General features: G+C 39.0%; 1 protein-coding gene and 2 non-coding genes across 17 annotated transcripts; all 3 read right to left on the bottom strand.

Annotated features, from left to right (window-relative positions):
* Positions 1–28,066: 28,066 nt before the first annotated feature.
* On the bottom strand, positions 28,067–67,256 carry LOC102669029 (uncharacterized). Of its 15 annotated transcripts, none has more exons than XR_005886284.1 (5): positions 66,945–67,256; positions 65,892–65,939; positions 59,600–59,685; positions 52,238–52,381; positions 45,472–48,464 (listed from the first exon to the last, which is right to left on the bottom strand). XR_005886284.1 is itself a non-coding variant. In XM_041004862.1 (5 exons), the coding sequence occupies exons 2-5, from the start codon at positions 65,925–65,927 to the stop codon at positions 48,462–48,464; spliced, it is 252 nt and encodes an 83-aa protein (XP_040860796.1). In that variant the 5' UTR covers positions 65,928–65,939; positions 66,945–67,256; the 3' UTR covers positions 45,472–48,461. The 15 variants fall into 15 exon arrangements, 1 of the variants encoding a protein (XP_040860796.1); XR_005886285.1 differs by lacking the exon at positions 65,892–65,939 and having other exon boundaries at positions 66,945–66,975; positions 67,146–67,244; XM_041004862.1 differs by having other exon boundaries at positions 59,617–59,685.
* Positions 38,391–38,465, bottom strand: MIR5038B (microRNA MIR5038b). Its single transcript, NR_048846.1, has one exon. It is a non-coding gene; the product is annotated as a microRNA MIR5038b (primary transcript).
* MIR5038A (microRNA MIR5038a) lies at positions 49,351–49,501 on the bottom strand. The gene has a single exon (NR_048824.3). It is a non-coding gene; the product is annotated as a microRNA MIR5038a (primary transcript).
* Positions 67,257–72,089: the final 4,833 nt, after the last annotated feature.

The following is a 72,089-nucleotide window of genomic DNA, read 5'->3' as shown; positions in this document are numbered from 1 at the left end:
TTTTCTGTACACGCATTGGAACTCTTTTCTTTACGTCACACGATCTATATACGAACCCTACTTACATTCAAAGATTTTCAATTTTCCCAATCCACACTTATGGTTCACACAAAAGTTTCTTCATATACACTCGTTGCTCACACACACAAGGATTCCTTTCCGCGCATCCTTTACACACAAAGATCTTCTATACACATTTTCCTTTTACATACCTGTATAAATAAAAACCTTTTTCTTTTCTTTATGAACATGACTTTTATTTACAACGCTTCTCTTTTTTTTTTTATTAGGATTTTTGGTTCATTTTATTTTATTATTTTTAGGACGACGTTCCTAAATGAAAAAACTCTACGCGGTTCCAGCATTTCAACAAACATTATTGACAACAACGAAACAAATACCGACGTAACAACTCAAGTGATATGTATGTACAAAACAAAAGTCAAAACATGAAACAAACGTCAGTCCCTTAGTCAAACACAAAATAAGATGATATGTAACAGAAAAAAAAAAAAACAAATGGAAACAAAAAGAAATATGGATCAAGAGATCTCCCAATCATGTGGCTCCGCTCCCTCCTAAGAAATCAAGTAAATCGGTCATCTCTTCGTCCTCGCGGGCCTCATCTGCCTCGTCGGGAGCCTCTGCTGGTGCCTCTCCTGCCTGGGCCTCAGGCCAATCTCCAGGCCACGTGACCTCTGCCCTGAACTGGTCCAGAGTAGGGCACGGAAAGGAAGTAAAGCCCTCGCTCTGCAGGCTGAGACTCATCTGATAAAGACAATCATGAGTCTGTACATGTGCCCGGTGGTTGGCCGCCTACTGGCGAACCAAATGCCGCAAATACTGCTCTGTATCAAACAATCCGGCTGGACCAGCCTGATGAGGTGGCGGCGCGTCCGCGGCCTATGGTGCATCACCCTGGACCTGTCTCTGCGTGCAGTACTTCTCAATAAAAGCTCGGGTGATGGGCGGCCGAATCACCTTGCTAGGTGTGACGGGGACGCCGAACGACTGGCAGAGTCCTGTGATCAAGGCGGGAAATCCCAGGGCCCTGTTGATCTTATCCGGGTCTAGAGGGTGCCTAGTAGGCGCCATACCTGCAAATATATATATGGCATCAGCGATTAACTGAGCCACATGGATGCTCATCCGCGTCAAGATGGCGTACACCAGCTGACACTTCGGCAGGGGGAGGTCGGAATTATGATCGGTGGGCAGGATGTTGCGGAGCAGCAAAGTCATCCATATCTGAGTCAGGGTGGTCATATTGGTGCGCATGATCCGCACCCGTCTCCCGGCAGCAGTCCGGGCAAAATCTTGCCCCGGTATACACAGCAACTGGGCGATGGCCTCCTCATCGAACCCATCGGACCGGTTCCTCCTCTGGCCATACTCGCACTCCTGGCCCTCTTCCAACACTAAAGGATATCCCAGGAGCTGGCCGATAGCATCTGCATCGAACGGGATCCACTGACCCCTCACCCAGGACCTCATATCACGCACGCCCTCCTCTGTTGGCCAAGCATTGGCATAAAATTTGAGGACTATTTCTGGATCGAACTTGGCCATGGGGGTAACCAGTGATGCCCACCGCCGGCGACCTATCTCCTCCTGGAAATCAGTATACTCGTCGTCCCTGAGCTGGACGCGTCGCTCCCGGAGAAATGACCATCCTTTGATGGCCTCGAAGCGCTGTTGGTGTTCAGCGCTCCTAAAATGGTGACTATCATACTCGGGAGCGGAACTAGTTCCTTCGGCCGCCTTATCCTTCCTGGATCTCTTTGAGGCGAGTTTCCTCGGGGCCATTTTGGGCTGCCTTGCAGCGACGTTCTCTGCTCGTTTAGCACCGGGAAGGGGCAACAATCGGTCGGTCATGACCCTAGCCCCACTCGATCCGTCCCTATGTACCTGTAAGTAGGAAACAAAAATACACGGCCAATCGTGACCGGTCATCGTCTTACCTTGGTTGATTTTTGCCATTGATTTGTCTTGACTTTTGACCGTGGCCTGAGACGATTCTACTCTTTGCTATCACAAGATATGCATGTGCATGTGCATGTATGAATGTTTCTAATGCGATGATTTTATTTTAGTGAAGGCTGGTTAGATTCAATTTTAAACAAACATTTGGGGCACCCCATACACCGAGCGAAGACGGCTCAAGTTATAACAAATCTAAAACACAAAGTTTGAAACACCAAAGGGAGGACTAAAACCCCGCCCATCTTTTTTTTTTTTTTAAAGAAACGAGACAAATACAGTGAATGGGAATCCCTAGAGGAAACCAAAAGGAACGAGAAAAACTCAGAAATAAAAACGTGCAACGGTCCTCTCGATTGCCCTAGACTTTAAGCGTAATATCGTTTAACTACATCGGAGTTCACGGGCGAAGGCAATTCCTCGCCATCCATGTGGGTGAGTATCAGAGCACCCCCTGAAAAAGCTCTTTTCACCACGAAAGGTCCTTCATAATTTGGGGCCCACTTGCCTCGATTATCTTTAACAGCGTGGGACATCTTTTTCGCACCGAGGTTCTGTATCCGTGTAGGGCGAAAGGCAACATCTCATGCCAATCTTTGTTTGACACTGTCATCTTTTGAACAATCTTCTTAATATTCTTATTCGCAGCCTCTACAGCCCCATTCATCTTTGGCCGATAAGGGGTAGAGTTATGATGCTGGATCTTGAAGTCTTCGCACATCTCCTGCATCATCTTATTGTTCAGATTGGTGCCATTGTCAGTAATGATCTTCCTGGGGAGTCCGTATCGACAAATCAACTTCTTCTTTATGAATCTAACAACCACATTCCTTGTGACGTTAGTATAAGAAGCTGCTTCGACCCATTTGGTGAAGTAATCTATCGCCACAAGAATGAAGCGGTGACCATTCGATGCTTTGGGTTCGACGGCCCCAATGACATCTATTCCCCACATAGAAAAAGGCCAAGGGGCGGACATAACATTCAAAGGATGTGGTGGAACATTGACATTGTCCGCGTACGCCTGACATTTATGACATTTCCTTACATGAGCGCAACAATCACTTTCTATGGTGAGCCAATAATAACTGGCCCTAAGGATTTCTCTGGCCATAGCATGCCCATTGGCATGTGTCCCAAAGGAACCCTCGTGGATTTCCTCAATCATGCAGTTCGCCTCTTTGGCATCTACACATCGTAGGAGGGTCATGTCGTGGTTTTGTTTGTATAGGATAGTACCACTTACAAAGAAACCAGTAGCCAATCTCCTCAACGTCCTTTTGTCATTGTCAGAAATCCCTGGTGGGTATTCCTTGTTCTCGACATACTGCTTGATGTCGAAATACCACGGTTTCCCATCCCGCTCTTCCTCTATTGCATAACAATATGCCGGCCTGCCTTGAGATTTGAATTCGATGTATGGCAGATCCCCGTGTGGGGCAAGTTGAAACATGGATGCCAGGGTGGCTAGTGCATCAGCCATTTGATTCTCTTCCCGAGGTATGTGGTGGAAGGAAATGTCGTCAAAGTACTTGGCTAACCTCAAGATATGAGTTTGATAGGGTATCAACTTTGAATCCCTAGTTTCCCATTCTCCTTTCAACTGGCGTATCACCAAAGCTGAGTCTCCATACACCTTGAGTAGTTTTACATCAAAATCAATGGCCGCCTGAACCCCGAGGGTGTTGCTTCGTACTCGGCCATATTGTTGGTACAATCAAAACCTAGCCTAGCCGTGAAAGGAATACACTGATCATCCGGGGATACAAGGACTGCCCCTACTCCGTGGCCCAAAGCATTTGATGCCCCATCGAAGCAAACAATCCATTTGTCTAGGTCCTCATGCGCCCGCTTCTCTTCAAATAGGGCCATGATATCTTCATCTGGGAACTCGGGGTGCATTGGCCGATAATCCTGGAGGGGTTGCTGGGCCAAATAATCTGCTAAGGCACTTCCCTTTACTGCCTTTTGGGTGACGTAAACGATATCGAATTCAGACAATAGTACCTGCCACCTGGCGATTCGTCCCGTGAGGGCCGGTTTTTCAAAGATGTATTTTACGGGATCCATTTTGGAAATAAGCCACGTGGTATGGCTGAGCATGTACTGCCTAAGCCGATGTGATGCCCATACCAGAGCACAACACGTCCTTTCCAACATTGAGTAATTCATCTCACATGCGGTAAACTTCTTGCTCAGATAGTAGATGACTTGCTCCTTTTTCCCAGAATCATCATGCTGACCCAACACGCACCCCATAGACTCGTCCAAAACGGTCATGTACAGGAAAAGGGGTCTTCCTGTTACGAGTGGCATGAGCACCGGGGGATTTGCGAGACTTTGTTTGATTTTTTTCGAAGGCCTCTTGGCAGTCACTGTTCCATAGGACCGCCTGGTTCTTACGTAATAGCTTAAAAATGGGCTCACAGGTAGGGGTGAGTTGCGAGATAAATCTCGCGATATAATTCAACCTGCCCAAAAATCCCCGAACCTGCTTCTCCGTGCGTGGTTGCGGCATTTCAAGGATGGCCTTCACTTTCTCGGGATCTATCTCTATCCCTTTCTAACTTACGATAAATCCTAGCAGCTTCCCCGACTTCACCCCAAAAGTGCATTTGGTTGGGTTCAGTTTCAATTGGTATTTCCGCAACCTTCCAAACAGCTTACGCAGATTGACAAGGTGTTCGTCCTCAGTCCGAGACTTGGCAATCATGTCATCTACGTAGACCTCTATTTCCTTATGCATCATGTCATGGAACAACGCCACCATGGCACGTTGATAGGTTGCCCCAGCGTTTTTCAACCCGAAGGCCATCACTTTATAGCAGAATGTCCCCCATAGGGTGACGAAAGTGGTCTTCTCTACATCTTCGGGTGCCATCTTTATTTGATTATACCTCGAGAAACCATCCATAAATGAGAAAAGGGCGAATTTGGCTGTATTATCTACCAATATGTCAATGTGTGGCAGAGGAAAATTGTCCTTTGGACTAGCCCGGTTCAAGTCCCGGTAGTCTACACACATTCGAACCTTGCCGTCCTTCTTCGGGACTGGGACAATGTTGGCCACCCACTCCGGGTACCGCACCACAGCTAAGAATCCTGCATCAAATTACTTCCTTACTTCTTCTTTAATTTTTAAGGACATCTCGGGTTTCATTCTTCGTAACTTTTGCTTAACCGGGGAAGACCCAGGATTCAACGGCAACTTATGCTGCACAATGTCGGAATCCAGACCGGGCATGTCTTGATACGACCACGCAAAGACATCTTGATACTCTTCAAGAAGGGTTATCAAGCCTTGGCGGATAGGCACGGTCATACCGGTTCCTACCTTTACCTCTTTCTTTTCCCCCGGGGTCCCTAAGTTTACCAATTCGGTTTCTTCTTGGTGAGGCTTCATTTCACGTTCTTCCTGAGCGACCAACCTCTCCAATTCTGGTGACAGGACGTCCTCTTCCTCTTCTTCATTTACCGCTTGGCTTATATCACGATCGAAATCGATTTTCAAACCCTCGTTGTTAGGTTCCTCAAAGAATCGACCCTTACATCTATACCAAACAAGACAAAAGAAACAAAAACATGCAAAATGATATGAGAAGAGGTGGTACTGCAAGAACGGATGAAACAAGATCTCTTTGTTTATTTAATAAGGTAGGTTTCACAAAACAAAAGAGAACGGAAATCTATAGGCTCTAATTACATTGAATCAGCGGTATAGACTTCTGACTGGCTTATTACGCGCCAGTTCCCCACTTGGGAATCGGGGTGGCATGGTTGCACAAAACTTGGTGGGTCTTGAGGGAACTCCTCTTCTATTGCGGCCACCTCCTCCTCGAACGCCATTCCAGCACTGGTGAAACATTGGCTAATACGGCCGGGCCATACCTTATCCGCCCGAAATCTTGACGGCACGTTCCTCCTCCCCGGCATCCCGGGTTCGTACCCTAATCCATACTTGTATGGATTTCCTTTGATATCGACCACGTCAGCATTCCCGAGGCAGTCCTTGCCTAGACCCATTCCGGGCTCAAATCTGTTCTTGAGCATAACACGCGCCACCATTATGGCCGCTTTGGAGAGAGAAGGTAGCGACAGACTTGGTTCCACCGAGGCGCAGCTCACCACCTCGAAGGATTGGAAAGCCGTTTCCAATGATTCTTCCGCCGCTTCTTCATATGGTGCGGAGGAAGGGCAGCTCACTAACATGTCCTCTTCACCCGACACTATCACTAAAAGTCCACCCACTGCGAACTTCAATTTCTGGTGAAGCGTTGAAGGGACCACTCCCAGGGCATGAATCCACGGTCTTCCCAAGAGGCAGCTATAGGCAGGATTTATATCCATTACTTGAAACACCACATTGCAAGTGTGAGGGCCTATCTAAATGGGAATGTCGATTTCCCCCATTACTTCCCGCCGAGTACCATCAAAGGCTTGCACCACCATCGAGCTCGGCTTTAAATGTGACGCACTAAAAGGAAGCTTTTCCAAAGTGGTCTTCGGCATTACATTTAAACTCGATCCATTGTCGATAAGTACCTTTGCAACAACGTGGTCCATACATCTCACCGACACATGTAGAGCCTTGTTGTGTCCTCTCCCCTCAACGGGAATCTCTTCTTCCACAAACGCGATGTAGTTGTTGGTGGTTATATGATTAACGATGCCTTCGAAACCCTCCACTTAGATATCATGTGCTACATGTGCATTGTTAAGGACCTTTATCAATAGCGCACGATGAGGCTCAGAGTTTATGAGTAGTTCAAGCAAAGAGATCCTTGCTGGGGTTTTGTTCAGTTGCTCAACTACCTTAAACTCGCTTTGTTGGATGAGGCGGAGGAACTCATGGGCCTCTTCCAAAGTCACTGTTTTTCCTTGAAGACCTTCTTTTTTTTTCGGCTCCTCTTGCCACGAGAGGATCTACTTCCTTCGAGGGGGTGGCTATGTCTGTGGGCTCTTGGACCATGGGCGCCTTCCCTTTAGAGGGCAAATCCGTCGGGTGAGGGGAAGCGAACACCCAACCACTGCGGGTTACGCCACTGAGGCCGGTGATGTTGGTTACCTTAGCTGATAGGGAGTCAACTTCGGTTGCAACTCTTTCGCTGGGTGCGGGAGGGGTATACTTCCACGGAACGGCCTTATTACTTTGATATGCAAATGGCGTTGGCTTGGGCGCCGCCCGCGGGTATATGGGTGTGGAGCCGGTCCCTTTCCTAGTAAAACATATCACTAGAGCCTTGGGGGTTAAAGGAACCTTCTTCTCTTCCGACTGCATGCAAATTTGTGGTTCTTCCTTCCCTCCTATGAACACTTCAAGCTGCCCGCAATCCATGAGCCGCTAAAGCAATTCTTCCACCACGGGACAGGTTTCCATGTCATGCGACTCCCCAAGGTGAAACAAACATTCATCCCTTTCATCTCCACCTCGGGAGACCATGCACGCCGCTTGCAGTGATTGATAGATGAAGCGTCTAGAAGTAGCCACATCTCCTAACCTCTTTGTCCGTGGTGGCCCGTCCTCTTCGACGGCGTTCACGCTAGCACCCCCATGACTAGCTAGCGGGTTGGTTTTAACATTTGGGCCTTCTTCCTGAAACGCTAGCCAGTCGGCACTAATCAGATGCTGCACTTTATACTTGAACGGGATGCAGGAGTCAATATTGTGTCCGGGAACTCCATTATGGTACACACACTTGGCACCCAGATCATACCACTTGGGGTAGGGTGGCTGGAGAACCTTCCCGGGTATGGCCACCACCAAATGATTCTCCAATAATGAAGGCCATAACTCGAAGTATGCCATGGGGATAGGAGGGAAGTTGTCTTTCGGGTGCTGTGCATATTTATAGGTCGCACCAGGGGCTGTATTATTAACTGGCCGGGGTGCGGCTGGAGCTGTGCGTTGGGCCGACGCTCTTTCTGCTGCGGGTGGTCCTTTTACTTGAGTCGGGAGGGAATTCCCGGCTCGGATTAAAAAATTTGGGGGATTGGGCTGGTATGAGCTTTTGATATTTTGGGGTGCTTTCATCCATGTTGGGGCGGTGGTGACCGCGTGGGCGTCTCCTTCCTTTTTCCTCGCGCCCACTACTGGGGCTCTTCTGTTGTTGTTGGGGGCCATATTGGCAGCATATTCAAACTTGCCTTTTCGTAGCCCGGATTCAATCCTTTCTCCGGCGAAGACGAGATCCGCAAAGTTAGCTGGCATGTAGCCTATCAGCTTTTCATAGTAGAACGTGGGTAACGTATCTACCATAATTGTGATCATCTCTCTCTCCGTCATGGGCGGTATGACTTGGGCTGCGAGATCTCTCCATCTCTGGGCATATTCCTTAATGGACTCATGCTCTCGTTTAGTCATACCCTGAAGCTGGTTCCGATCGGGAGCCATGTCCGTATTGTACTGGTACTGCCTAATGAAGGCAGCTGCCAAGTCCTTCCATGATCGGATCTGGGAAGCTTCCAGATTGGTATACCATGATACAGCTGCTCCGGCCAAGCTGTCTTGAAAGAAATGGACCAACAACTTTTCGTCCGCAGAATATGCCCCCATCTTCTGGAAATACATCCGGAGATGCCCCTTTGGACATGTCGTCCCTTTGTACTTATCAAAGTCTGGTACGTTGAACTTGGGAGGGATGACGATGTTGGGCACAAGACATAAATCTGCCAAATCCGAGAACGGGTAATTGCCGAGGCCCTCGACTTCCCTCAACCTCTCTTCAAGCGCCTCAATCTTTCCCCTATCCTCCGCAAAGGGAATAGATTCTTTTACGGGTGTGGGTGAGGCCGGGGTATGGCGGACTATGTTCGGTTGGGGTATTTCATGCGGGGACAGATCTTTGAGGTGGAGCAGGGGGCCAAGATGGGTATCTCCTTCCCCATCGTCTTGCCCGGGATAATCTTCATAAGGTGGGAGTTGCCCCTCGAAAGTAGGGGCTTGGCTTAAATCTTCCGGGGTGGCACGGGGGGTGAAGTTCGGAGGCAGGCCATAAGGATAGGCTTGAGGACTATACCTTCGACCGAACACGGCCGTGTTTCTGTCTAGGCCCGGATTCAAGGCGGGCTGCAGCACCGGCTCCGCTTCCCTAACTGTACTGGAGGCGGTTGCGGTGGCTTTATCCTCTATGGTTTTCTGGAGTTTTAACATGACCTCCGAGATGGAAGCCATTTGATCTTTTAAGGCCGATAGATCGGCCTTCATCTGTTCCTGCACGCCCTCTTCATTATCCATTTTTCTAGATCGAGTGTTATAGGGGTGCCTTGGTGTTTTCTTAGTTATGATGAAATTCCTAAAGAAATAAACAACGGTGAGTATGCCACCAAAACATGAGTATGCAAATGGATGATCGGAGCACTTGGATCCACCCCAAGATTTTTAGATAACGTAATGAGTCCAGAACTTCTCATTTTATAAAAAGAACAAAACTTTCATCAAGCCAAGATTATACAAAGGTGTTACAAAAGAACCTAACGATTCCTAATTATATGGGCCACCAAATCTATCATGTGCTGACAGTAATTGATTAGCCCATGAATCTCCTCGGGGGCAGTACACACTTTGGCCATGGCTTTTGCTTTGGCTAACAGACGCGGGAGGTCTTGACTTCCATTCAAGGTCAAGGCAAACCTATCTATCCACATAGTCGCTTCTTGATGCAGCGCATCAATCACCCTCCCTCTTGCTTCTTTTTCGGCATACACTTGTGCAAAATCCTCGACTAACTTTTGTTCATGGGCCCTGGACTGGTTCAATTCTTCCTTGTATTGCCCTATGATGGCTAGCATGCTTTGCTCCGTGGCTTCCAAGTGTTGAGCCAAACTCCTTTTGGCCCTTGCGCAAGCAACTAACTCTTCTTTTAAGATCATGCCATGCACCTGTGACCGATCTCTCTCCTCTCTTCAGAGCTTGAGCTCATTGTTGCTACCCCACAATGCTCCTCGGAATTTCTCTCGGCCATGTTCCTCCTTGCGGGCCCTTTTGGTTTCTTGTTCAAGAGCTATTGCAGTGGCCGCGTTTTCCTCTTGTAACTCGGTGCACTCCTTCCGGATGTGTGTAGCAGCTGATTTGAACTTCTCCTTGGCGAGTCTCGCCTTCCCTAGCTCTAACTTTAGAGCTCGGACCTCTTCATCTTCCTCCGGAGCTTCGAAGTTCTCCTCATCGATAACTTTTAATTTTGGAGAGCCAATCTAAGCCCCGCGTGTGAATTCTTAGCCATCCATGATAACCTCCGATGACGCCGTTTCGGATGCCTCTAAGCTCCTTGTCTTTCCTCAACGGACTCCTCCACGCCTTGTGGATTCTTTGTATAACCTTGAGACCTTGCGCACCTAGATCCCTCACAAGGAAAGGCTTGAGACTTTCTTCGGTTGGCGCTCCCCTCATGGGATACCCTAGCTGTCTTATGGCGAGTGCGGGATTATAATTAATACAACCCCTAGTCCCTATTAGTGGAACATTAGGATAGTCCCCACACGAGAAAAGAACTTCTTCCTTGCCTTCCTTCCAACGAGGAAACCAATTGATCGTGCTGCCCCCTATCCTAGCCAAATGTTGGTCCCAATCGACTCTTCCTTTTTCGGCGCATGAGCGATAGCTTTGAAGCGGACACGGGTGTCTCGTGTCTTGTCGGAATAGGTGCGAAATCAACCACACACAGAGAGCGGGTAAACAACAGACAATCCGTGCACTGTTTTTCTCACACCTCCGGTCAAAGGTATCGAACAAATCCGCCAAGATAGCTACCACTGGACTTTCTTTGCTATGGTAATATGCAAGGAAAGCATCAATGACGGCTAAGTCTACCAAGCCGTCAACGTTCGGAAAGAGGACAATCCCAAATATCAGCAAAGCTAAAACATCCGCAAACGCCCCCCACTTCTCTTGGCTTGCCATATCCCTTGCCTTGTCTTCCAAGTATTTCCGAGGCAGGCCCACTACGCCGTTCCGAATTTGCTCCATGCGATCCAACTCCTTTGCTGAATCTCCAACCACAGCTGCGATCTTGCTCAAGGAAGGAAGAAAGCCGGAGAAAAGATACGATTTTCTCCCCCCAAGAGGGCATCCTAATATCTCTTCAAACTCTTCAATAGTTGGTACCATTTGAAAGTCCCCAAACGTGAAACACCTCAACGGCTGGTCATAGTATTGGGCGAGGGATACGACAGCTTCCGTAAATACCTCCGCTACGGTCAAATCTAGAATCTTCCCGTACACTTTGCGGAAGGCTTGCCTTTGGAGGGGTCCCATCAATCGTCCCAATTCCTTGAGGTTGGTGACATCTAGACCTTTAACCTTGACTTGATAAAACCTTTTGCCGTTTTGATTTGTCCCCATCATTTTACCTAAAAAAAGGGTGGATCAAGACTCCGACATGAATGATGCAATGCGCATGCATGAACAAAAAAAAGGGGTAATTCATACACACGAGACCACAAAGACCCCATTTTAATGCTACGTTTTGGGCATGATGGCGCCTCAACGTAGCATTAAAAAGGGTTACGTATTACTCTAAAGAAACCAAACATCACTAGCAAAACTATAAACTAGTGTAATTTACCAAAAAAATGCATGAGAACGAATGGCACGGAGCGTGTTTGCTCTTTGCCCCTATTTGGGAACCTATAGGACAATATCTAGGGGTCTCTAACAACTACCCCTCAACAATTTATAACTCACACGGCTGTTTTCTAGAGGTATCATCACTCAAGATAATAATGTTGTGGCGGTATGGAATACCAGCGACAACACATTATAAAGAGAGAAAGCTCTAGACGAGGTTTCACTATTATCAAGCAAGTCGGAGACCTAGCATGATGATAGATTCACCTCCACTCCTTAAATTCCCATGAACCCGGGTGTAGGGCCCTTTTTTACTCAAACCCGTGGGTGCTTAGAATGCAGTGTAAAGAATGCGAAATAGACAACAATTATTTACATTTTACACAGTTCAATAAAAGCACACCCAAAGCTTCACAATTCCACAATTCCTAAAATAGGCCTAACTCACAAAAAGGTCCCCAGTGGAGTCGCCAACTGTCGCAACGTGCCCTTTCGCGGGCGAGCGAGGGCGAGGCTCACGGGTGCGCTTTCCAAAGGAGGAAAGGTGCGCGGAGTCGCCACCAACGTTTATTTGTGGAAAACGTCGGGAAAACCGAAGGAAACCGGTCAAAATGAAAATTCTAAGTTCGGGAGTTGTATTTACGTTTGAGGAAGGTATTAGCACCTCTCACGTTTGTCTCAAAGGATAACAGCCTATTTTTTAGAATTGTGAAATTGTGTTATGTTACCTTTTATTTCTTTTTTATTTTTGAGGTCGACAAAAGCGGGGCTTTTGCTCCTACGTACCCTCCTTTGGAGAGGAAATCAGACCGACGTAGTTCTTACTTAGGCGTGAATCAAGTGATTCTCTTTACTTGAGGGGTGATCATTTTAAGGCGTTGGACCTTAAAAATGATCCATTTTACTTAGTAAGAAACTGAAATGATAAACTTCCAAAAACCTATTTTTGTGGACGAGCTTGACTAGGCGAGTTTGATTTTAGCCTTAGTTTCACTTTAGTTATTAGTCAATTCAATTAAGAATGAAAAATCCCAAAGAGAAAACGTCCGATTGATTTTTCGCTTTACTTTACTAAAAGGTATTTTTTATTATTATATTATTATTTTACCTCTTTTTTGATTTCCAACGTGGTTACGGCACGACCGAACGATCAGAATTCATTTTAACCAAATTTAACGGATGATACAATTCAAACGATCGGTGGAAATTTATTTTATTTTTAGATTAAGCGAGAAATAACTTAAATAAATGGCTTAAGCACGTCAAAAGGGGGTATAAAAAGTAAATGAAAACGAGAATAAAAATACATGAAACAAAATGTGGACCACCACGGGTACATAGAATGAATTGAAAAGCTCGGTTTGGAAACTTACCAGTTGAAGAACGAAGAACGGATGAAGAACGATGAATAACGGAGGAAAACCTTCACGGATTTGCTTACGGAAACCTCTCGGAAGCGTTACGGAAGCACCTCGGCTTGGATTTTCTTCACGGAAACAATTTTTTTACCCAAAACAGCTGAAATACCTCACCAGGGGCATCCTGGATCATTAGAACAGCCCCCTTCAGCCTATTTATAGGAAAAAGGAGGAGGAGGTTGCCGCCCAGCTCGCCAGGCGGAAGCAACCCAGCTCCAAAAAACATTCTGGAAGGCCCAATTCAAAATTTCGAAATTGCTATTTGCACCCCCCCCAATTTTGATAAGTTCACCCCCCTCTTTCGAAATTTACGGAAAAATTGCGGAAGCCTTACGGAAGCATATAGGTCTTGATTTTCTTCTTTTTTTCTCTTCCCTCTCACCCGTATTAAGTTAAATAAGCTTATTTAGGATTATGGGAATTTTACGGAAGCATTACGGGTGTCCCGGAAGCCCCGGTATCCCATTTTTCAACAAAATGGGGGGTGTGGTGGCCACCTAGCTCGCCCAGGCGAGCTAGGTTGCTTCAACCTTAAGCAAGAAATTTCCTAGAGGGCACAGATTCGAAAAATACTATTTGCACCACCCATTTTACTAAATACACCCCCCCTTTTCTATTTTTTTGTAATTCTTTTTCCGTAACATTACGAAACTTTACGAATTTTGTAACGATACTTATTTTTCCTTCCGTAAGGTTACGAATCCTTATGGATTATGTATTTACTCTTTTTTAGCTTTCGAAGAAGTTACGGAAACTCACGAATTGCGCAAAAACACCTCTTTTCGATTTCCGCCACATTACGGAATTTCACAGATCGCGCAAGCCTGCTTTCTTTTGATTTCTGAGACATCTCGGGACTTCATTTATTGCATGTCATCAAGTAATAATCCCCGGACGAAATTAGGGTATGACACGTAAAATTTCCGAAAACCTTGGGTAAGCATATTCCACTTAACATTGGTGAAAGGGAAGAGAAAAAAGATGAAAGTTAAGTCATATATGCTTCCGTAAGGCTTCCGTAACTTTTCCGTAAATTACGAAAGAAGGTGGGGGTGAACTTATCAAGATAGGGGTGTAAATAGAAATTTGAGTCTAGGCCTTTCTGGAACATTTTGGAAGTTGGGTTGCTTAAGGAGGAAGCAATTGGGCGGCAAGCTCCTCCACGTTTTTGAAAAATGGTTTCCGCGGCTTCCGTAATACTTCCGTAAAATTTCCGAAAACCTTGGGTAAGCATATTCCCCTTAACATTGGTGAAAGGGAAGAGAAAAAAGATGAAAATCAAATTCAAAAACACTTTCGTAAGGCTTCCGTAACTTTTCCGTAAAATACGAAAAGGGGGGGTGAACTTAGTAATTCGGGTGCGCTTAGAAATCTTCTTCATTAAGTCTCTGGGCGGCAAGCACCTCCTTTTTTCTATAAATAGGGGAGGGGGAGCTGTTTCAAAAGGTTCAAGACCCCTTTGGCTATGCATTTCGGCTATTTTGGGCAAAAAAACACGTTTTCGTGAAGAAAAATCGAGTCGAAGTGCTTCCGTAACGCTTCCGTAAGCAATTATGTGGAAATTCTTCATCGTTCTTCGTCGTTCTCGACCGTTCTTCAACATTCATCGTTCGTTCTTCATTTTCTTCAGTCTTCAACGGGTAAGTACCTCAAACCGAGCTTTTCAATTCATTCTATGTACCTGTGGTGGTCCACATTTTGTTTCATGTATTTTTATTCTCATTTTCATTCGCTTTCTATACCCCCTTTTAACGTGCTTCGATCATTTATTTAAGTCATTTCTCGCCTAATCTAAAAATAAAATAAATTTTCACCGATCATTTGAATTGTATCATCCGTTAATTTCGGTTAAAATGAATTCCGACAGTTCGGTCGTGCCGTAACTACGTTGGAAATAAAAAAAGAGGTAAAATAATAATATAATAATAAAAAATACCTTTTAGTAAAATAAAGCGAAAAATCAATCAGACGTTTTCTCTTTGGGATTTCTCATTCTTAATTGAATTGACTAATAACTAAAGTGAAACTAAGGCTAAAATCAACTCGCCTAGTCAAGCTCGTCCACAAAAAATAGGGTTTTGAAAGTTTATCATTTCAGTTTCTTACCAAGTAAAATGGATCATTTTTAAGGTCCAACGCCTTAAATGACCCCCTTCCAAGTAAAAAGGATCACTTGATTCACCCCTTTTGAAAGAACTACGTAGGTCTGATTTCCTCTTCGATAGAGAGTACGTAGGAGCAAGAGCCCCGCTTTTGTCGACCTCAAAATAAAAAGAAATAAAAGTTAAGGTAATGCAATTTCCACAATTCTAAAAAATAGGCTGTTGTCCTTCGAGACAAACGTAAAAGGTGCTAATACCTTCCTCAAGCGTAAATATAACTCACGAACTTAGAATTTTAATTTTAACCGGTTTCCTTCGATTTTCCCGACGTTTTCCACAAATAAACGTTGGTGGCGACTCCGCGCATCTTTCCTCCTTTGGAAAGCGCACCCGTGAGCCTCGTCTTCGCTCGCCCGCAAAAGGGCATGTTGCGACAATAATAAAATGTTCATAATGCAAGAAGATAAAAATCCTGTCAATCATCCTGTGGGTGGTCCTCTACATGCTCATTTAGGTCTAACACCAGTGCAGATGGTGGATCCTGAACAATGGACTGATCAACCACCGATGCTGGTGCAGATGGTTGTGGATCATCAAGAACTGGAGCTAGAGATGACTGAGGAACGGGTTCTGGTGATGCTACCTCCTCATGAGCACTAGCTGGATCAGTCTCATCAACAAATGACTCAGAAGGGATGGGCTCATCCTCCTCTGGCACAGGCTCTTGGGCTGCGAAGGCCTCACTCCCTCCCAAAGGAGAAGGTTGGACTCCTGGCCGAGCCACCTGTCTAATGAACTCGTCCAGGCTCATGATAGGCTGCAGACCTAAGCTCTGTAGGCTCTGCATGATGATGATCTGGCTTTTATGAAGGCTCTACAGCATGGCATGTAAAGTATCAGAGTTGACTGTGGAAGGTCCTGAAGGATTGGGAGCTGAAGCTAGTGCGGGAGTTAATGAAGCTAGTGCAGATGTGGAAGGAGCAGAGGTCGGGAGAGCATAAGATGAAAAAGCCTCAAACATCTTGCCCTTGGTCTTTCGGGGTCCCCGAAAAGTGACCGAGGAGTCATCAAGGTTCCAATAGTTTTTCTTCACATAAGCCAAGTAAATGGTTGGGCTGAGACTCTCAAAGGATAGTGAATCAGAAGTGACTCCTCTGGCCTTGCACAGGGCAGTGATGAGGGCAGGAAACCCAAGTCGTGAGGAGTCATGCTGAGTAGTCAAAGAAATTTAACTCAAGATGAGGTATCCCAAGTTCATGTCCATGTTTTGGATGATGCCGTAGATGAACCTGGCCTTATCCAGTGTGATGTCTGATGTATGAGAGGTAGGTGCCAAGTTGGAGAGTGAAAGGACACTCCAGGTCTGAGCAAGAGTGGTTAAATTCTTCCTCAAGATTTTCAAAGGTAGCCCATCTGAATTTAGCTCAAATCCCCTCCTAGGGATGCATAATCAGGCTGCCAGTTCTTGTGGATCTGGCCTCAGCTGGGCAAACCTAGAATAGGCAGATAGGCTCTCCTCCTCCTCAATGATCACTGGTGTCTTTAGGAAGGTGTTGAGGGCATCTTCATCAAACTTAATTAAGTGGCCTCTCACCCTCACCTGCTTAGGTGATTTATCCTTAGGATCATAAAGGTTAGCGTAGAACTCCTTAACAATGGCAACATCAATGCTCTCATCCATGAAATTGGTCAGATCCTTGTGCCAATTCCTTCTCTCAAGCTCATACTTGAATTCATCAAATTCTGTGTGGTAAATCATGACATTTCTCTCAGGCAGGATCTTTCTGCCAATCACTATATCAGAGTAGTGATCCCAGGCCTCTTGAGATGTGAATCTAGAGCGGTCATAGCGGGCCTGGGATGCTAAGGCAGGTGCCTTTCTCTTTCGGGAAGCCATCTGAAAAGAAATGATCATCAAAATAGGATTAAACGGGATTTATTCACAATTGAAAAACAGAAAAATAAAACTAAAAATAAGTCTGGGCGCTTAGCGCAGAAGCTGAGCTTAGCGCGCCTTATGAAAATTTACTCGTGGGCTAAGCGTGACAACCACGTGCATAGCGTGAGCACTCAGAAAAATATTTTTCTGCAGAATAGGCTTAGCGCAGCAGGCACGCTTAGCCTAAATCTACAATTTTTGAAAACAGAGGGAGAATTGAGCTTAGCGCGACAAGGCACGCTTAGCTCAACCTCACAAAAACATAGGCCATGCTTATCGCAGAAGGCGCGCTTAGCCTTATTCCAACAAATATGAAAACAGAGACAGAATTGTGCTTAGCCTAACAGCCAGGCTTAGCATTGAACAAAATTGAAAAATTCCTAAGTGTCTAAAACACTACTCTCGCTTGGTGCATAGATGCGCTTAGCGAGTTCATCGTTGAAACTTAACAAAAGGGATGAACGCGCTTAGCACGACAGGGTCGGGCTTAGCGCGATCATCTGGAAATCCAAATTTTCTTCAGATGCGATGAACTGGCTAAGCGCAGTAGGCGCGCTTAGCACGTTCATCACGATTTCCAAAAATACACAGGGGTTTTCACCCCCTTTTTTTCAGCAAAGGCTCCTAATGGGCCATAAAATCCTAACCTAAGTAACTGCATTGTTCTATAATGGAACCCTAACCCTAATAGTACTACCTAACAACAGTACGATCCTAAAAATTAAATCTTCTATCATATGGTTTTAACTTGAAATGAAAAATGGAAATAAAGCAAAACTTACTTGGATTGCGGTATGTGAATGCAAAGAAGAGCAATAATGCAGAGGAAATGTAGGAACTTGATGCACAACACAACACAACAGAAATGGGCACAATGCAAGAAGTGAAGAAAATGCTCTGTAGTGTAAATGGTAATTGCCTATGACAGTTCTATTTCATTTTAGCAGTTTCGTGTTGCGCGCTTAGCGCTGCCTGCAACTCTGATTGGTCCTGCAATTTACGCTTAGCCTAGCTTACTAGGCTTAGCACTAAATCAAGCTCTAACTTACAATGATGGTTCAGGCTTAGCGCTATTGCAAAAAAATTTCAATAGAGAAGGAATTGCACTTAGCGCATCAGCTCTGCTAAGCCCAAGTCATAAAAGTTCAAATCCAGAGAAATAAATGGGCTTTGCACAGTGATGTGCGCTTAGCTGAACCATCTAACCAATTAATCAGGAGTCAAAGCGCTTAGTGCGAGCAAGGGCTTGCTCAGCGCATGAAGACTTGGCGCTTAGCGCGAGAAGGTGCGCTTAGCGCGAGAAGGTGTGCTTAGCGAGTGAACAACTAAAAAATTTTCTAAGTTATTTTTCTGTTCACCTCTTCACCAAAGCTTAAACGCCTTCTTTTCAATATTAAACAAGCTGAAATCACACACAATCACAAGCAATCAACTACTCTAAATGCAAGAAAAAAAAATTAAAAATGACTGGGTTGCCTCCTAGCAAGTGCTCGTTTAACGTCATTAGCTTGAGGCATCGTTCCTGTTATCCTAGATCAACCAAGGTTCCCACCTCCAGAACCTTCTTCTCCAATCTTTTCTCATCCATCACATTCACCAGTAAGCATACATTTTGGTTCGACATATCTCTTTCTTCATGAAACAGATCAAAGCTGATTTGTTGGTCTTCAATACCCATTTGTAGCATTTTTTTCCCCATGTCCACTACACAGCTTGCAGTAGACATAAATGGACGTTCCAAAATTAAGGGAATATCTGCATCTTCCTCAATGTCCATTACAACAAAATCAGTAGAAAAAATGAGATGCTTGACTTGGACCAGCATGTCTTCAATCACTCCATAGGGTCTGGTGACGGAGCGATCAGCTAACTACAAGGTCATCCAAGTAGGCACTATCTCCAGCTCCCCAAGTCTCCGGCACATGGAGAGCGACATCAAATTAATAATGGCTCCTAAGTAAATAAGAGCCTTGCCTACTGCAACCTCACCAATAGAACATGGTATTGTGACACTTCCTGGATCTGAAAGCTTCGGTGGTAGGATATGTTGAATAACAACATTGCAATTTCCTTCCACAACTATAGTGTCAATATGGATATACCTGTTCTTCCTAGTCAGCATGTCTTTCAGAAACTTAGCATAGAGTGGCATTTGTTGGAGAGCCTCTTCAAAAGGCATTGTGATCTCTAGCTTCTTGAAGATGTCAAGAAGTCTGCCTAGATGTCTCTCCTTATCCTTCCTGGAAGGTACCAAAGGATATGGTACTTCCTTGCCTTTAGCTGGAAAGAGTTCTCTCTTCTTCTCCCTTGAAATCTCACTCTTGCTTTTCTTTCTCTCTTCTACCTTCTCTTTTTCTTTTTCATTTTTTTATTTTTCTGTTTCTTTTTCTTTTTGTTTTTCTTTCTCTTCCTTCTTCTTTATTTCTTTTTCACTTTCATTTATTTTTTCCATCTTTCTCCGGTTGGTCATCATCAGCCTCCTAACATCCACAAGTTCAACAAAATCAGTAGCTGGTTCAAGTGTCGGCTCAATCACCGACTGTTGTTTGTCATCCACCACCTTCTTTTAAGCTTTCTTCTCATCCACATTGGTTGCCAATCTGCTCCTGGTCATGACAGCTTTGCACTCCTCTTTTGGATTTTTCTCAGTGTTAGCACTAAAGCTTCTTGACGGTCGATCCGCCAACTGTTTAGCCAGCTGTCCCACTTGGACTTCCAGATTCTTTATGGCAGACTTTGTACTCTTTTGATTTGACATAGATACCTGCATAAATTGAGCCAGATTCTCTTCCAACTTCGTTGTCCGATCATAGAGACTAGGCCCTTGTTGTTGTGGCCTTGTGGATGGTTCACCTTGGTCTCTATTGAATTGATTTCCACGGTGATTCCTACACTGTCCGTGTTGTTGGTTATATTGTTGGCAATGTTGGAAGCTAGAAAATCCATCTGCATTAAAATTGTTTCTTGGCTAGTTTCCCATATAATTGACTTTGTGAGTTGGTTCTTCATCGGCAGCCAGAATCGTTAGCTCCACCACAGATGGCACACCCTGCAACCTGCAAAACAGTAGATGGTGAAGAATGTGCAGAATGTACTTGAGTTGGCAACTTACTTAATGTTTCTATTAATGCCTCAAGTTGCTTAGACAACAGCTTGTTCTGTGCCAATGTTTGGGCATCTGGCAAATGCACTGGATCGCACAAGTAGTATAAAACGGTAAGAACCGAGTATCGAACACTCGGGGAACTTGTGTTATTTGGTAAGCTATTTCAGCAAATAGGCATCTATTGTGTAAAAGTAAGTGTGAATATGAACAAGTGTATACACTATCTGTGCAAAAAGAAAGAAAATCACGCGAGAGAAATGATGTGTAAAAACAAGGAACGCATTAAGACACACATATTCAACTAACTTATCGCACCCCGATTCCTCGTGAAAGCACGACAACTCAGCCTTGCACTATCAAGGACTTTAGAGTCAGACCAATTTCCACTATTGAATGACCCTAACAAAGCATGAATCTATGTGATCAAGGTAAAGGCATACTAGAATGAAAAACAGATAGCACAGAGAACACACGAAACATCATTAAATAGATAGACATATATTTACATTAGGTACCTACAGGGAAGATCCAACAGAGGATTTAGATTTCCATGCCAGGAAGCCTTCTTAACAACAAAGAGAAGAACAAGATGAAAGATTGCAAAACTACAAGTGGTGAGGATGTCTCCTTCACCTCTAGGATCTCACAATCACTCACAAACTCATCTCAAGCTCTCAAATTGGCTCCTGCTTCGAGCTCTGGTCTCTGCAGATCTTCACACAGCAAAATCTCTCAAAACTCTCTAGAACTTGGACCTTTCTGTCTCTAGAAACCCTAGACATGCAAAGCTCTGAATCCCAGTCCAAACTTCATTCACAAAATCTGATTTTATGTTTAAATAGGTGGCCTTGTTCGTGCTCGTGCGCTTAGCGCACGTATGGACCGCTTAGCGCACGTTAGTGATTTTTGGCTTAGCGTGCCTTTCTTGCTTAGCGGATCAACTGAAGCGGTGCGCTTAGAGAGATGAAGCGGTGTGCTTAGTGAACATGTACAACTTATTTTCTTCTGGATTCTTCCTCGCACTTAGCCCAGGAATGTTGCGCTTAGCGGATGCTCCCTAAGCCAGCAAATTGGCTTAGCGAGAAGGTGAAAATAGCCTTTTCCAAAGCTTATCTAATTAACCTGAAATTGAGAGAAAATGATTATTAAAGACATAAAATGGAAATACTAACTATTTATTACCTATACTTAACAGAAAATACTTATAACATTACAAAATAACCATAAATTGGGAGAGTTTGATACAATTTATACAAGTTTTATACAAAAAATTTAGTCGTTTTCACCGATTAACAACTCCCCCAAATTTACAGTTTTGCTTGTCCTCAAGCAAAAAAGAGAACAACTCACTTGTTCTCAAGTGACAATGACATGCAGTGACTATGTACAAAGGTGTATGCTACAAAGTGACTGATTGCATGATAAGAGAATGGAGTAAAATGCCCTCATCACCTGTCTTTCACAAGGTATGCAGTTATCCAAAGAGAAGAATAAAATGTAACCTGAACAGATAGATGAAGTTAGGCATAAGACAGGTATCAAGGAAAGTAGCTTAAACCACAGTCTCACGGCTACTGTTTCACTCAAGCACAAGTGTTTAAGCTATTCATTAATAACAACTAGCAAGAGGTCCAATCTTTGAATTTCATCTCATGCCATAAAGTCAGAAATGTATAAATAGAATCAGAAGGACTTTCTTAGGTTTGTAGTGAGGCTTGGCTACAAAAATTCATTGGTTTTCTAGGATTCAAAGGCTTAGATTCTAAGAGAGCACAAATCCTTGATTTATCCCAATGGTCTTGTATTATACCAGTAGCTTTCTCACTATCTTTTCCTCTCAAGTTTCTTTTGACCTTATTGTAACAACACAATTTATTCTTTTTTTTAACATACAACTTATTTGTTGTGTGTGCTGATGCTTAACCTTTTTCTTTTCATTCGAATTGACTTCCCTCCCCAAAATTTAGAGTAAATTTTCCTTGAACCATATGCTCTCCTAAAATCTAAACAAGGTATCAGGAGATAATTATTTAAGTTCAGGGTTCAAATATTTTTGACAATATCATTCAGCTCAAAAAGGGAGCAAAGGATGCAATTATCATTCAAGGTAAGTTGTTTGGTCAAAAGAGCTTGTGTATGTACAATCATGGCCTTCATCATGTCCTCATGTATACATTTCATTCTAAAATTCAGAGATTCATGCAAAGATTATCACTCACAGCTAGTCGTTCACTCACAGTTTAAGGTCACACTTTTCACCGGTTTTGGTTTAAGCATTTCTTTCACAATCAATCTGTCTACTGACTAACAATTCTAATTGCAAGTTCACATTCTTGTTCTTTCTTTGTCTAACATACACACTTGCTCAAACTCATGAAAGGAAACACAAACTCCATCACAATCATGCATTCAATTCAAAATGAAAACATACATCCATTTTCACACAAAAAGATAAAAGTGTTTCACCGCCATGTCATCAAAAACAAGTCAAACTGTTCAAAATGCTTCAGGATAAGCATACTAACTATTCATAAATGAAACTAGCAATGTATGTATATATATATATATATATATATATATATATATATATATATAGGAAATATTATACGAAAACCATAATTGTAGTAATAACCCAAAAAGCAAAAAGTGCCATCCATAATTAACAATGTCAAAAAGTGTTTAAACTGTGGAATTGGTGAGAGCAACAACTTCTTCAGATGATGAATTAGAAAGATCAGTAATTCCTCCAATTGGGGAAACAGGGGGGGTCAGCTGTTTCTGCAACTGGTGAATCAGGAGGAGCAACTGCTTCATCTGATGATGCGTCAGAAATGACAATCAGAGAAGGAGATGGGGGAACTACTTCAAGTTCAGGCGAAGAAGGTGGATGCACCATTGGATATTGTGGGTTAGCTGGCTCTGAATTGACCTGCATAGGTGTGGGCTCAAGCGGAGCAGCCTCGTTGGGTCTCACGAATGGAAGTTGGGCTTCAGGCTAGGCTACTTGATCAAGAAAATGTTCCATAGATATGATTGGCCTATTGTGAGTCAACTCTTGCAGGTTGTGCATGATAATAAATTATCCTTGTAATAAGCTTTGTAGCATAGGAACTAAAGTTAGTGAGCTTTGGACATCCTGTCCTATAGTTACTGACGGACGAGTTGAAATGGATGACGAAGTGATGTCTTTCGTTCTAGCTTTTTTTCTTGATTCCATCTGTAACTAAAAAGAACTCAAAATTCCTTAGACCAAAATCATTTAAGTTAAACAACAACAATAAAGGCTAAAATTAACAATAGGCGCTTAGCGGGATATAGCTCGCTCAGCGTGCCCTGAGCAACATAATATGTCGGCTTAGCCTAAAAGTTGTCATGATGAAATGCGCTTAGCTCAGGAAAGATCGACTTAGCATGCGACTATCAATCAAAAAATTTGGTTAAGTTACCTAGGCTTAGCGATTCAGTTTCGCTTAGCCATAGGTAGTTCAGCAAGAGGACGAGTGTTCATCCTCATAGGATGAACTCGCATAGCGCAGTAAGCGCGCTTAGCGATTTCTTCAGATAACGCTTACATACAATGAGTATTGATGAACTCGCTTAGCACAACATGCTTGCTTAGCGAGTTCATCGCGTTTTCCAGAAAATGCAGCTCGTTTTCTCACACTTTTCAAGCCTCTAAAAGGCATATCAGACATGCAATGTGTGCGTCATACTCAATTCAGTATACAAGCGTACATAGCCCTAATCTTAAACTAATTCTAACAAAACATAAAAACCCTAAAAATCTAAAGCTACAGTTAAAGTCTTCTACCCTAAAATTAAGACATGAAAAGAGAAAAAGAATCAAGGAACTTACTTGGATGGTGTATTATTGATGCTTCAAAGTCGAAAATGCACAAAGAAAGTACAAATGCAAAATATGTAAATTTTTGGAGAGAGAGAATTCAGAGACGAGGTTTCTGTAATCAGGAAAACGAGAGTGTAATTGTCGTTACACTCACTTAAGCAGTTTTTCGATACTTTTGCGTAGCGGACCGTTGCGTTAAGCAAGCAAGAGAGAAGTTTGGTTTCTCAAACAGGCTCACTTAGCGAAAATGTGCGCTTAACCGATGTTTCAAATTCAAAATCAGATTTTTTTTTAACAGAGAAACTCAGCTTAGCGCAAGGGTACGTCTGCTTAGCGAGGTCTGCAGATTAGCAAAGCTGCAACTCTCGCTAAGCCTGGCTTTGGCCAGCTTAGCTAAAATGATGCATCTTAAGTATAGAGGAGCATGCGCTTAGCTGAGATGTACTCGCTTAGCGCTCACATTGCCACAATGAATCTCGCTTAGCTGCCATGACTGGCGCTTAGCGTCATGGACCTCAATTATGACCGTAAGGAATTGCGCTTGGCGATAATAGGAATAGCAGAATTTAAAACTGGGTTGCCTCCCAGGAAGCACTTATTTAACATCATTAGCTTGACGCTTTTACCTCACTGGGTGATCTTATGTTTTGGTTCCTACCTTCAGAACCTCTTGACCTCCTTCCATTACCTGTAAGCAAACATTGTGTTCTGGAGAAGTCTTGTCTTCAACAAACAAATCAAAATCAATTTTCTAATCTTCAAAACCTAGCTCCAGCTTCCTCTTCCCCATATCAACTATGCAGCTTGCGGTCAACATGAATAGCCTTCCCAATATTACAGGGATGTCAGTATCTTCAGAGATATCCATTACCACAAAGTCTGCCGGGAAGATAAAATGTTTTACTCTGACCAAAACATCTTCAATTACTCCATATGGCTTGGTAATGGAGCGGTCAACTAATTGTAAAGTCATTCAAGTGGGCATTATTTCCAACTCTCCCAATCTTTTGCACATGGAGAGTGGCATCAAATTGATACTGGTTCCCAGGTCAATAAGAGCTTTTACCACATTGACTTCTCCAATTGAACAAGGAATCGTTACACTCCCAGGATCTTTATGCTTGGGTGGAAGGATCTTCTGGATCACAACACTACAATTTCCTTCCACTATGATGTTTTCCTGATGAATGTATTTGTGCTTCTTTGTTAACATATCTTTCAAAAATTTAGAGTAGAGTGGCATCTACAACAAAGCTTCTCCAAAGGGCATGGTTATTTCCAGTTTCCTGAAAATATCTAAAAATCTCGCCAGATGACGATCTTTTTGTTTCTTGGAAGGTACCACAAGATACGATACTTCCACAACTTCATCCACAGCTTTTTCACTCCTACTCTTCTTTGCAATCATATTATTTTTTTCTTCTTTTACATTTTTTTCATTTTCTATTTCTTTTTCTTTTTCTTTTTCTTGGTCCTTCAATTCTTTATTCTTGACAATTATTTGTTCCTCTTTTTCTTGATTACTTTTCCCTCTCACCTCATTTTTCTTGTCATCAGTACTTTTCTTGTCAGTAGTTTTCTTCTTATGCACAACACTATCATCATCCTTAACTTCCACAAACCTTTTACTCCTTGTCATCACAGTTTTGCATTCCTCCTTGGGATTCTGTTCCTTATTTTCCACAAAACTATTGGATGACTTGTCAGCTATCTGCTTGGCCAATTGTCCCACCTGGACTTCAAGGTTCTTCAATGCTAACTCAGTGCTTTTATGATTTGACATTGTTACCTACATAAACTGAGTCAAGGTCTCCTCCACTGTCCTTGTTGATTATATGGACCCTGCTGGAAGCCTGAAAATCCTCCTTGAGTATACCATTGTCGCTATTGATTTCCCATATAATGAATTTCTTGAGTGTTTTCTTCAGTGGGAGTACATTGGCCTGTTTCATGAGCCTTACCACAGATGGTACAACCGGTAACCTGCAAAACAGAAGAGTGTGTAGGTTGGCCCATAGACAACTTAGTTGGCAACTTACCAAGTGTTTGGGTTAAAATTTCCAGTTGCTTAGAAAGCAACTTTTTCTGTGCCAATAACGGGTCATGTGATGATAGCTCTATCAAGCTTTTCTTCGTGGGTTGATGGGTTCTGTCTCGTAGAATGGCATGATCACTGGCTGGCATATTCTCAATTAGCTCTATTGCTTCTTCCGGGGTCTTCAATTTTATCTTTCCCCCTGCAGAAGCATCTAATAATTGCTTGGTTTATGGTCTTAGCCCATCTATAAACATATTCAATTGGATTGGCTCAGAAAATCCATGATTGGGAGTTTTTCTTAACAAGCCTCTGAATCTCTCCAATGCTTCACTCAGAGATTCATCAGGAAACTAATGAAATGAAGAGATTGCGGCTTTCCCTTCTGCAGTCTTGGACTTTGGGAAGTATTTCTTTAGGAACTTTTCATCAACTTCTTCCCAGGTTTTCAGACTGTTACCCTTAAATGAGTGAAGCCACCTTTTGACCTTTCCTGCCAATGAGAATGAGAATAAGTTGAGTCTAATAGCTTCATCTGGCACACCAGCAATCTTAACAGTGTTACATATTTCAATGAACGTTGCCAAGTGTGCATAGGGGTCTTCATTAGGTAATCCTTGAAATAAGTTCCCCTGTATTAAATGAATTAAGGAATGTGGATAGTTGATGATGTTAGCTTGCACTTCAGGACGTGCAATGCTGGTAAAAATTTGTGGTACTGAACTACTTGAATAATCCTCAAGGGTAATCCTATGGTCATGCTCTTCTGCCATGGTAATGGCTTCAAGTAATTGAGTGGCAGATTCCCTTGATGATGGCGAATCAGGTGATAATAAGTCAGAGAAATGAGTCTCCTCCTCAAGAATGGATGCAACTATTCTGTCTTGAAAAAGTTCCCTTCCCCTCGCGGTCGTGTTCCTTCGCAACGTAGCTTCAATTTCTAAGTCCAGAGGAACTAAATTGCCTGTGGGAGATCTATGCATATATAATACTAACAGAACAGCGGTTATCCAGGTAAACAGAAAAAGACAAATAGAATTTATGAACGAATATTCACAATAACAAATAAAGAATAGACACCTAAAAATGAGCTAACATCCCAAATAAAAAGAAGTTCCCCGGCAACGGCGCCAAAAACTTGTTCGGGCTTCCGGCAAGTGCACCGGACCGCACAAGTAGTATAAAATGGTAAGAACCGAGTATCGAACACTCAGGGAACTTGTGTTATTTGGTAAGCTATTTCAGCAAATAGGCGTCTATTGTGTAAAAGTAAGTGTGAATATGAACAAATGTATAAACTATCTGTGCAAAAAGAAAGAAAATCACGTGAGAGAAATGATGTGTAAAAACAAGTAGAGAACACGTTGGTTTTCCTAATAGGTGCCTGATGCTAAAAAGATATTCTCTATCTAACAATACTCATGTGTTCTATGGTGTCTCCTGAAATACTAAACCCTGACTCCTCATGATAGCCTAGCCTAATCCAGATCAAGCATCATTTGTAGATTCCTCTTGTAAGATTTAACTCAACCAGGACCGCAATAAGACACACATACTCAGCTAACTCATCGCACCCCGATTCCTTGTGAAAGCATGACAACTCAGCCCTGCACTATCAAGCACTTTCGAGTCAGACCAGTTTCCACTATTGAATGACCCTAACAAAGCATGCATCTACGTGATCAAGGTAAAGGCATACTGGAATGAAAAGCAGATAGCACAGAGAACACACGAAACATCATTAAATAGATAGACATATATTTACATCAGGTACCTACAGGGAAGATCCAACAGAGGATTTAGCTTTCCATACTAGGAAGCCTTCTTAACAACAAAGAGAAGAACAAGATGAAATATTGCAAAACTACAAGTGGTGAGGATGTCTCCTTCACCTTTAGGATCTCACAATCACTCACAAACTCATCTCAAGCTCTCAAATCAGCTCTTGCTTCGAGCTCTGGTCTCTGCAGATCTTCACACAACAAAATCTCTCAAAACTCTCTGGAACTTGGACCTTTCTCTCTCTAGAAACCGTAGACATGCAAAGCTCTAAATCCCAGTCTAAAATCCTTTCACAAAATCTGATTCCAGGCTTAAATAGGTGGTATTGTTCGTGCCCGTGCGCTTAGCGCATGTATGGACCGCTTAGCGCACGTTAGTGATTTTTGGCTTAGCACGCCTTTCTCGCTTAGCGGATGAATTGAAGTGGTGCACTTAGCAAACCTGTACACTTCATTTTCTTTTGGATTCTTCCTCGTGCTTAGCCCAGGAATGTTGAGCTTAGCGGATGCTCGCTAAGCCAGTAGATTGGCTTAGCGAGAAGGTGAAAACAGCCTTTTCCAAAGCTTACCTAATTAACCTGAAATTGAGAGAAAATGATTATTAAACACACAAAATGGAAATACAATGTATTTATTACCTATACTTAACAGAAAATACTTATAACATTACAAAATAACCATAAATTGGGAGAGTTTGATACAATTTATACAAGTTTTATACACAAATGTTAGTCGTTTTCACCGACTAACAACCAACCGAGCATCTTGTGATGTGAGTTCCAGCAGACTTCTCTTTGCTGGAATGTGGGCTCTATCTCTCAAAATAGCAATGTCACTTGCAGTCATATTTTTAATGAGTTCCATGGCTTCTTCGGGGGTCTTCAACTTTATTGCCCCCCGTAGCAGAAGCGTCTAATAGCTGCTTGGACTGCGGCCTTAACCCATCTATAAAAATGTTGAGATGAATTGGTTCTGAGAATCTGTGAGTGGGTGTCTTTCTCAATAGACCATGAAATCTTTCTAAGGCCTCACTCAGGGATTCATATGGAAATTGGTGAAAAGAAGAGATGGCGGCTTTGCCTTCAGCAGTCTTAGACTCAAGGAAATATTTCTTAAAAAAAATTTCAACAACTTCATCCCAGGTCTTAAGACTGTTGTCTTTGAACGAGTGAAGCCACCTTTTAGCTTCTCCAGACAATGAGAACGAAAACAAGCCCAATCAAATTGCATCTTCAGGCACACCAGCCAATCAAATAGTGTTGCATATTTCAATGTATGTGGCTAGGTGTGCATATGGGTCTTCATTTGGCAACCCGTGAAACAAATTAGTTTGAATTAACTAAATCAATGATGGAGGGTATGTAATGGTCTGGGCTTGAACCTCCGGTTGTGCAATGCTAGTGAAAAATTGTGGTACACTTGAACTTTAGTAGTCTTCAAGGGTCACTCTCCTTGGCTACTCAGCCATGATAGTGTCTCCTCTAACTCCTGTATGAGATTGCCCTTGAGTAGGAAAACTAGAAGATGCCTTAGAAGATCAAGTTCTTCTCTTGGAGTTGATTCTGCTTCTATGTCCAGCAAAAAATTTCTATTTCTTTCTGCAATTCTTCTCCTGCAAGTAGTGTTAATCTCCAAATCTATGGGAATTAAATCACCTGCAGTAGATCTCCTTTGCATACAAAACAAGCAGAACAACAATTATCTAATTCCAAAGAACAAAAAATCTGCAGTAACTAAATATGCACAAAAAGAATAAATGAATCAAAGAAAAGATGAATCAATGCCTTAAAACTGAACTAAACTCTTCTAATGAACCAAGTTCCCCGGCAACAGCGCCAAAAATACTTGTTCGCTTCCCCACACAGTTCCTTTTTCTTAAATTTATGAACACTTATATCCAATGGGAAGTGATATACCGACAAGCGCATCGGATCGTCAAGTATTTTAAATTAAAACGGAATGTTCCGAGTATCAAACACAGGGAACTTGTTTATTTAGCAAAGTTTTGTTCAATAATCAGGCATTTTGTAAACAAAAATTAATAATTGTAAATTGAAGTAAAAATATGATGTATCCTAATTAGAAAAACAATAAACACAAGTAATTAAAAGTGACAGCAGTGGCTTAAAAGCATTGGGTCTTTCTAATAAACGAGTTGATGTATATAAAGATGTTTCTCTAATTAAAAATGTTTTTGTGATCTATGTCGAAGACTCAAGTACTAAACACCGATGTCTCATGAGTTTAGCCTAATTGTAATTAAACTTCATTCACTGATGTCTCTTGTTGAACTTAGAAAAATCATAACAACATTATAATCACAGCATAATAAAAAACTAAATTACCGCACTCTGTGTCCAGATATACGGTAACTTAATCCTGCCCTATCAAGTTCTAAGGAAACAATACATCTTTCAATGCTAAAGTTCCTAACAACACACACCAATGGGTGATCAGACCAGAAGCATGCAACAATCAACCATCGATCGAAGCAATCAACACATAAAACACACTTAATTAGATATGAAAAGTGTTTACATCAACTGTTCATTAGAAATCTCGAACTAGAGATTTAGCAAGCCATAACAAAGAGACCTAAATTACAAATCAGACAGAAAATGAAGAGCAATTGTTGCTTACATAGGAAGGGGGATCCCTCCTCCTCTTCTTGGCACCTCAGAATCACTCAAACACTCTCAAATCACTCTTAAATGGCTCATTGTTGTTGCTTCCTGCTTTGAGTGTGTGCCAATGTTGTCTGTGTAAAAATGTAATAATTTTGTTCTCCTTGTTGTTACCCTAATTCTAACAATTCTAGCTATAATAGGCTCTGAATTCACACCGTCGCGCTTAGCCCGAGTAAGTGGATTTGGGCTTAGCGCCAATCCTGCGCTGAGCCTGGCAAGAGATGAATAACTTTCTTAGCGAGCTGATCTCGCACTTAGTGTGCTGTCGTGATTCAGATGCTCTACTAGATTCCTTCTTCACGCTAAGCACGCTAAAGCCATGCTTAGTGATGGATGCGCAAGAATATTGACCTTTTCTTCCATATGTTTGTCTCAGATGATGTCTTCTTTTGGGTCTTCCCAAAGATAGTAATGATGTCTTTCACCCGATCATAAACTTCACTTCCAGTTAATGGTTGCGGCGCACTTTCATTCTCTTGACTTCCATTAAAAGCTTTCTTCAATCATCGATACGAGTGATAAGGTTTCAGAAATCTTTGGATGAATTTGGTGTTTGTCTCATATACAGGACATGCATAATGTCCTTTCACACTATATCTACTTAAATTTCCATATGCGAGAAAGTCATTAATAGTACAAAACACCATTGAACGTAACCTGAATGTCTGTTGCAGATTGGCATCCCACACATCAACTCCATCTTCCCACAATTTTGTCAAGTCTTCAATCAACGAACTAAGATACACATCAATATCATTGCCAGGCTACCTTGGACCCGCTATCATCAGACAAAGCATAATGTATTTTCGCTTGATGCACAACCAAGGAGGGAGATTGTAAATCATCATCAAAACATGCCATGAACTGTGGTTTGTGCTTAAGTTACCAAAAGGATTCATTCCATTCGAAGCAAGACCAAGCCTTAGGTTTCTGGGTTCCTCCCCAAAATGTGGATGCAAACAATCAATTGTCCTCCATTACAGAGAATCAGCTGAATGTCGGGGAAAACCATCAGTTTTTTTGCCATCTGCATACCATGTAAGGTTTTTTTGCATCATTTTGATTAGCAAACAATCACTTAAACCTTGGTATTATTGGAAGATATGAGCACACCTTCGCTGGATGACTGTTGTTCGTGGTCGCATCATGAATGCAGTTGTCATCCTTTACTTTGTATCGTGATACCCCACATGTGGGGCACTTACATAGTTTTGCAAACTAATTTCTGTACAATATGCAATCATTAGGGAAAGCATGAATTTTTTGGTACTCCATTCCCACAGGACATAAAATCTTCTTTGCCTCATAGTGATTCTTCGGCAATGTGTTGTTTTCAGGAAGCATCTTCTTCAATAGCACAAGCAATTCAGTGAAGCTTTTGTCACTCTACCCAAATCTTGCCTTCAAGTTCACCAAAGCAAACACCGTTGACAAACTTGTAAAATTTGTGCATCCCTCATACAATGGATTTCTCGAATCACTTTCTAATATCTCATACAAAGGTGCATGTGCTTGCTGAAAATAGTCTTGTCCAAGATCGCAAATCATGTATTCTATATGATCTTCGATGTCTTCATGAACAGGCTTGGTGGGACAAACTGTTGGTGTGTCTAGCAATTTCCCATGCCATATCCATTTTGTGTAGTTGGGAATGATCCCATCACATATAAGATGTGATCTTATCTCATATATTGAGTGGTGTCGCAATGTGCCCTTCGCGGGCGAGCGAGGGCGAGGCTCACGGGTGCGCTTTCCAAAGGAGGAAAGATGCGCGGAGTCGCCACCAACGTTTATTTGTGGAAAACGTCAGAAAAACCGAAGGAAGCCGGTCAAAAATAAAAAATTCTAAGTTCGGGAGTTGTATTTACGTTTGAGGAAGGTATTAGCACCTCTTACGTTTGTCTCAAAGGACAACAGCCTATTTTTTAGAATTGTGGAATTGTGTTATCTTAACTTTTATTTCTTTTTATTTTTTGAGGTCGACAAAAGCGGGGCTTTTGCTCCTACGTACCCTCTTTTGGAGAGGAAATCAGACCTACGTAGTTCTTTCTTATGCGTGAATCAAGTGATTCTTTTTACTTGAAAAGTGATCATTTTAAGGCGTTGGACCTTAAAAATGATCCATTTTACTTGGTAAGAAAACTGAAATGATAAACTTTCAAAACCCTATTTTTGTGGACGAGCTTGACTAGGCGAGTTGATTTTAGCCTTAGTTTCACTTTAGTTATTAGTCAATTCAATTAAGAATGAGAAATCCCAAAGAGAAAACGTCCGATTGATTTTTCGCTTTTATTTTACTAAAAGACATTTTTTGGATTATTATATTATTATTTTACCTCTTTTTTGATTTCCAACGTGGTTACGGCACGACCGAACGATTGGAATTCATTTTAACCGAAATTAACGGATGATACAATTCAAACGATCGGTGGAAATTTATTGGTTTGAGGTACTTACCCGTTGAAGACTGAAGAAAACGAAGAACGAACGATGAATCTTGAAGAACGATCGAGAATTGAAAAGCTTGGTTTGAGGTACTTACCCATTGAAAAGCTTGTCACCAAATTTTGTTCTATATATATATATATATATATATATATATATATATTAAGCTACAAATGATGATTGAATACTTATCGTTACTAGTTTATACCACTGCGCATAAATTAGCATATAAGAACTGTTTTAAAATAATCAGTAATCTTTGAATGTGATTCTTCGAAATGCTTGTAGTTTAAACAACTTTGTGTTATATGGAACTCATGGTATGAAAATTTTCTAAAATGGAAGTTTTTAAAATATCGACTGATGGTGCTAATTTGGCTATTGTAAATTTATGAGGTAATTAGCTTTTCTGGGGATTATTTTCTCAATATACGAAAACAATTTTAGAATGTGATGCAGTGACATTTTTGTAATCAAGATCACTATATTTTATTTTTATGACACACATTCTAAAACGGTTATAAAAAAACCGCCTTAGAATGTGACACAGTGGCATTTCCGTAATTATTGAAAACTTAAACAAAGACGGGTTTTAAGAAATAACCACATTCATATTGTGCCGCATCCCACTTAACTCTAGCTTCGTATAACGCCACACCCCACTCTTCTCCTCCAAACCCTCCCCTCCAAACTTTCTCAAGCACTCATCCAAACTTTCTCCTCAAGACCCTAGCCTCGTATCACGCCGCAAAAGAGAAGGCTGCGACCTGTGCGTATTGTGTCGTACCATGGATCCTCCAAGGAAGAAGAAAAAAGGACGATACGGCGTCACAGAGCTGAAAACCATAGGGAACCAGCTTCTCCTCACCTTCGTTTCCCCTTCTTCCCCTCCTCACCACGTCCTCGAATCCCTCTTCTCGCACCACTCCTTCTTCCTCCCTCTCCTCCCCAAGCTCCCTTCGTCCTCCGCCTTCGCTGCTCCCTCTGTCGTCGACGACCAATCCGAGTTCATTTACCTCTCGTGGCTCCATTCCAAGTTCGACGAGTTCCTCAAGTCCCTCCTTGACGTCCTCACTACGCCACAAGGAGATGAGACGCTCAAGGAACTCGTGTTGGACATGCTCATGGAGTTCGTAAAGGTCGCCAATGGCGGCACCTTCCACTCTTCTCTGTACCAGAAGCTTCTTCATAGTATTGTACATTATGCCAATTTTGTTGATAATTCTCATTGTCATTTTTTCGATTTGATTTGGTTGATTTTGGATTGATGCTATCATGTTTACTCTACTAGTCCCCCTACGTTTTTGGTGGATTTACTGACGTCGAAGTATTTGAAGTATATCGATGTCCGGTATGGATATTATGCTTGCTACCTTTGTTTTTTTAATCATCAAGTTTTTAATGTGACTCTTAAGTTTTTTGGTATTATCACGGTTTATGGCATATACTGTATTGTTTTACTATCAGCCCCTTTTTTGGAAGGCTGAATTTATGCAGTAAGCTCCTCGTCTTCAAGGAGGTAGGTACTTTCCACTCATCATTTTACTCTCAATTTCCACCTTCATTTAATAAAATTTTATTATATGATTTTGCAGATTGACCTGCCTGATAAAGATTATGCTAAGCTGTTGCTAAAATATCCTTGGCTTCTATCTATAAGTATTCAAGAGAACTATACGAAGCTCCTTGCCTTTTCATATTCTATCAAGGTTCTGTCATGGTTGCAAGTGTCCATTTCATTTTGGATGCATATGTAACTGGAGTTATCTCGCTAAAAGAAAACTAAGGAGATTAATTTGAATTTTTAGTTTTTTCATGAAAACATATTCTATTGTGAAATTGAACAGACTTGTCTATACCTTGAAATAGAAAGAACTAAGCTCATTGTTGTGTACAGATTGTTCTGTTGTTTGGAAATATGGGTTTTGATAAAGAAACCATTGGAACAATACTTGCTCGCTGCCCTGAAATTTTTGCTGCCAGCATTAATAAAACTTTACAAAGGAAGATTGAGTTGTTAATTTTTTTACCGGGTGTTTCTAAAACTTTCCTTCCTGGGGATATCAGAAAGTATCCAGAATTACGTGTTTCTGACACTGACAAAACTTTGCTACAAAGGTATTCTTCTGACTCATCTTTTTTATATTTTGTTTACCATTGCTCCAGTATCATATTTGTTTACTCTTTCCCAATCAATGGCTCAATTGAATATTTTGTTTACTCTAGTATTATAAAATGATTCTCCATGCTTTAGATTTTTTAATGATATAACCATGGTATCGTTCAGTGCAAGTTTCAGTTTTCTTTTATCATTGAATATGAAAAATAAAACAAAATAATGATTTCCTGATTTCTTGAATTGCATCACGAGTCATGACCACTGCATAATTGTTACATCACATCAACCAACAACCAAGTAGAGTCAGTGCTTTTCTTATCTCCAAACCTTTTGCAAACTAGTATGTGATGATCTTATGTTCTCTGAAAATACTGTCTATTAAACAATTGCTGCAATATCAATGTCGTCATCTCAGGATATTTTGAAGACTAATCCTGTTATTTCAATACAGGGAATAAGTCATAATTAAGTTTTGCTAGTTGCTTCAGTTTTGTGTTTGGCGGCCTCATATATGCTTTAGAAAGTGTCCTTTTCTTTTCAAATGAGAGATTTGTTGGATTTATCTATCATTGTTGATTCGGTTAGGTAATTAACTTGTTCAAAGTTGGTTCTAGCACATGTCTAAATGATTAGGTTAAGCTTAATTATATGGTATGGTTTTTTATTTTGTCAAAATGATTAAACATAGTTTGTGTTTGCTCAAGTGCAGAGCGCTCAATATTTCTCTTTCAATCATTCTTGATGAGTATGCTTTAACCAAGTAGTTAAGCTCAAATTAGCATATGCTTACTTAATTTAAGCCTTACACAATTTTTGTTTATGCTAAGTAGTTAAGCCAATTTTTGTTTACAAAGTAGTTAAGCTCTCTGCCCTGTTATATTTTTCTAATTGTTTCAACTTCAGGACAATGTCTTTATCATTTCCAATCCCAAGTCAAAGTATCCAGTTCTTCAATTAGACTTGAGGTTTACTTACTGTTCCTATCTCCTAGTAATCTCACTTATTGTGTTCATTTCTTGCAGGTTGAGACAGTTGCTCAATTTGGTGTCATTTTTTTGCTCTTTGCATTGGGCTTAGAGCTTTCAACAACAAAGGTTGCTTGCATACTAATTTATTTCTTTTATCTTAAACTTGCGTATTTTTTGCTCAGTCATATATAATGTATATCTTTCTTTCATGCTTGCAGCTTCGAGTTGTTCAGGCAGTGGCTATTCTTGGAGGCCTACTCCAAATTTTCTTATCTATGTGCTTGTGTGGAATAACAGCTTCAATATGCCTTTTACTTCTACAAATAGTTTACAAAAAATTTAATTCGTATGTTTGCTAGTTTGCAGCCATATCATTCAAAACATCTTTTATGTATATGAGATCAAACTAGATAAAAATAATTGATGGGAAGGAACTTAAATTTAGTTAAATTTAGTTTTCCTTTCAATTTCATCATGTTATGCCTCATAATAATTATAAATAACATTGAAAGAGAAGTCTTTTCTCATTGTAATTAGAATGTAATTCAAATATTTTATCAAGAAATAAGAGATTGCATAGGAAAAATATATATATCTTTTCCATGAAATTTCTATTAAAGCCTTTCCTTGAATCAATGCTGCTAATAGGCAAGCTCTAGTCTGCAGCATCTATTCTTTGTCTTATGACTAGATCACCTCAACATTGTTTTTTGATTAAAATAGAATTGGCTTACCTAACCGATTTTGGTTTCTCACGATTTTGTCACTAGTACGAAAACCTTCTAGCCTAGTCTAATATTCTGTATATAAAAGGGAAATAACACTTTTGAAATGGTAACCTAGTATTATTCTTCATGCAAGTTGATCTGAGAGGCTACCTAGCATGTTAGTTAGAGAATTATGTTTAATAATTAGACTCTGGTCATTCCTATATTAATCCTCTCTGGTGATGTGGTTACATGTTAGGTCACGCAAGATGGTAAATACTGTTTGGTTTTAGTTTTTGGGGCCAAGGCTCTGCAGTTGTCAGGTTTTGAACAAAGACAGGTATTCAGCTTTCTTTCCTGGAGCATATATTTTTAATTATATAAATTTTATTTTATTTCATTTTTTTCTCATGTTCATGAAGATAATGGGACTCTTTGGATCTTGGAGAGAACAAAAGTGCTAGAAACTAGATAACTCTTGCAAACTTTTGCTTGTAGTTTTTTTGGTAGTGAGGGGAGTGGAGTTTAAAAAAATTCAGAGAAGGGAAAATCAGAAAAGAAAAGAATCAAAGGACAGTAATACCAAAACCTAAATCTCATTTTACCTTGTATTTTTAACCCAAAAAAATCCAATTCACAATCCTTGTGCTAAAAAAAGGTTCAGATGATATAAATTGTCAGTTCAAAGCTTAAGCATTCCACTCTAACCAAAGCACCAAATGCCTACAAATAGAAAATTTCTTCAAAGTCCTACCCCAATTTTCTTTTCACTGCAAGTGTTTCAAAGAGTTTGATTAGACATTTAGTCTTATAAAACTAGGTAATGTAGAGTTCTATGACTATTAAGGGTGTTTATAACCTATACAATCCAATTAACTCAGCCTGAAACAAACTAATTTGACATGTTTGGTTTTAGAAATTAGACTCAGAATGTTCAGAGCTGGTTTAGGTTTTATTTCAGTTGTCTCGTTGTCCAATATCATCTAAATCTTTTTTTTTTTAAGAATTCTATATTAATGATAAGACTCCTAGACTTCATGGATAACATTTTGTATATATTGATAATATTTATTTCATAATATTATATATATATATATATATATATATATATATATATTATAAAAATACATTCCTTATTCTTACTTCTTTTAGTGTGGTTGAATTAAGATATATATCAAAAACTAATCCCCAATTAAATTTTAAATCTCTTCTTGGATTAATAAGTTACCCTTTATATAGATTACTCAAAAGACAATTCAAGGAAAACTTTTTTAAAGCAAAAGATAAATGACAATAAATAAAAGAGGCTTAAGGGAAGAGAGATTGAAAACTCAGTTTTTATACTGGTTCGGTCACGCCCTGTGCCTACGTCCAGTCCCCAAACAACTTGCTTGAGAGTTCCACTATCTTGTAAGATATTTTTTACAAAGTTTGAACCATACAGGGACAACCCTTCCCTTGTGTACAAAATTCCTTACAACTCAAGAGACCCTCTGTCTCTTAACCAATCTCTTTGAATAAGAAGAGGAAAAGAAGAATTCTCTCTTTCAGAGAAAGATATTACAATTGAAGATCACTCATGATTCTCTCTTTCATCATTTATCTTGAATTTCTTGGAGTCTTGGATCAAACATAAGAAACGCGTTTCTTTGGCATCATCGAAACTTCATAACATATTTGCTTCTACAAATTCTCTTGAGAATTTGGGCTCTGTCCATCTGAATTATTGGAATTAATAATTAGACATGGACAGAGGCCAAATTCTCAAGAAAATTTAGAGAAGTTCAACCTAAGACAGTTCTGAAATTTGGGAAAAATGGATGCCCAAAAAACAATGTGAGTTCTGAAACTACTGTTGCCAAGCACAGGAGTTACCTACAAAAAGGTAGAGGGGTTACTCCAAAGGTTCCAACTGAAGGGAAACTCATTGATAACAATAATGCACAGGGTCATAATTTCAAGCATAAGATTGGAGAAGGTGCCAAATCAGAGGCAAGAACAGCTAGTATGAAAGGGGGGGTGCGGGAGAAAAGAGAAAGAAAGCTAACCACATTGAATTAGTTTTGCAAGAATGAGGACGTTTAGAAAATTGGAGAAGGTGCAGAATCATTCATGCGTTATTTAATTACCATTCATGCTCTTTCTTGATTAAAAAGAAAAGAAAAAAACCACAAGAAAAGCAAATAGTAATCATCATCATCATATATTCACATCATTTCTCTTCCTATAATTCATTTGTCACATCTACCACTTTCTCCCTCTCTTCTTGTGTTCTTCCAATCAATATCTCACTCCCATCAACCCATATACCCCTAAAAATAAGCATTTTTCTAAAACAAACTAAAAGAAAAAAAAAGATTCTAAAGAACTATCGTAAAAGAGAAAGAAAGCTAACCACATTGAATCACTTTTGCAAGAATGAGGACGCTGAAAAATTGGAGAAGGTGCAGAATCAGAGGCAAGAACATCTAGTATGAAGGGGGGGGGGGGGGGGGGGGGTGCAGGAGAAAAGAGAAAGAAAGCTAACAACATTGAATTAATTTTGCAAGAATGAGGACGCGGAAAAAATTGGAGAAGGTGCAAAAAAGGCAAGAACGGCGGCTATGAAGGAATGCATGCAGAATTGGAATTTTTATAGGTGCAAGGTACACCATGCATGGTATGAATTGCATGTGAGCACAAATTACAAGTGGCCCTCCCGATGATGCCATGCATTATTGGGCCTCTGAGACACTTGAGACAAAACTATTTAGAGCTCGGAGTGGTTAAATTCTTTTTTTTTTTTTTTTCTGTTGTTGTGGATTTTGTATAAGTAGGTTTGTGACTTAAAAGATAATTGGCAATAATCCTTGAGCTGTCTATTACAATTGTAGGGCCAATGTATTTGCGTGTGAGTCTTTGCTCAGGCAGTCCTGACTCATTGCTTTATGCCCTACCTTTTCCTCTGTCCCCTTCAAAGTATTGACTAATTTAGAAAAGGAAAAAAAAAAAACATAATACTCTAATATGAACCAGTGTGGAATGTTTTAACTAAATATACAGTGATTCTTGATTCAATGATGAGTATATCTGAAATTAATGCCGTAAGGGATGGTATTTCCAAATTGTAAACTCAAAATTGTTTCCCATGCAGTATAAAATGGTGTTTTTGGAATTTATGTCTGATTCATGGAGAAGGCTCATATTTAACTTTGGAGATTGAGCTGGCTGACAAAGTTTATGCTAAGCTGTTGCTAAAATATCCTTGGCTTCTATCTACAAGTATTCAAGAGAACTATACGAAGCTCCTTGCCTTTCATATTCTATCAAGGTACTGTCAAGGTTGCATGTGTCCATTTCATTTTGGATGCATAAGTAACTGGAAGTTATCATCGCTAAAAGCAAACTAAGGAGATTAATTTTAATTTTTAGTTTTTTCATGAAACATATTCTATTGTTGAAATTGAACAGACTGGTCTATACCTTGAAATAGAAAGAACTAAGCTGAAGTCGATGGTGGATCAGTTTGCTGAACTAGGAGTTCGAAACAAAAAGTTAAATCAATTTATTGCCAAAAGTCCTCAACTACTATTCGGAAGCCCAAAGACATTCTACAGGTATTTATTTTTAGCTTCAATCAAGTGTGTGATATTTTCACCTCAACATTGTTTTTCGATTTAAATAGAATTGGCCACCTAACCGATTTTGGTTTCTCAGGATTTTGTCACTAGTACGAAAACCTTCTAGCCTAGTCTAATATTCTGTATATAAAAGGGAAATAATACTTTTGAAGTGGTAACCTATTATTATTCTTCATGCAACAATCTCTGTTGATCTGAGAGGCTACCTAGCATGTTAGTTAGAGAATTATGTTTATTAATTAGACTCTGGTCATTCCTATATTAACCCTCTCTGGTGATGTGGTTAAATCTTAGGTCACGCAAGATGGTAAATACTGTTTGGTTTTAGTTTTTGGGGCCAAGGCTCTGCAGTTGTCAGATTTTGAACAAAGACAGGTATTCAGCTTTCTTTCCTGGAGCATACATTTTAAATTATATAAATTTTATTTTATTTCATTTTTTCTCATGTTCATCAAGATAATGGGACTCTTTGGATCTTGGATAGAACAAAAGTGCTAGAAACTAGATAACCTTGCAACTTTGCTTGTAGTTTTTTTTGGCAGTGAGGGGAGTGGAGTTTAAAAAAATTCAGAGAAGGGAAAATCAGAAAAGAAAAGAATCAAAGGACAGTAATACCAAAACCTAAATCTCATTTTACCTTGTATTTTTAACCAAAAAAATCCAATTCACAATCCTTGTGCTAAAAGAAGGTTCTGATGATATAAATTGTCAGTTCGAAGCTTAAGCATTCCACTCTAACCAAAGCACCAAATGCCTGCAAATAGAAAATTTCTTCAAAGTCCTACCCCAATTTTTTTTCACTGCGAGTGTTTCAAAGAGTTTGATTAGACATTTAGACTTATAAAACTAGGTAATATAGAGTTCTATGACTATTAAGGTGTTTATAACCTATACAATCCAATTAACTCAGCCTGCACCAAACTAATTTGCATGTTTGGTTTTAGAAATTAGACTCAGAATGTTCAGAGTTGGTTTAGGTTTTATTTCAGTTGTCTCCTTATCCTATATCTTCTAAATCTTATTTTTTTAATAATTCTATATTAATTATAAGACTTCTTGACTTCATGGATAACATTTTGCATATATTGATAATATTTGTTTCATAATATTATAGATATATATATTATATAAATACATTCATTATTCTTACTTCTTTTAGTTGGTTGAATTAAGATATATATCAAAACAAATCCCCAATTAAATTTTAAATCTCTTCTTGGATTAATAAGTTACCCTTAATATAGATTACTCAAAAGACAATTCAAGGAAAATTTTACAAACAAAAGATAAATGACAATAAATAAAAGAGGCTTAAGGGAAGAGAGATTGAAAACTCAGTTTTTATACTGGTTCGGTCACGCCCTGTGCCTACGTCCAGTCCCCAAGCAACTTGCTTGAGAGTTCCACTATCTTGTAAGATGTTTTTTACAAAGTTTGAACCATACAGGGACAACCCTTCCCTTGTGTACAAAATTCTTACAACTCAAGAGACCCTCTGTCTCTTAACCAATCTCTTTGAATAAGAAGAGGAAAAGAAGAATTCTCTCTTTCAGAGAAAGATATTACAATTGAAGATCACTCACGATTCTCTCTTTCATCATTTATCTTGGATTTCTTGGAGTCTTGCATCAAACATGAGAAACGCGTTTCTTTGGCATCACCGAAACTTCATAACATATTTGCTTCTACAAATTCTCTTGAGAATTTGGGCTCTGTCCATCTCAATTATTGGAATTAATAATTAGACATGGACAGAGGCCAAATTCTCAAGAAAATTTAGAGAAGTTCAACCTAAGACAGTTCTGAAATTTGGGAAAAATGGATGCCCAAAAAACAATGTGAGTTCTGAAACTACTGTTGCCAAGCACAGGAGTTACCTACAAAAAGGTAGAGGGGTTACTCCAAAGGTTCCAACTGAAGGGAAACTCATTGATAACAATAATGCACAGGGTCATAATTTCAAGCATAAGATTGGAGAAGGTGCCAAATCAGAGGCAAGAACAGCTAGTATGAAAGGGGGGGGGGGGTGGGTGCGGGAGAAAAGAGAAAGAAAGCTAACCACATTGAATTAGTTTTGGAAGAATGAGGACGTTTAGAAAATTGGAGAAGGTGCAAAATCAGAGGCAAGAACAGCGAGTATGAAGGAATGCATGCAGAATTGGGTTTTTCGGAAGTCAAAATGCGCAAAAGGTGAAGTAACTCCGCAAAAAAAAAAAAGATACTCATATCAAATTGATGTCTATTCCATAGTTGTGAAATAACAACAGGATTTTAAGAAAATAAAAATCTCAAGAAGCAGAAGAAAGAAAAACAAAAAGTTCTACTATCACTTTTCCCTACTCCATGATCATTCATGCGTTATTTAATTACCATCCATGCTCTTTCTTGATTAAAAAGAAAAGAAAAAAAAACCACAAGAAAAGCAAATAGTAATCATCATCATCATATATTCACATCATTTCTCTTCCTATAATTCATTTGTCACATCTACCACTTTCTCCCTCTCTTCTTGTGTTCTTCCAATCAATATCTCACTCCCATCAACCCATATACCCCTAAAAATAAGCATTTTTCTAAAACAAACTAAAAGAAAAAAAAAAAAGATTCTAAAGAACTATCGTAAAAGAGAAAGAAAGCTAACCACATTGAATCACTTTTGCAAGAATGAGGACACTGAAAAATTGGAGAAGGTGCAGAATCAGAACATCTAGTATGAAGAGGGGGGGGGGGGGGGTGCGGGAGAAAAGAGAAAGAAAGCTAACCACATTGAATTAATTTTGCAAGAATGAGGACGCTTAAAAAATTGGAGAAGGTGCAAAATCAAAGGCAAGAACGGCGAGTATGATGGAATGCATGCAGAATTGGGATTTTTATAGGTGCAAGGTACACCATGCATGGTATGAATTGCATGTGAGCACAAATTACAAGTGGCCCACCCGATGATGCCTTGCATTATTGGGCCTCTGAGACACTTGAGACAAAACTATTTAGAGCTCGGAGTGGTTAAATTCTTTTTTTTTTATTTTTCTGTTGTTGTGGATTTTGTATAAGTAGGTTTGTGACTTAAAAGATAATTGGCAATAATCCTTGAGCTGTCTATTACAATTGTAGGGCCAATATATTTGCGTGTGAGTCTTTGCTCAGGCAGTCCTGACTCATTGCCTTATGCCCCTACCTTTTCCTCTGTCCCCTTCAAAGTATTGACTAATTTAGAAAAGGAAAAAAAAAACATAATACTCTAATATGAACCAGTGTGGAATGTTTTAACTAAATATACAGTAGCTTTAGAGTTTTAATCACTTATTAGCCATCAATTGAACCAAGAAATATATTGTACGTAAATCTGTTAATCATGAGTATACATGAAATTACTTACACGCAAACTACTCAAGAGGGGTTCTGCTTGCCCTTTATGATCAATTATTTTGGCAATTAATTCATGATTAGGCTCAATTATTCCCATTCATGGAAAATACATATAAATATTTCCTATGAAAAGGAAGGTATTAAACAGATGATCAAGGAAGGTATAAAATGAAAAACGGCATTCCTATGAAAAGGAGTTTACAAGGTTGAAGCCATACGTGCAGTCGTGTCTCCCTAACACACAAGGGCCAGCATCTAGCACCAGATAAGAAAAAGAAAACAAGCATAGTACATGTAGGCCACATTACACTGTAAACGAAAATGATCTTAATTATGAAGATTACTAGCTTATTCCATTGCCCTACTAGTTCACCCAACATGTTCCCTAATCCCTCCTTAATAGCTCTTGATTTGTCATGTAACCAGTGCTTTTATTTGTGTGCTAAAAACGATGCTAATAAATAAGTTAAAATAATTGCTCAATCAATCATTATGAAAAGTTTATACCTGAAAATTTAGTGGTAGTTTGGATGCACTTTCTTCATCGTTCACCAAATTACGCACTTTCTTCATTATGAGTGTTGTTACATTGCTTTGGGGAGGTTGCTTTGACTTAACATATATGGCCATTGCCAATGTCTTGCATATTTTCTATATAATACAAATGCTTCAGAATCAAGTATTGTAAAACTTAATCTCCACTTAGTTGGAAAGCTGACAATAGATGTGCTTAAATTTTATATATATATGCAAGAAAGTTTTATCTGAAGTCGTTGATGTGCTTCCTAAACTAACTCTTAGTAACATGACTAAGCAGGTCAATCTATTTTCTTTGTCTTCTTCTATATGTTATATCTGGTTGTGCCATAACTTGTGTCTATTATCTATTTCTCTGCAGGATTAAAGAATTGTAGCAGGTTATTACTAGCTATTAATAAAAGCAGCCATTACTTTCTGAGTTCTAATGGCCAATTTTTATGTATCTTTAGAGATCAAGTTGACATTCAAGTTATGTGCTAGTACCAGTATTTTAGTGAATATATGCTGCTGCATTCCGGCTTGTGCTCTCTATTAGCCTGCTGGTATAAATGAAACAGTTCTATTCAATAGTTTGGAAGTTTGATCGTACCAAACAACATGAAAGCACTACTATGTTTTGTTGCTGTCGTGGTCTAAGTATTAAGACAAACAAAAAGTGCATCTTCCTAGTAATTGCTAAACATCGACCATAAAGAGAAGGTTCTCTCCTAGACTCTCATCAATGGTGCCAAAATACCAGTAATTCTTGATTCAATGATGAGTATATCTGAAATTAATGCCGTAAGGGATGGTATTTCCAAATTGTAAACTCAAAATTGTTTCCCATGCAGTATAAACTGGTGTTTTTGGAATTTATGTCTGATTCATGGAGAAGGCTCATATTTAACTTTGGAAGTACGAAATTTTATTTTCAATGGCCTTGGGAATGTCTGCCAGTACTAATTAGTTTGTATTACTTCCTCTAAACTCATATATAAGTAAAAATAACTAATTACATTAATTATTAAGACTGCTATATTATACTGGGAGGGACGTATTGTTGAGGGAACTATGGGTGCAAACTACAGGTGCATCCAATCATAACTATCCTTGCTCTAGTGTAACCTGTATTGTTTATCAGCTTCTGGTTGGAGTAAATGTTTCTGAAACCATGATGGATACCGGGTTTGTCAGAGTGGTTCTGCTCTTAGTTTCTTTAATACTATTTCAGTTTTGGATCCAATCTAATATCCCCTTCCCCCACCCCCGATTTACATTTTAGACAAGTGTGTTATTGTGGCACGTTGGTTTTATTTTGAACCTTGCAAGTTTTATATGGTCTCACATTTTAGAACTTGTGTTGGTACTATGTGGGAGGATACATCATATGATTCCTTTTGTCATAATTTTTGAGTACTGATTGTGGTTACCTTTTATGTATGATTTAACACTGATTTTTTCCCAGAAAATCAACACAACCACGTTTTGTAAAAATAGTCATGGCCTAGGGGATTCAATTTAATAACTCAACAAATTTAAGTCAAAAACTAGGTGTCGGTCACAAAATTTAGTTCTAAATATATATATATATATACACATTTAACTATTAAGCTACAAAAAATGACTGAATACTTATCGTTACATGTTTATAACACTGCGTTTAAATTAGCATACAAGAACTGTTTTAAAATAATCAGTAATCTTTGAATGTGATTCTTCGAAATGCTTGCAGTTGAAACAACTTTGTGGTATATGGAACTCATGGTATGAAAATTTTCTGAAATGGAAGTTTTTAAAATATCAACTTATGCTGCTAATTTGGCTATTGTAAATTTATGAGGCAATTAGCGCTTCTGGGGATTTTTTTTCTCAACATACGAAAATCGTTTTAGAATGCGATGCAGTGACATTTTTGTAGTTAAGATCACTATATTTTATTTTTATGACACACATTCTAAATTGGTTATAAAAAAAACGCCTTAGAATGAGACACGGTGGCATTTCCGTGATTATTTAAAACTTAAACAAAGACGGATTTTAAGAAATAACCGCATTCGCATTGTGCCGCACCCCACTTAACTCTAGCTTCGTCACACCCCACTCTTCTCCTCCAAACCCTCCCCTCCAAACTTTCTGAAGCACTCATCCAAACTTTCTCCTCCAGACCCTAGCTTCGTATGACGCCGCAAAAGAGAAGGCAGCGACCTGTGCATATTGTGTTGTACCGTGGATCCTCCAAGGAAGAAAAAAAAAGGACGATACGGCGTCGCAGAGCTGAAAACCCTAGGGAACCAGCTTCTCCCAACCTTCGTTTCCCCTTCTTCCCCTCCTCACCACGTCCTCGAATCCCTCCTCTCGCTCCACTCCTTCTTCCTCCCTCTCCTCCCCAAGCTCTCTTCCCACTCCGCCTTCGCCACTCCCTCCGTCGTCGGCGACCAATCCGAGTTCAGCTACCTCTCGTGGCTCCGTTCCAAGTTCGACGAGTTCCTCAAGTCCCTCCTCGACGTCCTCACTTTGCCGCAAGGAGATGAGACGCTCAAGGAACTTGTGTTGGACACGCTCATGGAGTTCGTAAAGGTCGCCAATGGCGGCGCCCTCCACTCTTCTTTGTACCACAAGCTTCTTCATAGTATTGTACGTTATGCCAATTTTGCTGATAATTCTCATTGCCATTTTTTTTATTTGATTTGGTTGATTTTGGATTGATGCTATCAGGTTTACTCTACTAGTCCCCCTACGTTTTTGGTGGATTTACTGGCGTCGAAGTATGTGAAGTATATCGATGTCCAGTATGGATATTATGCTTGCTACCTTTGTTCTTTTAATCATCAAGTTTTTAATGTGACTCTTAAGTTTTTTGGTATTATCACGGTTTATGGCATATACTGTATTGTTTTACTATTAGCCCCTTTTTTGGAAGGCTGAATTTATGCAATAAGATCCTCGTCTTCAAGGAGGTAGGTACTTTCCACTCATCATTTTACTCTCAATTTCCACCTTCATTAAATAAAATTTTATTATATGATTTTGCAGATGGAGCTGCCTGACAAAGTTTATGCTAAGCTGTTGCTAAAATATCCTTGGCTTCTATCTACAAGTATTCAAGAGAACTATACGAAGCTCCTTGCCTTTCATATTCTATCAAGGTACTGTCATGGTTGCATGTGTCCATTTCATTTTGGATGCATATGTAACTGGAGTTATCATCGCTAAAAGCAAACTAAGGAGATTAATTTTAATTTTTAGTTTTTTCATGAAATCATATTCTATTGTTGAAATTGAACAGACCGGTCTATACCTTGAAATAGAAAGAACTAAGCTGAAGTCGATGGTGGATCAGTTTGCTGAACTAGGAGTTCGAAACAAAAAGTTAAATCAATATATTACCAAAAGTCCTCAACTACTATTGCGGAAGCCCAAAGACTTTCTACAGGTATTTATTTTTAGCTTCAATCAAGAGTGTGATATTTTCACCTCAACATTGTTTTTCGATTTAAATAGAATTGGCCTACCTCACCGATTTTGGTTTCTCAGGATTTTGTCACTAGTACGAAAACCTTCTAGCCTAGTCTAATATTCTGTATATAAAAGGGAAATAATACTTTTGAAGTGGTAACCTATTATTATTCTTCATGCAACAATCTCTGTTGATCTGAGAGGCTACCTAGCATGTTAGTTAGAGAATTATGTTTATTAATTAGACTCTGGTCATTCCTATATTAACCCTCTCTGGTGATGTGGTTAAATCTTAGGTCACGCAAGATGGTAAATACTGTTTGGTTTTAGTTTTTGGGGCCAAGGATCTGCAGTTGTCAGATTTTGAACAAAGACAGGTATTCAGCTTTCTTTCCTGGAGCATACATTTTAAATTATATAAATTTTATTTTATTTCATTTTTTTCTCATGTTCATCAAGATAATGGGACTCTTTGGATCTTGGATAGAACAAAAGTGCTAGAAACTAGATAACTCTTGCAATCTTTTGCTTGTAGTTTTTTTTGGCAGTGAGGGGAGTGGAGTTTAAAAAAATTCAGAGAAGGGAAAATCAGAAAAGAAAAGAATCAAAGGACAGTAATACCAAAACCTAAATCTCATTTTACCTTGTATTTTTAACCAAAAAAAATCCAATTCACAATCCTTGTGCTAAAAGAAGGTTCTGATGATATAAATTGTCAGTTCGAAGCTTAAGCATTCCACTCTAACCAAAGCACCAAATGCCTGCAAATAGAAAATTTCTTCAAAGTCCTACCCCAATTTTTTTTCACTGCAAGTGTTTCAAAGAGTTTGATTAGACATTTAGTCTTATAAAACTAGGTAATATAGAGTTCTATGACTATTAAGGGTGTTTATAACCTATACAATCCAATTAACTCAGCCTGCACCAAACTAATTTGACATGTTTGGTTTTAGAAATTAGACTCAGAATGTTCAGAGTTGGTTTAGGTTTTATTTCAGTTGTCTCCTTGTCCTATATCTTCTAAATCTTATTTTTCTTAATAATTCTATATTAATGATAAGACTTCTTGACTTCATGGATAACATTTTGCATATATTGATAATATTTGTTTCATAATATTATAGATATATATATTATATAAATACATTCATTATTCTTACTTCTTTTAATATGGTTGAATTAAGATATATATCAAAGACAAATCCCCAATTAAATTTTAAATCTCTTCTTGGATTAATAAGTTACCCTTAATATAGATTACTCAAAAGACAATTCAAGGAAAAATTTTACAAAACAAAAGATAAATGACAATAAATAAAAGAGGCTTAAGGGAAGAGAGATTGAAAACTCAGTTTTTATACTGGTTCGGTCACGCCCTGTGCCTACGTCCAGTCCCCAAGCAACTTGCTTGAGAGTTCCACTATCTTGTAAGATGTTTTTTACAAAGTTTGAACCATACAGGGACAACCCTTCCCTTGTGTACAAAATTCCTTACAACTCAAGAGACCCTCTGTCTCTTAACCAACCTCTTTGAATAAGAAGAGGAAAAGAAGAATTCTCTCTTTCAGAGAAAGATATTACAATTGAAGATCACTCACGATACTCTCATTCATCATTTATCTTGGATTTCTTGGTGTCTTGCATCAAACATGAGAAACGCATTTCTTTGGCATCACCGAAACTTCATAACATATTTGCTTCTACAAATTCTCTTGAGAATTTGGGCTCTATCCATCTCAATTATTGGAATTAATAATTAGACATGGACAGAGGCCAAATTCTCAAGAAAATTTAGAGAAGTTCAACCTAAAACAGTTCTGAAATTTGGGAAAAATGGATGCCCAAAAAACAATGTGAGTTCTGAAACTACTGTTGCCAAGCAAAGGAGTTACCTACAAAAAGGTAGAGGGGTTACTCCAAAGGTTCCAACTGAAGGGAAACTCATTGATAACAATAATGCACAGGGTCATAATTTCAAGCATAAGATTGGAGAAGGTGCCAAATCAGAGGCAAGAACAGCTAGTATGAAAGGGGGGGTGCGGGAGAAAAGAGAAAGAAAGCTAACCACATTGAATTAGTTTTGCAAGAATGAGGACGTTTAGAAAATTGTAGAAGGTGCAAAATCAGAGGCAAGAACAGCGAGTACGAAGGAATGCATGCAGAATTGGGTTTTTCGGAAGTCAAAATGCGCAAAAGGTGAAGTAACTCAGCAAAAAAAAAAAAGATACTCATATATCAAATTGATGTCTATTCCATAGTTGTGAAATAACAACAGGATTTTAAGAAAATAAAAATCTCAAGAAGCAGAAGAAAGAGAAAAAAAAAGTTCTACTATCACTTTTCCTACTCCATGATCATTCATGCGTTATTTAATTACCATCCATGCTCTTTCTTGATTAAAAAGAAAAGAAAAAAAACCACAAGAAAAGCAAATAGTAATCATCATCATATATTCACATCATTTCTCTTCCTATAATTCATTTGTCACATCTACCACTTTCTCCCTCTCCTCTTGTGTTCTTCCATTCAATATCTCACTCCCATCAACCCATATACCCATAAAATAAGCATTTTTCTAAAACAAACTAAAAGAAAAAAAAAAGATTCTAAAGAACTATCGTAAAAGAGAAAGAAAGCTAACCACATAGAATCACTTTTGCAAGAATGAGGACACTGAAAAATTGGAGAAGGTGCAGAATCAGAGGCAAGAACATCTAGTATGAAGGGGGGGGGTGGGTGCGGGAGAAAAGAGAAAGAAAGCTAACCACATTGAATTAGTTTTGGAAGAATGAGGACGTTTAGAAAATTGGAGAAGGTGCAAAATCAGAGGCAAGAACAGCGAGTATGAAGGAATGCATGCAGAATTGGGTTTTTCGGAAGTCAAAATGCGCAAAAGGTGAAGTAACTCCGCAAAAAAAAAAAAGATACTCATATCAAATTGATGTCTATTCCATAGTTGTGAAATAACAACAGGATTTTAAGAAAATAAAAATCTCAAGAAGCAGAAGAAAGAAAAACAAAAAGTTCTACTATCACTTTTCCCTACTCCATGATCATTCATGCGTTATTTAATTACCATCCATGCTCTTTCTTGATTAAAAAGAAAAGAAAAAAAAACCACAAGAAAAGCAAATAGTAATCATCATCATCATATATTCACATCATTTCTCTTCCTATAATTCATTTGTCACATCTACCACTTTCTCCCTCTCTTCTTGTGTTCTTCCAATCAATATCTCACTCCCATCAACCCATATACCCCTAAAAATAAGCATTTTTCTAAAACAAACTAAAAGAAAAAAAAAAAAGATTCTAAAGAACTATCGTAAAAGAGAAAGAAAGCTAACCACATTGAATCACTTTTGCAAGAATGAGGACACTGAAAAATTGGAGAAGGTGCAGAATCAGAGGCAAGAACATCTAGTATGAAGGGGGGGGCGTGCGGGAGAAAAGAGAAAGAAAGCTAACCACATTGAATTAATTTTGCAAGAATGAGGACGCAGAAAAAATTGGAGAAGGTGCAAAATCAAAGGCAAGAACGGCGAGTATGAAGGAATGCATGCAGAATTGGGATTTTTATAGGTGCAAGGTACACCATGCATGGTATGAATTGCATGTGAGCACAAATTACAAGTGGCCCACCCGATGATGCCTTGCATTATTGGGCCTCTGAGACACTTGAGACAAAACTATTTAGAGCTCGGAGTGGTTAAATTCTTTTTTTTTTTATTTTTCTGTTGTTGTGGATTTTGTATAAGTAGGTTTGTGACTTAAAAGATAATTGGCAATAATCCTTGAGCTGTCTATTACAATTGTAGGGCCAATATATTTGCGTGTGAGTCTTTGCTCAGGCAGTCCTGACTCATTGCCTTATGCCCCTACCTTTTCCTCTGTCCCCTTCAAAGTATTGACTAATTTAGAAAAGGAAAAAAAAAACATAATACTCTAATATGAACCAGTGTGGAATGTTTTAACTAAATATACAGTAGCTTTAGAGTTTTAATCACTTATTAGCCATCAATTGAACCAAGAAATATATTGTACGTAAATCTGTTAATCATGAGTATACATGAAATTACTTACACGCAAACTACTCAAGAGGGGTTCTGCTTGCCCTTTATGATCAATTATTTTGGCAATTAATTCATGATTAGGCTCAATTATTCCCATTCATGGAAAATACATATAAATATTTCCTATGAAAAGGAAGGTATTAAACAGATGATCAAGGAAGGTATAAAATGAAAAACGGCATTCCTATGAAAAGGAGTTTACAAGGTTGAAGCCATACGTGCAGTCGTGTCTCCCTAACACACAAGGGCCAGCATCTAGCACCAGATAAGAAAAAGAAAACAAGCATAGTACATGTAGGCCACATTACACTGTAAACGAAAATGATCTTAATTATGAAGATTACTAGCTTATTCCATTGCCCTACTAGTTCACCCAACATGTTCCCTAATCCCTCCTTAATAGCTCTTGATTTGTCATGTAACCAGTGCTTTTATTTGTGTGCTAAAAACGATGCTAATAAATAAGTTAAAATAATTGCTCAATCAATCATTATGAAAAGTTTATACCTGAAAATTTAGTGGTAGTTTGGATGCACTTTCTTCATCGTTCACCAAATTACGCACTTTCTTCATTATGAGTGTTGTTACATTGCTTTGGGGAGGTTGCTTTGACTTAACATATATGGCCATTGCCAATGTCTTGCATATTTTCTATATAATACAAATGCTTCAGAATCAAGTATTGTAAAACTTAATCTCCACTTAGTTGGAAAGCTGACAATAGATGTGCTTAAATTTTATATATATATGCAAGAAAGTTTTATCTGAAGTCGTTGATGTGCTTCCTAAACTAACTCTTAGTAACATGACTAAGCAGGTCAATCTATTTTCTTTGTCTTCTTCTATATGTTATATCTGGTTGTGCCATAACTTGTGTCTATTATCTATTTCTCTGCAGGATTAAAGAATTGTAGCAGGTTATTACTAGCTATTAATAAAAGCAGCCATTACTTTCTGAGTTCTAATGGCCAATTTTTATGTATCTTTAGAGATCAAGTTGACATTCAAGTTATGTGCTAGTACCAGTATTTTAGTGAATATATGCTGCTGCATTCCGGCTTGTGCTCTCTATTAGCCTGCTGGTATAAATGAAACAGTTCTATTCAATAGTTTGGAAGTTTGATCGTACCAAACAACATGAAAGCACTACTATGTTTTGTTGCTGTCGTGGTCTAAGTATTAAGACAAACAAAAAGTGCATCTTCCTAGTAATTGCTAAACATCGACCATAAAGAGAAGGTTCTCTCCTAGACTCTCATCAATGGTGCCAAAATACCAGTAATTCTTGATTCAATGATGAGTATATCTGAAATTAATGCCGTAAGGGATGGTATTTCCAAATTGTAAACTCAAAATTGTTTCCCATGCAGTATAAACTGGTGTTTTTGGAATTTATGTCTGATTCATGGAGAAGGCTCATATTTAACTTTGGAAGTACGAAATTTTATTTTCAATGGCCTTGGGAATGTCTGCCAGTACTAATTAGTTTGTATTACTTCCTCTAAACTCATATATAAGTAAAAATAACTAATTACATTAATTATTAAGACTGCTATATTATACTGGGAGGGACGTATTGTTGAGGGAACTATGGGTGCAAACTACAGGTGCATCCAATCATAACTATCCTTGCTCTAGTGTAACCTGTATTGTTTATCAGCTTCTGGTTGGAGTAAATGTTTCTGAAACCATGATGGATACCGGGTTTGTCAGAGTGGTTCTGCTCTTAGTTTCTTTAATACTATTTCAGTTTTGGATCCAATTCTAATATCCCCTTCCCCCACTCCCGATTTACATTTTAGACAAGTGTGTTATTGTGGCACGTTGGTTTTATTTTGAACCTGGCAAGTTTTATATGGTCTCACATTTTAGAACTTGCGTTGGTACTATGTGGGAGGATACATCATATGATTCCTTTTGTCATATTTTTTGAGTAATGATTGTGGTTACCTTTTATGTATGATTTAACACTGATTTTTTTCCAGAAAATCAACACAACCACGTTTTGTAAAAATAGTCATGGCCTAGGGGATTCAATTTAATAACTCAACAAATTTAAGTCAAAAACTAGGTGTCGGTCACAAAATTTAGTTCTAAATATATATATATATATATATATATATATATATATATATATATATATATATATATATATACACATTTTTGTAGTTAAGATCACTATATTTTATTTTTATGACACACATTATAAATTGGTTATAAAAAAACCACCTTAGAATGTGACACGGTGGCATTTCCGTGATTATTGAAAACTTAAACAAAGACGTATTTTAAGAAATAGCCGCATTCGTATTGTGCCGCACCCCACTTAACTCTAGCTTCGTCGCACCCCACTCTTCTCCTCCAAACCCTCCCCTCCAAACTTTCTGAAGCACTCATCCAAACTTTCTCCTCCAGACCCTAGCTTCGTATGACACCGCAAAAGAGAAGGCAGCAACCTGTGCATATTGTGTCGTACCGTGGATCCTCCAAGGAAGAAGAAAAAAGGACGATACGGCGTCGCAGAGCTGAAAACCCTAGGGAACCAGCTTCTCCCAACCTTCGTTTCCCCTTCTTCCCCTCCTCACCACGTCCTCGAATCCCTCCTCTCGCTCCACTCCTACTTCCTCCCTCTCCTCCCCAAGCTCCCTTCCCCCTCCGCCTCCGCCGCTCCCTCCGTCGTCGGCGACCAATCCGAGTTCAGCTACCTCTCGTGGCTCCGTTCCAAGTTCGACGAGTTCCTCAAGTCTCTCCTCGACGTCCTCGCTTCGCCGCAGGGAGATGAGACGCTCAAGGAACTTGTGTTGGACACGCTCATGGAGTTCGTAAAGGTCGCCAATGGCGGCACCTTCCACTCTTCTTTGTACCGCAAGCTTCTTCATAGTATTGTACGTTATGCCAATTTTGCTGATAATTCTCATTGCCATTTTTTTTATTTGATTTGGTTGATTTTGGATTGATGCTATCGGGTTTACTCTACTAGTCCCCCTACGTTTTTTGTGGATTTACTAACGTCGAAGTATGTGAAGTATATCGATGTCCAGTATGGATGTTATGCTTGCTACCTTTGTTTTTTTAATCATCAAGTTTTTAATGTGACTCTTAAGTTTTTTGGTATTATCACGGTTTATGGCATATACTGTATTGTTTTACTATTAGCCCCTTTTTTGGAAGGCTGAATTTATGCAGTAAGCTCCTCGTCTTCAAGGAGGTAGGTACTTTCCACTCATCATTTTACTCTCAATTTCCACCTTCATTTAATAAAATTTTATTATATGATTTTGCAGATTGACCTGCCTGGCAAAGTTTATGCTAAGCTGTTGCTAAAATATCCTTGGCTTCTATCTACAAGTATTCAAGAGAACTATACGAAGCTCCTTGTCTTTCATATTCTATCAAGGTTCTGTCATGGTGGCATGTGTCCATTTCATTTTGGATGCATATGTAACTGGAGTTATCATCGCTAAAAGCAAACTAAGGAGATTAATTTTAATTTTTAGTTTTTTCATGAAAACATATTCTATTGTGAAATTGAGCAGACTGGTCTATACCTTGAAATAGAAAGAACTAAGCTGAAGTCGATGGTGGATCAGTTTGCTGAACTAGGAGTTCGAGACAAAAAGTTAAATCAATTTATTGCCAAAAGTCCTCAACTACTATTGCGGAAGCCCAAAGACTTTCTACAGGTATTTATTTTTAGCTTCAATCAAGTGTGTGATATGTGACATAGATGTTATAAATGTATAAAATCATTATGCACGTTCACTCAACAGAGCGTAGTCTGTGTTTGATTTGTAGTTGACACAACTTTCAAGACACCTCAAGGAAAAGCTTGTGTCTTGTTGCTTTGGGTCAAACCTCAGTTTGCAGATGTCCAATATCCATTCACTGGCTTGAGGGGAAGCATTGTAGTAGTCCTACTAATTACTTTATAATTATTGTAATTTATTAGAAATGGTTACTATAAGTTTAATTAGCCTTTTTTAGGAAAGTATTTAAATTGTTTAGTCTATATAATGTATCGCTCTGTCCAATTTTATTATAGATAATAATATTCGGAAATTTTCCATTCAAGTCTCTTGCTCATTGTTGTGTACAGATTGTTCTGTTGTATGAAAATATGGGTTTTGATAAAGAAACCATTGGAACAATACTTGCTCGCTGCCCTGAAATTTTGCTGCCAGCATTAATAAAACTCTACAAAGGAAGATTGAGTTGTTAATTTTTTTACCGGGTGTTTCTAAAACTTTCCTTCCTGGGGTTATCAGAAAGTATCCAGAATTACGTGTTTCTGACATTGACAAAACTTTGCTACAAAGGTATTGTTCTGACCCATCTTTTTTATATTTTGCTTACCATTGCTCCAGTATCATATTTGTTTACTCTTTCCCAATCAATGGCTCAATTGAATATTTTGTTTACTCTAGTATTATAAAATGATTCTCCATGCTTTATATTTTTTAATGACATAACCATGGTATTGTTCAGTGCAAGTTTCAGTTTTCTTTTATCATTGGATATGAAAAATAAAAGAAAATAATGATTTCCTGATTTCTTGAATTGCATCACGAGTCATGACCACTGCATAATTGTTACATCACATCAACCAACAACCAAGTAGAGTCAGTGCTTTTCTTATCTCCAATCCTTCAGCAAACTAGTATGTGATGATCTTATTTTCTCTGAAAATACTGTCTATTAAACTATTGCTGCAATATCAATGTCATCATCTCAGGATATTTTGAAGACTAACCCTGTTATTTCAATACAGAGAATAAGTCATAATTAAGTTTTGCTAGTTGCTTCAGTTGTGTTTGGGGGCCTCATATATGCTTTAGAAAGTGTCCTTTTCTTTTCAAATGAGAGATTTGTTGGATTTATCTATAATTGTTGATTCGGTTAGGTAATTAACTTGTTCAAAGTTGGTTCTAGCACATGTCTAAATGATTTGGTTAAGCTTAATTATTTGCTATAGTTTTTTATTTTGTCAAAATGATTAAACATAGTTTGTGTTTGCTCAAGTGCAGAGTGCTCAAGATTTCTCTTTCCATCATTCTTGATGAGTATGCTTTAACCAAGTAGTTAAGCTCGAATTAGCTTTAACCAAGTAGTCGATTTCCTCCGACGACCAGCTGATTCTCCGTCGCCGACAATCGCACATCTCGCGACCCCGGCTAACTTCCTCCACAATCGACACGTTATACGTGTCTCCCCCTACATTGATGCACACAGTGTGGTGAATCGCCGGGCACCTTGGCGTGCAGATGAGTATCCTAACTCGGTCTAACCTTCGGGACTCTTCTGTGTCATCATCTACATCAATCATGTCTCCTATTGCGGCCACAATTTGCCGGAAATATTTCTTATCCCACACTACAAGGGGAATACCCCAGCATTGAACCCAAGTGAGTCTGTGAGTCGCTCGTAAACTTGGCTGCCATTTCTCAAGCGAGTAAAACATGACTTCTTCCTCCGTTGTCTCCTTCTTCATTCGTTTAGCTGTGGTGTCCGTTAACCCTATCAGAAGCACCATATCATCTCCCATGTACTTCAGAGTTATCTCTGCTCCGAAGTCCCACGTTGGGTCTTCTTCAAGTCTGTCAAACCACCTTAGGTTCTTCAATCGCCCTACCCATGCATTGCTCAGCCATTGATTGTCGTTCGAATGAATGTCGAGAAGTATTGTTGATCGAGACTCAGCCCACTTTTGATCGAGTTTGGGTACTATCTTCATTTGGCCAGCATTGTTCCTGTCCCTGGCCACCACTTCCGCATATGAGGTCGAACCTTTTGCTGGTTGATAGTGTTCCCCATGCCAAGTTCCGTTCTGCTGCTTTCCTTCAATCCTGTGTGGTTCTGAGTGTGCCGCTGTCTTCCTTGTCTTTTCTCTCCCATATTTAGGTACATTGACATACAACTTCAAACCGGCTATGATTATCTGGTCCAACTGCCTCGCAAGCCTGTGCTCGTCCACCACTCCTTTGAATCTCGCAAACCCGAATCTCCAGCCATTTCTGTTTCTTTGCTTAGAGATGAAGATCTCTCGCACATCTCCCCATCTCTTGAATTGATGTCAAATGTCCAGTTCTGTGACTTCTTCCGCGATTCGTGTTTAGTAGAATGACGATATGCCATTTTTGTCTCGCCAATTTACTCTATTATAGCTTAGAGGTTGACCATCCCTGTTGTCGGCGTGTGTCCGTCCGGGATCCCCGTGTGTTCTCGCTCTGTCTCTCACTGTTTTTCGCCCTCTGTACTTAACTCTCTCCCATTCCCCAGTGTTTTCCTCTCTGTGGTTTCTCTCTCTCTCTCTCTCTCTACACATTCTCTCTCTTCCTACTTGTGCTGGACTCACAGTATTTACCCGCCCTTTCAAATGTTCAGTAAACATGTTACCAGAGCATTTGAAAACTCCTTAACAGCCTAGTTCTCAAAAAACCCTGATAATGATTTGAATTGATTAGATGTTGCTGAGGCAACTGGGGCTGGTGAACCTTTACAAAACACAAGGAGTCAAACACATATAAACAAGACAGCAGCTGCACTTGCACCTAGAAATGCAAAAGGAAAAAAAGTGGTGGAAGTGGAAGAAGAGAATGAAGATGAGGGGGAAGAAGAGTACAATTCTAATGCTAGTGAGAGTGATGGATTTCAACAACACAATGACTTGGATCTTGAAGAGGATGAAGATTCTGATTAATAATTTAGTATTAAGAAACTTGCATTTGTCTATTTGAATTTTAATGTCTACTTGTCTACTATTATAGTTACTTTAGGCTTTATGTTAGAGGGACTAAGGCTTTAAGCCCTTTATTTGCTTCACTTTCTACTAACTTTTGTTTAAGTAACTATGTATTCAGTTATTTTTCTGTTTTTGAACTTATATACATACATATTATTAATTATTTAACATGTATAAAAAGACATTACAATAGCGGTCATCCCGCTATCCGCTATCCCAATTTAGGGGTCGGCCGCTCCACTCCGCAACGCCGGTCTTGACAACTATACTTTTGAGTATTCATTCATTATTTTTGCGTGTCCTCAAAATTCCTTAGTTTTGTCTTAGAGTATTTATGTTCTTGGCTTCTTGAGTTGAGTTTTGATTTGTGACATATTTCACATTGAATGGTAAAAGGCAAGAGTGAATATTATAAAAGAAAAAAATTCCTGAAAGAGTGATAGACGAGTGAACTTGAGTGAAACACTAAGTTGAGTGGTGAGGTCTTATTCTATTTATTACTTGTGCACTAACATACTAAAATCACTAGGCTTCTGAGGCTGAAAAGGAAGTTCATGGTATTAATACATTTGTATTGTGCATCAACTCGGTGGTATTTAAAGGATGATTTTCTATAATTTACAGAATGTATATTAAATAAATTTTTATAATAAAAACTGCAATCAACAGATCTAAATCATATTTAACATACGTATTACTTTATTTTAGAATACAAACAAATATTCCGCCCACCTTCTATACTAAGAGTAACTTGAAATAATGTCCATATGGCAATAAAAATACATGCATATGCAGCTAATTGTGGTGAAGAAAACCTGCTAAAATCATAATTTCACAAGCAGTTTTACTGAAGTCAAATCATTCCTGTCTTATATATGGTAGGAAAATAATTAAAAGCAAAGATAGAAATCTATGTGCATGCACAGGTTCAGGTACAAATACCAGGCCCATCTATCATTTCAACGTTCATTGGATTCAGCAAATAAAATTGGGAATACTCCCACCTTACTATTAGTATAAATGGAAATTTAAAGAATATCCCTTTGGCACATTAGAAGAGGCAGCATCTGAATGATGAAATATTGCTAAAAGTACATTAAAGCAAGTAGACAAAGAGTAAAGACAAATACCTATGGAGTGCATATACCTGACACTTGTTGCAAAACACAAGTGTCTCTGGAAACCCTGCATTGCCACACTGAAGACAAACAGCTACCTGCAACAACAATTGTACAGAGTTTTACTTCAGTGATTCATATTTTATAAGAGCAGATGCATAACTCAAAAGAAACTCATACTCTTCCACAGAACACCGTAACAGACATATGTGAGCAAAAACTAGTAGGTTTTTGATGTAACAAAAAGATTTTTTTTCAAAATATGGATATAAGTCATAAAACTTGCTACATATAGTGCATCAATATTCTTGCTAAAGATTGCGATAAAAAGATTTGTGTTAGATGTTGCAAATCATTAACGATTCTTTCCTCTGATCAATTCAAGTTCTTGTCATTTTATGGAGACAAGACACTACCCAAAAAAATAAAATGGTTAAATCAACAATTATTAACTAGTAGAATTGTAGATTTGTTCAATTGACAAGTCTAAATTAATCACCAAGGGTAGGTTAAGCAGAATCATACCTGTTATGCTAATAGTAATACTGATAATTTAGTTCACTAACACCAAACAATAAAATTATAGCCAAATTTGTACAGAAAATCTCTTAAGCAGCCCCTATATTGTTTGTTAGTTTCACAGAAAATTAACAAATGAGAAACACCTAAGACAGCTGAGTTGTCCCTGACTGATGGGTGAGAATATCTATCCTTTGTTCAGCTTTAGAACATCCATCTGTAGTTTGGGTGTTAGTACTGGAACCTGAAGTTTTTAGTCTCTGTATTTCCTCATATAGTTTCAACATTCTTTGATGACTATTTTCTTGGTTATGCATTTCCAATGTTTTGCAATAGGGTAGATGAACCTCACAAATTTTACAGTATCCCATTTTTGGTGGTCTTAGTTCTCTTGCTGCAGAATCAGAACTCACATCTTCTGGTTGGGTGTAAATATTAGAATCTGCAGGGGCATGTGGATGATCATTTGTTTCTACAGTAGGATTTTGCATCTTATGATATTCTTTGCCTTCCAATAATTGTGCCTGTGAGTCTAAGATTTGCTAATATACAAGCTTGAAACTAGACCCCACCACAGGTGATGGTGCCATTATATCATATGTCACAGCTGGCCATGGAGAATCAATATAATGTTTAGATGATTCCATGGGTCTTCTTAACCCATCATTTGTCTTCATATATTTATTACCTGTTTTGCCTCCACCAATCTTATGAGGAACTTGGTCATGGTAGTTAAACTGCCTCTGACGGAAACCTCTAAATCTATCATTCCAGTCATTTCTATTTTTTTTTTTTTTTTGCACTGCAAAAATATGATTGTATTAATAAAACTTAAGTACTAGATGTACTGAAGAGGTAAGTAATTACACAGGCAGAATCTGCCAAACCCAGCTACAAAAAGAATCACATAAGATAACAACCCTATCCTCACACACCCCTAGGACATTTCTGCCTTCAGCCTAGTAGACCATTGGTTAAAGTGGATATGGGAATTTTTCTCCATGCCATTTAACCAAGACCAAGTGTGAAATAAAGCTTCGTCCATGACTTTTTCAGAGCAGAAATTCTGGTTGTTAAAAACCAAAGAGTTTCTATGCTTCCAAATAGTCATGGATAGAGCTCTACCCATAGGACTTGCCATCTTTTATCCACTGAACTTTTTCCACTCCACAGGGAGAATTGCTGAAAGTGATCTCTAGGCTCAATGGAAAATGGACCCACTCTATTGACCCAAGTCATAGTCTCCCACCAAAGATTCCTAGTTTTTATACATGAGTACATGACATGACCAACTGTTTCCTCCTCCTCATCACACAGCGGGCAATTATAGGAAGGCAGCTCCACATGTCTCCTCCTTAAGTTAACCTTGGTAGGGATTCGGTTCTTGAAAATTCTCCAAGAAAAAGCACTTGCTCTAGGTGGAATTTTGAGATTCCAGATTGTCTTGAAGTCACTATCTTCAGTAACCTGGCTGTCACCATCCTTCAAGAAGCTATATGCTGCCTTTGTGGAGTAGGTTCCACCAGAATCAGGCCCCCAAAGCAGAAGGTCCCTGCTTGCAGGTTGAATTTGAAACTCAGCAATGTCTGCCATAAAGGCTGCTGCCATATCAACTTCGTGGTCAAAGAGGTTTCTCCTCCATTGAAACTTCCACTCCCATCTGTTATCCACTAAGATACCCATTGAATTGATTAAATGGTTCTGCTGAGTACTAACTTTGTACAAGCTTGGGTATTTATATTTTAGACTTAAGTCACCCTCCCTCCATTTATCTTTCCAGAACTTGAGTCTTAACCCATCACCCACCTTCCATCTCAAATTATTAATGATGTTGTTGCTGTGATGTTGGTGAAAAACAGACCTCAAGTCCTTCCACCATTGAGAGAAATGAGCACTGTCCCTACCAGAACATAGGGTATTCCACCCTCCATATTTAGATAACAAGACTCTAGCCCAGAGCTGATTTTGGTTGTTTGCCAATTCCCAGCCCCATTTACCAAGCAAGGCTTCATTGAACTTGGATAGGTCTTTAATCCCTAGCCCCCCTTTGCTCTTGGGAAGACACACAGTGTCCCAACTTACCCATGCAATCCTGGCTGCCTCAGCACCTCGTCCCCATAGAAAATTCCTCTGGATAGATACTACCTTATGGACCACTTTTTTGGGAATTTTAAAGAAAGACAAAAAGTAAATAGGCAGGGCTGTTAGGACAGAATTAATAAGGGATATCCTGCCCCCCATAGATAAGCATCTCTGCTTCCATTTGCTAATTTAGAATCAAACTTGCTAATAAGAGGCTGCCAAACATTCCAGCTTTTAGAGGTCGAACCCACTGGAATTCCAAGATAAGAAAAAGGAAAACCCAACTGGCCACAGTTAAGGTAATTAGCTGCTTCCCTACACCAAATCACAGATTTACCCAAGCACCCAAATTGGCTTTTAGCATAATTGATCTTGAGCCCTGAAGCCAGCTCGAAAATTCTGAGGATAGACTTCATAACTCTAACATTGGTTGTAGTGGCAACTCCAAAGAACAAGGTATCATCTGCATATTGCAGTATGTTGATCTCTTCCTTTTGCCTCCCCACTTGATAACTGCTGAAAATGTTTTTAGAGACAGTTGTCCTCATCAAACCAGTAAGGCCCTTAGCTACTATGCCAAAAAGGAAAGGTGCAAGGGGGTCTCCCTGCCTTAGCCCCCTCTTAGGCACAAACTCTCTAGTAGGGCTGCCATTGATCAGGATTGATATAGTTGCACTAGACAAGCATCCGTAGATCCACTTTCTCCATCTATCACAAAATCCCATTCTCATCATCATGTAGTTTAGAAATCCCCAAGATACCGAGTCATAAGCTTTTTCAAAGTCAACTTTGAAGATCATGCAAGGGTTATTTTTGCATTTGGCTTCAGCTAAGACTTCATTAGCAATCATCACACCATGGAGAATATAACTTCCTTTGAGAAAGGCAGTTTGCCTTTCATCAATAATGTGAGGCAAAACAAGGGTCAGCCTATTAGCAAGGACTTTAGATACTATTTTATAAACACACCCTATAAGAGAGATGGGTCGATAATCATTAAGAGATTGTGGGTTATTGGTCTTGGGGATAAGGGCTATGAAGGATGCATTGCTTCCTTTGGGGAATGTGCCATTTATGAAGAACTCGTCCATAAACCTGATAAAATCAGGTTTTAAAATATCCCAAAACTGTTTAATAAAGTTGAAGTTTAACCCATCCGGGCCAGGGCTTTTATCACCACCACAAGCCCAAACTGCAGATTTGATTTCCCCTTCCGAGAATCTAGCAACAAGGCTTTCCCTCTGCCCTTGATCAAGAGAAGTAAACTGAATCCCATCCAGGGTTGGTCTGCAATGATTCTGTTCTGAGAATCTTTCTTTGAAATGCTGAAGAACTGCAATCTTGACATTGCTAGGCTCATGAATCCACCCCCCATCAATGCACAGGCCTTGAAAAGCATTTACCCTCCTTCTATGATTGATGATTCTGTGGAAATAGGATGAGTTTCTATCCCCTTCTCTTATCCACTTCACTCTGGATTTTTGCCTAAGCATGGATACATAGGCAAGAGCTGCACTCCACAGCTGTTCCTGCAAGGATTTCTTGAGCTGAACTTCATCTTGGGTTATTGTTGAAGCATTATTACCTGCCTCCATGTCATTTAGCTTCTTTTTTAGATCGTTTATCTTTCTAACAGTGACTGACCCATTCTGTGAGCTCCATTGTCTTATGCATTGTTTGAGGAACTTTAATTTCTGCTTAAGAACATAGCCACCCCAGCCACTAGGGTGATAATTTCCCCAGCTGTGAACCACCATATTCTGAAAACCTTTGTCCTTCAACCACCAATCCATGACCTTGAGCGGTTTGGGCCCCCAATCCATGATTCTAGACCTCAAAAGGATGGGACAATGGTCAGAGAAGTCTCTATCCAACACAAACTATGTAGTATCTGGCCAAAGTGACAGCCATTCATCTGAAAGAAGGAACCTATCCAGTTTGCTCATAACTGTTCCATTGGGTCTGCACCAGGTGAAGCATCTCCCAACTGACCTAACCTCCTCAACATCCATGTCAGCTATCCACGAATTAAACTCAGAGATATTAGTGGAGCTCCCCACAGATTGGGATGAGCTCATTCTCTCTTGTTGGTGTCTTATAGAATTAAAATCACCCAATAAGCACCATGGGCCATCATGATAAAGAGCTTTAAGGTGTTTAAGCTCTTCCCACTGATCTCTTCTTCGTTGTAGATCACAGGGGGCATAGACATTGGTGATATACACCTTCTTATTGTCTTTAGTCCATGTACCTTCCAGCAAAATGAATCCTCTGCCTACTACCCTTCTATCCACCATGAAAGCTTCATTATTCCAGATACAAAGGAGTCCTCCTGCTGCATTATTAGAAGGAGCAAACTCCCATGATGCATTATCATCCCCCCATAGATATTGGCATAATTTTTTATCAATGGACTCCCTTTTGGTTTCCTGGATACAAAGAATATCGACATTATGAGCCAAGGTTAGCTTCCTAATAGCTGACCTTTTGACCCAACTTCCCAAGCCTCTAGAGTTGAATGACAGAATATTCATGGCTCCATGGACTTCATACCCATCACTCCTGCTGATGTAGAGGTTATTCTACTGTTAATATCTGCAGAGGCATTGTTGTCTTCAGTAGTGGTGATCTCAGCAAAGGAAACTCCCAGGTCCCTAATGATCTCTCTATGTAGTGTCTCCTCATTGTCAAAAAAGCCCTTGTTGAAGCTACTACTGGATACAGGGCTATGGGCCAAGCAAGTCTTCTCTGGACTCATTTCTTTTGATTCTGGAAAATGAGTGTGGCTTCCAAATTCATCTATGTCCCTCTTCCGAGATTCAGCCTCAGTCCCAGTCATTTCTATTTTGAAACCTCCTAATCTGTGAATAAGCATTTGAACATGAAGCAGTTCATAAATTGACATGGCTACAGCATTCATGTGAGATTAAGGGAGGGATTGGAAAAGAGATACAAAAACATTCTTAGGCCTCCATTGGTTTAGAAAGCAAACGGAACACACTAGTCTCACTACCACCAGGAGTTTGCAATCAGCATCAACCCATTGAACCATTTAATATAAATCAAAGCAGATGGTGTGGGTGGTGGGTTGCTCTAACTAGTACCATATGGCACCATAGGAATATCTTGATCTTTCAAGGAAAGCCTTTTGATTACTCTAAAGTCATGGAGGAGGCTATGTTTACAGCTTGGTCTTGGCTAAAAGCTAGAGAGAAAGGCTTCAACATTAGTTTCAACCATTGGTCCTCTAATATATCGGAGTCCTTTGGTTAACCTATGTGGTGATGTTCTCTTGATGGGTTAGTTTGGGTTATTTTGGGAGGCAGCACCAGAGGTGCTTTGTATTTTCTTTGTTCAGTACCACTTGTACTGTTTTATCTAAATCAATAATATAATATATATTTCGCCTTCCAAAAAAAAAAAGTAATCCAATAACTCAAAACCAGACTAAATCAGTCAAACCATATTGAATCCTCAACCTAATCCTGTTTTTGAAAAACATTCAGGTTTAATAAGAAAAAGGATGACATATTATCACTATCATCATATTTAGAGTCCCAACACAAATACTGACACTTCCAAAACAACTTACAAAAACAGATGGCAGGCTGACATGCCATTCAGATTTTGCGATATTTCAAACGAACCTAACAACACAAAGAGACAAATTCAAAATGTTGCAAATAGAACAGTTGCTACCAACCTGAAACTCTTGATGAGTTCCACCATACCCACCCATGTAATCCTTTTCCTTTAAACAAAGCGGAGTAAGGGTTAAGAAGGGCCACCTTTACAAGGACAGGAACAATCAACACATGTGCAGACCTCCTTAGTCAAGTTTTTTTTAAAATAATTCAAGTATTCAACCACCATTATTTATCTCATACTCTCAAAAAACAAGTGCTAAAGTGCTACTGCTATGCCCACCCAGCCCAAGATGAGACAAATCTTCAAACCTGCCTTGCATCTTAGCAGTGCTGTCAATTGCAGAATGCAAAAAATGGCAGAAAGCTAATAATGCACTATATATCATAGCAGCGCATTAGCGGACAGAGTCGCAATAATGGATCTAAGGATTTCCCCAATGCAATAGCACTATAGTTCCACTATAACTGCTATTTAACAACAGTGCATCTTAGCAACATTAGCCTAATATAAAAATCTACAATTTTGTCAATATCCACAGACACACAAATTACCCATAATATATCACAAAGCACACTGCTAATTCTACAAATATATCAAATTGATGTCCATTCCATAGTTTCGCAATAACAACAGGATTTTAACAAAATAAAAATCTCAAGAAGCATAAGAAAGAAAAACAAAAAGTTCTACTATCACTTTTACTACTCCATGACCATTTATGCGTTATTTAATGATCATCCATGCTCTTTCTGATTAAAAAGAAAAGAAAAACAACCACAAGAATCCATTAAAACAAAGAGCAATCATCATCATCATCATATATTCACTTCTTTCAACACATTTTCACATCATTTCTCTTCCTATAATTCATTTGTCACATCTATTTCTCCTTCTCTTCCTGTGTTCTTCCATTCAATATATCACTCCCCTCAACCCATATACCCCAAAAACTAAGCATTTTACTAAAACAAATTAAAAGAACAAAAAAAAAATCTAAAAAATTATCGTATCACACAGGAAACAAACACCCGATGAATTATGTCCAAACTACACATTCAAAAAATAATGACAAAGGGGGGCGGGGGGAGAAAAGAGAAAGAAAGCTAACCACTGAAATCAGTTTTACAAGAATGAGGACGCTGAGAAAATTGGAGAAGGTGCAAAATCAGAGGCAGGAGTATGAAGGAAGGAATGGATGCAGAATTGGGTGTTTTTTTAGGCACGAAAATTCACAGAGAAGAAATTGGGAAGTGAAAACGAAAGGTGAAGTAACTCGGCCAAAAAAAAAACGATAGGTGAAGTCGCTTACGCTTACGCACTTGATTTCGCGCCGTCAATTTTTCTTTGAAGAGGTTTAAGGGAAAGAAGATTTTCTTCCAAGAGATTTAAGCGGAAGAGAGGAATTCTGATGATAGTAGGGATTAACGTGAAAGGACAAAAAATATTATCTTTCCTTAATTAAATTTTGAAAATAAAAACAACTTATTATCATGTTTTGTTATTTTAATAAAACAATAAAGTGTGAGAAATAAAAAAAATAAAAAATGTAAGGATACCAAAAATCAAATAGGTTAAAATGTAATTTTTGTTTTTTTTTTCTTGTGTTTTTAGTTTTTTTATTTTTTAATTGAGATATTTGATTTTTCAATTTTAAAAAATTCGTAATTTGCATCCTTGTGATGAATTTCAAATGTTGATTTAAATATTATGTAAAAGTTGATAGACACGTGTTTGTTTATTATCCACGTGACAAATATTTTTTTTAAATTATTTAATTGTTAACAAGCTTAATCTAATCTATTCAAATAATATAAAATTTGTGAATACCTTCTTTGATATAGTATCCATGTGACAATTAGATGTCAACTTTAATGGTTCAAAGTATATGTGTCGATTATATAGAAGTCCGTATGACACTTATCATGATGTGATGTTTAATAGAGATTTGGTTAACTTACAAATCCTATATATTATATATTAATACATTAATTACATTAAGTAACATAAATAAATTGCATTAATTTATGGAAATTAATTATCATTTTAATGAAATTACATTAATTAATAATATAAAATTTGTGAATACCATGTAATCCTAACCCTCAAAGGCATTAGATGGAAGATTCCAAGTATATTGGTAAGAGATGCAAGAGAAGATTTTAGGGTTCTCACGAGTCTCAGGGGAGATTTCGGGCCCATGGGCTAAGTATGAGCCCACATATCTTTGTATATATTAAAATAAGATTTTATTATTTTTGGTCCTTTAGGGCTCCATAATGTAAGTAGGGTACCCTAGAAATGTAGGATTTTTCAGCCATTATATTTTAGGGCACCTAAACTAGTTTTTGTATTAGAGGTAGTTTTGTAATTTTACATGCATTAAGTGAATATCTGATGTGCATGTTGGGAAATAAATTTAATTGAATTGGGAGAAGCCCAATCCAATTAAATTTTAGAGGGGAGGTGAGCATTTGTTTGCTCCACCCCATTAACACATCATATAGTCACACTTTGCACATGTTCTTCATGTTTTACATGTCTCATGACACCTAAACACACTTAGTGGAGAATCTTGGACTTGATATTGGATTAGTGGGCTGAACCATAACTGAAATTCACTAATCATAATTAGTGAAATTTTGGCTCCAAAATTTGGCTCCACAAATTCAATTTCAAATTCAAGTCAAATTTGAATAGAAATTCAAATTTCCTTCCAATTTTGTGTGACACTTAGGCTATAAATAGAGGTCATGTGTGTGCATTCTTTAACTTTGATCATTTGAGAATTAAACTTCAAAGTTCAGACCTCTTTTGAGGCACAAAACTTCATGTTCCTTCTCTCCCTCTCCCTCCATTCATCTCCTATTACCTTCAAGCTCTTATCCATGGCTTCCTATGGTGGTGAGTTTCTTCTATACTCATCTTCTCCTTGCCTTCGCGTCTCCAATCATCCTTCTCCTACTTTATTCCGCTGCCACCAAACTTCAAGAAGCAAAGGACTTCATTGATGAAGAAGATCCAAGGCCTACAACCTCCACATGGAGCTACATCATGTGGTATCAATAGCATCTTCATCTAGGTGATGTTCTTTTGCATCCTCTATCTTTTTGTTCAATCAATTCACTTTAATTCCTTGTTATTCATCTTATTCTCCATGTATATCCTCCATTGTCTTGTGGTTTGGTGTTGTTTAGAGTATATTAAAAAAATCGATTAAATTGTAGATCTACACTTGTTCTTGCATTTCTATGGTTCAAATTTTATAGATCTACTCTTGAATCATGTTTTTGTGTTGATTTTAGGTTCTATCATTTTTCATTCATAATCTTCTTGTGCTGAACCTTTAGATATAAATTTTCTTCCAAAATATTGATTAGAAAAAAAAAACACAAAAATCTAAGTGTAAATCACTTAATCCTTGTTGTCTTAGAGTCATGTTTAGTCATAATAATTGTCACATTATGTTCTAAGTTTGTGTTGAATTTTTACTTTGTTGATTGAATTCTAGATACATTTGTTCATGTATTCTTGTCATTCTTAGCCTATCTTTTGAATTTTGAGTCTAATTCGTGCATGTTTTTGTTCATAACATGTTTTAAATCAATTCCTAGAAGTAGTCTTGTTGAACTTTTTCTTTTGTTTTCTAAGTTTCCTATATGATGCCTATGATGAAGTTGAGTTGTGGTGCTGAGTTGTGGCTGGATTTGTGAATCAAAATAAGTCTTAAGCTCTCTTGATTTTTAAATAGTAATCAAGGGGTTCCCGTGAACCCTAAGAAAATAAAGGTCATTCCTGAGTGGCCCACTCCACCAAGTATAAGAAAAATTTGGGGCTTCCATGACTTAATAAACTTTTACAAAAGGTTTGTCCCATATTTTTCTATACTTGTAGCACCATGTTAGTCGTCGTTTACAACTAACTTTTGTATAGAAAATTTTTCCAATATGTATATAAATCAGCCCAGGCGAGCTAGGTTGCTTCCACGTTAAGCAACCAAACTTCCAAAATATTTTGGAAGGGCCTAGATTTGAAAATTGCTATTTACACTCCCCATTTTTACTAAATACACCCCCTTGTGTTTTTCTGCCGATTTCTTTTCGAAACCTCCTGAAACTCTATGGGTTCCATGGCGATGGGTGTTAAGTGTTCCAAAGTGATCAACAATGGTCCTCGGACGAAATTACAGTCTATTTACACCCCCACTTTGCTAAATACACCCCATTTTCAGGTTTTTGGCCGGTTTCTTTCTGAAAGGTCCCAGAACTTTACGGATTTCACGGTAATGGGTGTTAATCATTTTTAAGTGGTCAAATGAAGGTCGCATGCCAACAAACAATTTCCCCGAACGAAATTAGGATATGATAGTTGCTCCTCTTTACTTATCTTTTATTGGAGATAAAAGGGAAGTAAAGATAAGACACTAATTTTGTTTGAGCCAAACCTCACCCGACCGACCAAATAGTTCCAACAGCGACCCTGATGTTTCTCACGCTATTGGGCTTGATTGTTCCTGGACGCTAGAATGAGCTCTTTATGCGTAATCTACTTGATCATCAATGGTATATGCAAAAAAAATCTCAAAAAACGATTAGAAACAGACGACTACCATCGTCTGAGATATCCCTGGATTGGCTTGTCTTGGGATGATAAAAAGGTTTTTGATAGCTTTGGAAAAATGAAAGCAAGTGTGTGGATGACCTAAAGGTATCTCCGCATGCTACCGAACTTCTCACAGGTTGGGATAACGTGAATGTGTGTACGTATAACCGCTGGGTATCTTCACATGCTACCTGACTTCTCACAGGTCGGGGTAGTAGAATTGTATTTACACGGATAACCACTTAGGTATCTCTGCATGCTACCCGACTTCTCACAGGTCCGAGTAGCAGAATTGTGTGTGTATACGGATAACCATTGGGTATCTCCGTGTGACATCCTAGAATTTCTACCCGAAATTTTGTAAGTGTTACATTTTAAATAATTATATATATATATATATATATTCTTGGTAAAGGTATGTACATTGGGTGAAAAATACGCGGGTTAGACTAATTAGCGAAGAGTAATCCATAACTGGACAGTTATAGATTAATCCTCAATTAATTAGTCTAAAAATTATCGTTTTGTGCAACTTAAAATTTAACAAAACCAACCTCTGAACCACGTTCAGGGTCTCATACTGAGCATTTTGATATATATATTGCCTACTTTCAAAAACGGGTCCCGACGGGTGCAGAGAAACGCGAGGAACTGGAACCAGAGAGGTGGCACGCAAATCAAGGCAGGATTTTAGCATCCAAAAAGGTTCAATTTTTCCTCCTTGTGGCTGAGTATGAAGTCACATCAAGGGAAAAAAGGTGGGCCCTTTTGCTGCACTTAGAAGAGGACATGTGGCAAGTGTTTTTAGAAAAAAAAATCATTTTTTTAAAACAGCCCAAAATCTTCTCTCTCTTCATTCAGCAAATTTCAGAAGCTTTTTTTCTCTCTTTCCATGTTGCTTTTCTTCTTCCTTCTTCTCCACCATTGTTGTCCATTAAAGCTCCAAAATTCCTCCTCATTTCTACTCCAAATTACAAGGAGAAGCCATTTTCGGAGCCTTGGAACCTCCCTCAACTTCGTGGGGCTTCAAATTTCAGGTATGGGTGGACTTCTTCTCACATGAAATTCGTGGGTGTTGGGTTTTTGGGAGCTATGATGGGTAGTTCTACTAGGTTTTTGCCTTAGGGTAGTTATTTGTGAAGGAATTTGTTGAAATCATGCTAAACTTGACATGTTTGATGTGAGCCAAATTTACCCATGCTGATTTAGGGTTTTATGATGATGCTTTGTGATATATGTATGCTGAAAATGTTGATAGAAAACTGGTAGAGATGATGGGGAGAGTTAACCTAGGGTTAAATGTCAGAATGGTAGTGTTGTGAGTGGAAAAGTGTGAGATTTTGAGGGTTGGAAAAGCCAAATTCGGGGTTAGCGGAAATTGGAGTCTAAAGTGAGTTGATTCTAGTTTAGAATGTCAATTAGGACTTGTAAGAAAGCTTGAGCAGAGTAAATGAGAAAATGAGTGACAAATGTGAAAGAAAAGAGCCATTTATAGGGTAAATTGAGTGTTGAGAGGTCAAATTTTGAATCGGTGGAGTTTTCACCTTAAAACCAGTTTGGACAAGTCTAAATCAATGTTATAGACTTGATTGAGATGAGAGTTTACCCCAAACTTACCCAATTCTCATTTTCACCTTTCAAACCTTGAGAATTC

The sequence above is a fragment of the Glycine max genome, chromosome 9 (genome assembly GCF_000004515.6).
Source record: "Glycine max cultivar Williams 82 chromosome 9, Glycine_max_v4.0, whole genome shotgun sequence".
In the NCBI taxonomy this organism is placed as follows: Eukaryota; Viridiplantae; Streptophyta; class Magnoliopsida; order Fabales; family Fabaceae; genus Glycine; species Glycine max.
The sequence above is the reverse complement of the archived record's forward strand: the minus strand, read 5'-3'. Positions and strand labels throughout refer to the sequence as shown.

Coding starts and splice junctions, on each gene's coding strand:
- LOC102669029 (XM_041004862.1), bottom strand. CDS start 65,927: ATGGGTGGGTATGGTGGAACTCATCAAGAGTTTCAG. Junction 59,686..65,891: donor GAACTCATCAAGAGTTTCAG/GTTGGTAGCAAC, acceptor TTGTTGTTGCAG/GTAGCTGTTTGTCTTCAGTG. Junction 52,382..59,616: donor TGTTTTGCAACAAGTGTCAG/GTATATGCACTC, acceptor TGTATTATATAG/AAAATATGCAAGACATTGGC.